A 72,089-nucleotide genomic window follows, 5' to 3' on the forward strand; every position below is an offset into this window, starting at 1 on the left:
TGTGTATGTATGTATCAATGTATATATGAATGCATGCATAGTTTTATTTATCAAGGTTGCTTTTATTCTGGACAGTTTTAAATTGCCTGTATATTTTCATAGGCATAGTGAAAGAAAGTGAACAAAAACCTGTACATAAGTGTAGTTTTTTTGTTTCACACCAAACCTACATAAAGGCTATTCTAAAATGAAAGGTTGATTTGAAATCTCCCTTGGAACTAATAGGACAGTTACACTATGAGTACATGGATCAATACAGGCTGTGTCTGAGCCTTCAGTCTCAGAAAATATACAGTCTTATAAATATATCTGCTAGAGGTAAGAAGCATAATAAATTGAAACAGAAAATGTGTGAAAGAAAGGGAAAGGAGATCAAAGAATAGGAGAGCAGGTCAATGTACACCTAGTGATTTGTTTTAATCTGCTCAGATGAGCAAATCTGTTTTACTTGGATCAGCAATTGTATTCATAGGCAATCTAGGAGAGATTCCTCATTTGGAATAAACTGGCAGAAGTGTCCTTGAGATTATACCTGTATATACAAACTGAGAAGTGGCCCTAATGCCTCTAGCATTTCTTCACTGGGTTTTAAGAAAATAGAGGCAGATGTCCCAGAGGCAGATGACAATGCAGCCAGAAAAAAAGTGAGAGTGAAGTAAAACTTGAATACATACTAATTTGGATGTTTTTATAAAGTCTTGCAGACTTCTCTCCACAAACCATTAAGTTCTAATTGCCACGCTAATGTTATCTTATAATGTAAGTGCAGCTCCCAGCTCCTGATATTATGGCACCCAGTGGAATTAAATCTGGCACTTAGCTTTACCAAGTTCTCTGCTGTAACCTTTGCAATCCATGATTATTATTCTGTCAATGCAGGCTTGTGCATTATTACTTAAAGGTGTCTTTCCTTCCTCCTGGAAGCCGTGCTGCTCTGTAAATTAGGGCCATAACTTACCTGCTTCAGTGCTGAACCAAGCACCTTCCCTCTGACAAGCCATGAATTAAGGGCTTCTTTCCTCCCAGTGGAAGGAGCCTCTCTCCTTCTCTCGTAATAAGGGCAATGCTGAGGTGGATTTAAAAGGTTCTTTTCTGTTAAAGGGGTTTGAGCCGTGATAATCTCCTATAATCTGGAGACTAGAAACAAACTGAGCATTAGGCCTGGATTGCAAATCCACTCGCAGCTTTTAAAAAAATTATTTATTTATTTCAAAACCCATTTAAATCCTATACCTTCTTTACCCCTTCCAGAATGGACGTTAAGGAAATACCTTCCCAATTAGGGTTCAAATTTGATTAACTATTGCTAAGTAATCCTAGCTCTGGTAATTGCATTCCTCTTTCAGGAAGTTCACAACCCTTTTAGAAATCACAGAGCGTTGGACTGCAAAGTGCACACTATAACTCTGTTAGCCTCACATCTGAGTTTCTTGTTTTGAATATATACAGAGTAGATGGTGTGCAGTTCAGGAAACATCCTCATTTCCATTTTAACTCTCTATTAAAGCTCTTAGAGTTACATTTTCCAAATTAATTATCCAATGAATTTGATTTGTTTTGTTCTTGTTATGTTTTCATTCATGAATTGCTTCTGACTTGCCATAATGTTAGCAAATCTTAGTCTCATTTGCACATAATTTTAGAGAAAGACATTTTATTCTAGGATTTGTGATTATATTGCTAACTTCAGCTCTTACATTCCCTATATAGCTATTTGTGGTAGATCAAATGTTATTACTTCTACTCTCTTGCTGGACTAGAATAACTTTTTCTATGGCCAAGTTAAGAACTAGAAATAATGAATGCAGCATTCTTGTACTCATGCAGGAGTACTGAATGCTAATACAGGCAGTGATAGAGGGATCATTCCCCATGTAGTCATATATATGAAAAATAACTGCCATAAATGTTTATGAGTTGAAGATAACATGGGACAGACAAACCACACTGAAAGAAAATGTATTTTGAGTCTGGCTGGGTTTTCACCAACACAGGTGGTAAAGAAAGCCTCTTTCCCTCATCAGATGCTTTGTACCAGTTCAGGAAAAGACTATTTCCCAGCTGTTTTGGGAAGGGGGCTAAAGAAATCCTGTGGGTGTGCCCAGGATGAGAGAAAATGAGACAAAAAGTTAGTCTGGGGGTAATGAGGTTTGCTAAAATCAGAAGAATAGATTCACCTCTGTGCAGCACATTTGGGGCTGCAGTTTTATGCAGAAAGCACATGTGAACATTTTTACCAAGGGTTTTTCATATTTAGCCTAATTGTCCCACTACAGCTTGTGTTTGGGGTATAAATCCTAAATACATAAACCCAAAATTCTCGAAAGACTGAAGAATTACCCTGGTGGATTTTGTAGCATATTTAGAATGGTTCACAGGATTTCACTCAGAACAGCAGCACGGCCCATCTGTTCTCACTGCAAGGAAACGGAAAATGGGAACATGCCACACTGCACTCTTCATATTTTTAGGGATGAAGTTATGTATGTATATAAAATAAATATATCCAGCAACTAAGTCATTAAACTAGTAAAGCATACTCTCAAAAATATCCAGAAGAGGGCAAGGCCTCTGAAGGATACGAGATTCTCTCTTCACTAAAATGGGATCCAGGTCACCTGTCCTAGAGATTAGTCCTGAAGCTCTTCACCAGGTGTAATCCATATTAATGCCAGATACAATTTAAACATGGTGGCATTAACAGTAAATCTAACATATCTAACATAGTAATACCTTTTAGCTTTTTGAAAACTGGGTCACCAATCTGATATTCCTAAAAGCTATAGTCTGTGTCCTGCTAGAATAATGATAGACCAACAGGCCTGTTTAATCAGTGTATTTATTGTCAACCTGTTTGTTTTATGTTTTTTCTAAGGAAATAATCATTAAACGGCCATTCTTAAGCTACTAACCAGGAGTGAGAAGGTAGCACAGCTTCCAATGAACTGTATTCATGCCATCTCTGGGGAAAAAACTGAAGGATGAGAGATACTTCTCAGGAAATGCCTCAGTTGGTGAGTGATGACAGAGCTCAGTTTATCTGATTATCTTGTTACACTGAATAATTCAAGCAATCGTAATTGTAACCATCAGTCAGTGCAGTCACCAGCAAAGTTGCAGTGGGGTAGCTGAAAAGTGCATCAGCCATATTCAGCCTGCCCATTCTCCTGTTGTGTGTGGGTACTACAGAGCAGCAGCTGGGCTGAGATAGATGGCATTAAAAACAGCCTTGTGCTTGAAGTTAAATGATAAATTGGTGAATAAAAACATGGAGGAAGTCTGAAGCTTGGCAGGGGGGAAGAAGAGTTAGGTCCTGAAAGGCCAGGCTACATGATGCTTTCCAGTCAAAAAAACTCAAGCTGTCACAGGCTGGCCTAGATGGAAGAAGCTGGGGTTCTCCTTCTGGACTAGAGGTCCTGGAGAGATTCTGCAACCCATGTTCCCCAAGGAGAGACAAGGTCCTCAGCCTCATTAATGATTATGCTTGGATGTCTTTGTAGGGGAAATCCCCCTTGGTGGCCAAAGCCAGCAGCAGCGTAGTGGTTTTGAACCCCAGCCACATGCAGAAAACTGTAGCCAAGAAGCTGCAGCCAAAACTGTATTGCTGTCATCTGTATTCATGACTTCTAACCAATGCTAACCATTAGCCAGTGCTCAGTGGGTTATTGGGAGTTGCAGTTCAATCATTTGAGGCTGTTTAGTTAGTTTGAACATATTTGTGCAGCAGCCCAACTGCACAGCAAGCTGATGCTCTCTGGCAGCTGTTAAAAGTATTTGTACTGATGGCTCCAGGACTCTTTCCATTTTCCTGCAACCTGACTTTGAAGGCCCACAATCACACTGGGGTTTCTTCAGTAGAAAGACATCATGTTATGACTTGTATATAAACAGGAGGCCAGATAAGATAACATCTTCTACTGACCTTAAATCTAAGGACACAAATTTTTTTGGATCAAAGTTGTGCTATGCCAAATGTTTCCTATCTCATCACCAAATATTACTACACAACCTGTATACATACTATATAATGGCATCTTAGAAGACAGGATCTTTTCCTACACAAATTTTGTATTATATTCATATCCAGAGATATACTTGAATGGAAGAGGCATTATCTGGTCTTTAGATTCTCAAAGTCATTTGTGACAGGCACTTTTTTGAGTGATGGTGTTTTTTTAAAAATTAATATTATGGCAGAGAGATTCATATTTGGTAAAGTTTTTACTGGCTTTAATGTCACTACTGTTGCTGTACATATTGCATTTAGTGACACTGAGACACACAGGAGGTGCACTCTGGCCTTCTTGAAAATCAGGAGTGTTCTCATCATCCCTGTAAATGAAAATTTGTCAAATTCCAACCTCCTCAGGCAGCCCAGTCCCAGATGACCAGGACTGTCTTTTTTTTGAAGTCAGGTTTGAAAGGCTCAGAGGTAGAAACTACACAACAGGAAGAGTCATTCAGATCTCTTTCTTCTTCCAGTTTGAGTTCAAATTGTGCTTTAATTTTGGGCTGTGAATTTTGGAAGAAATTCTTTACTTCCTTATGGAGAATAAGATAAGGATTCCTAACCCATCAGTCTTTGAGACAGAGCTCTCTGAAGTTTTCCTGAAGGTACTTTCTCTGAAGCAACTAGTGTTGAACACCACCACAGGATACTAGAATAGGATGATTTACTGGACTAGCCAGGTCTAACATGTTCCTACATCACCATCCCTCTTGTCTATGCTGTGACCTCTGCAGCAAACTCCTCCTGGAGATCCTGCTTCACCAGGCCCAGCCCTTGTGTGTGACACCAGCTCCATCAGTGATAAACATGCAGTTCTTTGCTGCAATAACACTTGGATCACATCATTCCAATGAGTGCCATTTTTCTATTTATGGTACATCAGATTTATGAGCCTAATTATTTGAAGTTTCACATCTGAGTCATGTTCAAAGGAAAGAGATTAACACATCCCCTCTCTGGATTTCTGTTTAAGCCTCATTACCACAGGATGAAAAGTAGATATTTCACTGCATGTAGCACTTCCTATGCCTTCCCAAATCCTACATTTCATACCAATGTACTGATACCACTAGCAAAGAGTACCAACTGCCCCAGAATAAAGTAGTGTCTTTCATCCCATCCAGACACCCATCTTGTGATTTGAGTCATAAATGGTGCAGGTGGTAATTAACTGCTCAGTAATAAAATATTCCTGCATTATTCATTACAGGAAAGGGTATAGGATTGTTAATACTTTTAAAATAAACTAGTCCCACAGAAGGAACTTGAAAAGGGTCACAAAAGACAATTCAATTTCTCATTGCATGAAAAACACGGGCAAACATGGCTTAACAACTTTAACAATAAGTTGATAGCCACCTCTGTAACTGCACAGGTTACTAATGAAAAGTCCTCCTCTCCTATTTTCAAACTAAGATATATGGAATTAAAGCCAGGATTTACTTGCTCACTGTACATGGCATCAATTTTCAATGTTTCTGTTTACCACCAATTGCTCTAGTCTCATGTTCAAGCTCCTCACATGACTGTAAACGTAATGCTGTCCTTGCCCCAAAAAAACAAAATAGCTGATAAAATAAAGCACAAAGTTATTAGCACATTTAAGGGTGCAAACTTGGGCAGTGAATCATAGAATCATAGAATCATAGAATTGGCTGGGTTGGAAGGGACCTCAGAGATCATCGAGTCCAACCCTTGAACCACCGTTGCGGTTGCTAGACCATGGCACTGAGTGCCACATCCAGTCTCTTTTAAGTATCTCCAGGGACGGAGAATCCACCACCTCCCTGGGCAGCCCATTCCAATGACGGATCACTCTTTCCGTAAAGAAATTCTTTCCAATATCCAACCTAAACTTCCCCTGGCACAACTTAAGTCCATGCCCTCTTGTCTTGTTGAAAGTTGTTTGGTAAAAGAGCCCAACCCCCACCTGGCTACACCCTCCTTTCAGGTAGTTGTAGAGAGCGATAAGGTCTCCCCTGAGCCGCCTCTTCTTTAGGCTGAACAACCCCAGTTCTCTCAGCCTCTCCTCGTAGGGTCTATGCTCGAGTCCCTTCACCAGCCTGGTTGCCCTTCTTTGGACCTGCTCCAGAACCTCGATATCCTTCCTGAACTGGGGGGCCCAGAACTGGACACAGTACTCAAGGTGTGGCCTCACGAGGGCTGAGTACAGGGGCAGAATCACTTCCTTGGACCTGCTGGCAATGCTGTTCCGGATACAGGCCAGGATGCCATTGGCTTTCTTAGCCACCTGGGCACACTGCTGGCTCATGTTCAGCTTCTTGTCGATCCAGACTCCCAGGTCCTTTTCTGCCTGGCTGCTCTCCAGCCACTCTGTCCCCAGCCTGTAGCGCTGCATGGGGTTGTTGTGGCCAAAGTGCAGGACCCGGCACTTGGCCGTGTTAAACCTCATCCCATTGGAATCAGCCCAACTCTCTAGTCTGTCCAGGTCCCTCTGCAGAGCCCTCCTGCCTTCTAGTTGATCAACACTCCCCCCCAGCTTAGTGTCGTCTGCGAATTTGCTGATGATGGACTCAATCCCCTCATCTAAATCATCAATGAAGATGTTGAACAGAACTGGGCCCAACACTGATCCCTGGGGGACACCACTAGTGACCGGCCGCCAACTGGATGCAGCCCCGTTCAGCACCACTCTCTGGGCCCGGCCCTCCAGCCAGTTCCTAACCCAGCACAGGGATGCAGAACAGTAACTCCCTATGGTTGTTTGCCTCCCTGAAAAATGTGAGTCCTCATGACAGGAGAGTTATCTGCAACATGTGATGGGAGAATCAGGTGAATAAATCCCCTAGAGTTGAGCCTTGGCTGTGGTCATGAAATGAGTGAATCCTTTCAGCCCTGATTAAGTTCATTTGAAGCACAGAACTCTGCAGCTGGGATGAGATGCAGATTATCAACTAATCTGCTTCCTAGGAAGAGGAGGGTTTGTCTGTCTCCTGCTTTTGTCTCTCCCACTTTCTCCCATTAGTATTTCATAAAATATGTAAATGGTTCTTTATTACTGAATTAGGAAATCCGACCATCTCAAACCATAGAGTTAAACAGCACAGTGTGTGCATGTGTGCATGTGTTCACAGGAATGAGAATTCAGGCATATAAATGCACAGACTTGATAATTCATCTATATCTGGATATATATTTTTATCTTTGGCATTTGCCATCTGTTGGGAGTGTAATACCAGGAATAAGCATCTGGCACTATTTCATATAGTAGTGCCTTTTGACAGCTGATGCTAGGGAATGCTGTACCTTTGTGGATTAAGGAATAATTAATTAGGACAAGGAAAATGTATTGCAGAACATAAAATTCCTTACTGAAGGTAGGAGTTCAAAAGAGGTCTTTAGCTTAATTTTCATCTCAAAACTAAAGCTTAAAGCCAGATCTATTTGAATATTTTTAGAAGGATCCTCTCATCGTGTCTGGGGGAACTAAAAGGTGAAACATAGAAGATGTTACTAATAACATTTGTTAATTCTGCAGCCAGAATGCTATTACACATCCACCATTGTCCAAGTATTCAATGACAAACACTGAGCACAGAGGGGAGAGTCACTGAGAAAAGGTTTCAGAGAAATGTGGTGCATGGAGGTAGATCCAGCTGGCAGCCAGTCACCCCAGGGCTCAGTGTTGGGGCCAGTTGCCTTTGATATCTTTATCAATGGCCCGGAGGAGGGGATTTAGTGTATCCTCAGTGAGTCTGCAGGTGACACCATATTGGGCAGGAGTGTTGATCTGCCTGAGGATAGCAAGTATCCCCAGATGGACCTGGACAGGCTGGATCTATGGGCTGAGGTCAATTTTATGAGATTCAACAAGGCCAAACGTCCTACACTTGGTTCACAACAATCCTATGCAATGCTACAGCCCTGGAGATTGCCTGGCAGAAAATGATCTGGGAGCACTAGTTGATTACCAGCTGAACATGAGCCAGAAGCATGCCCAGGTTGCCAGAAGGCCAACAGCATCATGGCCTGTACCAGAAGCAGTGTGGCCAGCAGGCACAGGGAAGTGACTGTTCCTCTGTACTCTGCACTGGTGAGACGCCACTTTGAATACTGGATTCAGTTCTGGGGCACCTCACTACAAGTAAGGCATTGAGATGCTGAAGCAGGTCCAAAGGAGGACAACAAAGTTGTTGAAGGACGTAGAGCACAAGTTTTATGAGGAACATCTGAGGGAATTACAGTTGTTTACTCTGGAGAAGAGGAGGCTGAGAGGAGACCTTATCGTGCTCTACAGGTACCTGAAAGGAGGTTGTAGTGAAGCAGGTGCTGGGCTCTTCTCCCAAGGAAATAATGATAGGACAAGAGGAAGTGGCCTCAAGTTGTTTGAGGGGGGTTTTATACTGGATATTAGGAAAAGTTTCTCTACTGAAAGGTTTGTTGGGCACTGGAACAGGCTGCCCAGGAGAGCATCAGTCATCACACGTGATGGTATTTAAAAGACTTCTAGATGTGGACAGAATTTAGTGATGGACTTGGCAGGTCTAGGTTAATGGTTGAACTTGATCTTGAAGGTCTTCTCGAACCTAAATGATTCTAAGATTCTATGATTCTATAGACTCTATGATTCTATAGATATGCTGCAAGGGGTAAAAGGGCATAAAATGTACCATATGGTGTGCTCCGAGTGTTACCCACAGGTTAACGGGTACAAAGCATTGCAAACAGATGTGACATTCAAGCTATTCAAATACTAAAAATGTTTTCTTGGTTATCAGGTAGAATTATTCATGGGCCCCCAGCTTAGAAAGCACTTTAATCATTCCTGCATTTACTGGACTTGCTCAGACACCTCCAAGGGCTCTTTTTGGTCATCTGTCTTTACAAGAAGTTGCTGGGTGAAGCATGAGAAGTAGTCTTTTGAAACATTATTTTCTTCTGCTTCCAGAGTGAGGCAATGCCATGGTGTGGGATATAAACAGGTTTATCAAAGGAAAAGCTTTTCAGTCTTGCATCATGCAGAGCAGAGGTACCTTTCATGGCTTTGTTGTTATGCATTGCTTTACAACTGATTTTGCCCAATTTGTACCCAAGTGGCTATGGTTTGTAGACATATAAAAAGTTATCTTCCTCTAAGGGTGAGAGAAAAGAAAAATTATTGCTCTTTTCTAGAATTGGCAAACTCAGAAAAGACATTTGAAACCAGAAATATATTCCAATTAAAGAAATCTGTAAGAAGGATATAAATTGTAAGCAAATAGTATGGACTATTTTGCTAAGCATATGTATATACATGAATGTGTACACACACAGACACTCATTTTCATTTCATACAACCATTTGGTTTCTAGCAGACAACAAATGAAATCCTCATTATGAATAATTTCTGAAACTTCTATTTCTTAATCTTGTTTAATAGTCAAGAGGATGATATTTTGGGGGGTTGAGTTGGATTTTTTAAAAAACAGAATTTAGTGTGTGAATAATTTCATATCCTGCTCATTCAAGTAAATGGCATGTCATGTTTTTAGGAAAAAAGCTTATTCTACTATGATAAAAGATGCCAAAAAATTAATTTACAGGGATTAGTCATATACAGTTGCTTTAGTTATTCCCACAGGCTTCACTCTAAATGCTGTAGCACCTTTGATTTCACAGACTCCTTTTTCAAAAGGCTCTTGTTGAGCTCTGTTGTCTTCATCTCTATCTGCTCTACCTGACAGTTGCATCTGAAGCATAGTTGGTGCAGCTGCATGTCCCACTAACACATGTTAATTTATGAGACAGAGCTGTTAATTGAGACCTGTGTAAATTTTTCATTGTAGGGTTGTGAGACCAGGGGACTAAGCCATTGGAGCTCCTCAGTGATGTGTGAAAACATTTATTACACACAAGTAAGTGTCCACCAGTCACCATGTCACCAGCCACTGACAACAGCTCTCACAAGTGGAGCAAGGATGAGTCCCTGCCATGCAGCAGTACTACAGAAAAACAATTGATTTCAGAGATGCTGAGTGAGGTTCACACATGAAAATGGAGGCAAGATAAAGGCAAGGTAGAGACCAGGCAGGTGGTGTGGAGGGCCCTCAGGTCACACTTATGAATTAGCAATTAGAGCATGGATTAAGGATATAACCCAAAAGATGGAAAGACCCAAAAGAGTTGCCTTCAGCAGACCTCAGAGTGGTAAAGGGAAAGCCACAGGATAGTTTCAGAGGACTGCTTGGCCAGCAGGGCAGTGGTTGGTGGCACCTAAAAGATGATCACAGCCCAGAAGGTGCCCAGGCACTGGCACCACCACATTGGGGTGGCTCCATCCCTCTCTTAGGGCTGCCCACCCACTCACCCTGCCTCATCTCTAACTCTCTTGGCCTCCTATATGCCATGGGTACCAAAGGTAATTGTTGGGCACATATTTAATTTTGCTCAGTATTTGCAAACTTGATGATGTGGATTGAGCAAGCCCCATTCATTAGAGCTAAATGAATTAAGATTAACAGTGATAAATGCAGATGTTAGATTATGGATTTATTACTTGGGTTCTTTGGCAGCTATCCATTATTTTAAAACAGCATCTGTCGACTTACTTCCTCTAGAAATGTAGGAGAAAGTGAAAAAGAAGTTTTCCTTTTTAATAAAGAAAAAGCATAGTATAGGATATTGCTGTTGAAAATTCACAGCTGCATGTGCTACTAATTTTGATAAACAGCTAAATTAAAAATAATCCAGATGTCATGTTCAAAGTGAAGCAGCAACATAATAAGAGACCAACCACACTACAGCATAACAAGGAAAAGAAAATAATTACATAAAAAGTTTTCAGTACAACATAAATGTAAATGCCACTAATAGTTAATAGGAAGATGCCATCTGGATGGTTGAATGATGTAGATTCTGGCACAGGAGGTGTTGTTTCTCTTGAAGCCCATGAGGGAGCCAGCAAAGATGCTGCAAACAAAGTTTGACTGGTTCTCTTTTTAATATATTGGTGTTGGCTGGGAGTAATAACCTAACTAAAAACCTACAGTCAGGTCCTAAGCCTAAAGAGTCTTCCTCTTATTTCGTAGAGTTTTGGATTGATACATCTGTATAAATGTAAGCACTGAAAAAAAGAGGTGAAATGCCTTTTTACAAGGTCTTTTTTCACACATTCCAAGAAGGCCTGTATTTTTTGATTTACTTCAGGTAAAAGATAGTTTGAGGGAAAGAGAAATAAAACATCTAAATTTTCAAGATAATTAAAAAAAAAATTATTACTGCTGCTAACATATGTTTCAAAGCAGACCACAAAACAACAAATAAATGAAAAGCAGGTACTTTCCCCGAAGAATGTTTTTTACTGTACAATTTGTAGCAAAAAAAAGAAAATAAAGAAAAAATATTCTGATTACAAGGATGTCATTTTCTAAAACTCCAAGTAGGAAACATGACAAATACAAGATCAAATACACAGCCATGTCACAATATATCTCTGCACCTTTCAAAAAAAAAAACAAACATACATTGAGTTTTTTTCACACGTTGTCTTCTCTGTGCCTTGCATCCTTTCTCCACATATCTTTTACAAAATCATAGAAACAATGTGTAATTTCAGAATGGTTCCCAGCAGCTGAGAACCACCAAATAAATAAATGAATAAAAGGACAGTTGCAGTAGCCACGAGAATGCTGGAAATCACAATAAAGTTGTCAAGAACAATGAATTCAGCTAATTGGGCCATGTGAATTGCCACAACCATGTCAATGCTCCCCCCAGACTAATCTGAGGATCAGTTTACAAGCCCAAAATCACTCTTGTTCTTAGTTAACAAGTACCAAATAGGGGGTACTGGGGACACATGGGAGTCCCCCTGCTCACATCCAAATTGAACTCAGTTTCCAAGACTAACTGGGAATAAACCCAGTCCCCTGAAATACATAAACCACTAAATTTCTTGTGATGCTACTGATACAGTTAAGCCCTGGCATGGTGACAGTACGGACAAAAAGCTTTTCTCACAGTAGGGTGAAAGTCTGTATTTCCTTTGTCTGTTGAAAGGAGGGACAGTGTGACCTTTGCCAGAAGTAAGTGGCATTCACAATATGGACAGTTCATGGGAGTCATTTTTGTTTTCACTTTTTTGTTCTTTAATAGGAAAACTGGATTGGTATTTTTTCCATCTTTGGTAGCAACACCCTTACAGATATCCATAGCTGCTGCAATCTGCCTTAAGCACTGAGAAGCAGACTATGAAGAAGATGGAAGAAAGAGGATATATATTTTTAAAATTTAATAGTCCCTAAATTTAATTTTTCCCAGGACATGAAAGGGTGGTATTGGTAGTGGGTTATACAGTGCATCAGAAATTAGACCTTTGTACATATCCTCCTTTCATCTGGGGGATTTGATGAGACTGAAAATGAAAAAAAAAAACAAAAAAATACTTTCTGGTGTGGGTAAAAACCAATTCAAAAGCAGTAACAAGGCAAAACAGAACAGAAATCATTAAATCCCAACCAAAAGCCCACTCATAAGTATTGTTTTCCCAGATGTCACAGTTAACACCATGACATTGCACTGAATAATTTGCTCTGATCTGTCCCTGTGGATGCCCTGCCTGCAGTTCTGAGAAAGTCACTTGCAATGACAACCAGATATTTACTAGCACCAGTCTTGTATCCACAGAAGTGTATTTCTGTGGTTGAAAGAAAAGAGGTGGTCTTTAAAAAAAATAATAATAAAATAAAACCTGTAAAATTGAATTTGTGCTATGCAATCTCTTTCCATCATCCTTGTTTAGTCTTGTGTGATGGTTCACCAAGTGTCTGAGTACCTTTTGGAAAGCAATGGTAAATACAACTAGTAAATTCCTTGAAACATTCACACATGGTTTAGTTGGGGCCAGGCAAGAATGGTGCCATATGTGCCTATTCACATTTCATGACCTTCTTTCTCTTTTAGTATCCCTGTTTTTTCTTTTTTTACCTGCCCTTTTTGGCCATTACAACTGAAAACATTTCTTCCCCTCTCTTTCCAGATGCATGGCCCTGCAGCAAACCATGCTTTATAACACACGAGGGGAGAAGAGGAGGGGGAGGGAGGATAGACACTGATATTTACACCGTGCTTTCCATTACCCACTCTGAGCTCCCAAAAGTCCCTTTTGCCCCTGTTAGGTCATTGTCATCATACTGCAAAAGCATGCCATTCACCGAGAGGCTCCTCTTTGTCCAAATGTTTGTTATCTTTTTTGGGTAGGTGCAACACTGAGCGGTGGTGAAGTCCCCCATGTCAAAAGAATGGCTACGTTTAGTTTTGCCCTCCAGAGGCAACATGAGGAGGCTGCGAAATTTGGACTCCGTCTGGCCCAGCAGTGGCTCCTTGTCCGAGTGACGGGCCACTGTGGAAGTTCTGGAGTCTGTCGTCTCCTCCTTTTTCTGACATTTCAGTTCCAAGGATGCAAAAGCCCCCATTAGCCGGTCAATATTGTGTTTTGACCTAGAAGGAGGCCTCCACTTACTGGACAATGTGCCCTGTTCACTCTGGAGGCTGCAGTCATCACAGTCACGGCTGTTTGCAGAGCTGGAGGAAGAGGAGATGCTGCTGCGGGCCGACTGGCAGCTGAAGTCCCGGAGTTCATTCCTCACCACCACTTTGGGGTTGACCTGGGGCAAGACTCCGTTCTGAACTGGTTGTGCTCCATTTGTCTGTGAGTAGACGTTACTGACGTTAGACATCTTCCCCTGGGAATTGTTGCAGACCTTGTAGCGGACCATGAGTATTACAATGAACACCAACAGAGTTGCCACAATGATGCCTCCGATGATGAGAATCATGGTCCCACCCAGGAACTGGCTGTGCATGGACTGGCACTGAGGGTAGTCCTCTTTGGTGAAGAACTGGGCACATCCCACAATATTGGTGGCAGTAAGGGTTGTGGCCGTGTCATCCCACATTGCCAGGACACAGAGGTCATAGCCTGTTCCAGAAACAAGGTTGGTTACAACAAAGGCTTTGTTGGTAGCTGGAATCATCCTTTAAAGAAGAAAAAAAAAAAAAGATAATTAAAAAAAAAAAATAAATTGGTTACTTTAGACACTAAGGAAAAAGAGAGCAGAACAGACATAAGAACAGTGTAGTCTTTACTGTGCTGGGTACTGGCAGAGAGGAGTCAGAGCCACAAAATTCAAGCAAGCATTCAAGCTTCCCAACCCTTGGAGGTCCAACATCCCAGCATTCAGTCACACACAAGTTTTGAGGGCCATCTCTGAATTAAGCAATGGAATAAGAAAAAGCAGACCAAACTAGTCTACATTTTACCTCCTCACTTGTGTCTGTCTTGATCTTAAATATATTAAAATCTGAATAACTCAGAATGAAAATGTGTTTAGGAAGAGTTGTTCTTTCTGACTGTGCAAATGACTCTTGCACGTGCTGAGTCTGAACTTAGAAATTGTCACATGATTTTCCAGGTGCCTGAACATTTAATTTCTAACAGCAGCAGGTTGTTTGCCTTGTTAAGAGAAGGGACTACATTTAGTTTTCTCGTTCCCTGAGGAAGCAAGGCAGGCATCCATTTCTCCCTCTTTTTCCACTCCCCCACCTACTTTCCCCATCCTCCTACTCCTCACTGTGGAAAATATCTTCCAGAAATGCAGCTCCCAGAAATTTTCTTCACCAGAAATGTTTCCCTGCAACCACCTTCCTCTCTGTGAGTGAAAAAGAAATACTGACATTGGCAGTATGAACTGTGGAAGTGTGAGAAGAGCTAGGAAGATGCAGGGATGGAAATAAGGTTTCTTTAAAATAAAAAATTGTACTCAAATAGAAATCCATTTTCAAAAACAACTGGCTAGGCCCAAGCTGTGCTCCAAGTTTGGTCATTTATGGATATTATTCTTTGCAGTCAGAGAACTTAAGCAGCCATTGGAACTCATACAATATAGAACATCACTAGTATTCAAAGTTAGCTGATGGGAATGAACATGGTCAACCAGTTCAGCCTGGTTAAAATTGCAGCCCATTAGTGGAATACAGTGGAGAATCTCAGATTTGGTGTCTGGTGGGTAGCCAAGAATAAAGCCAATGAGATACCCCATGCATGTTTCTCTTTACTTCTACATAACAGGCTTAAGTGAGAAAATAAAGCTGAAATTAAACGAAGCCCATTCTGATTTAGAGCTGCAGATCTTTAGCAAGGGAGCCCTACGGGCACTTACAGCACGTAGCAAGCTGCTGTGACTGCAGTTGGGATAGTAGGACCTGGCCAGAGGAAAAAGGCAGTGTTCCTGTGGGCATTGACAGGCTTGCTTAGCCTCAAATCATCATCACAGCTGGCAAAAATTGCAGCTTTGCAGAGCCCCTTCTGTTCAGTGGGAGGTACCAGGCCTGCACAGAGAAGCAGTAATGTCAAGGCACTGCAAAGATGAGCTTCTGATTTCTGATCATCTTTGCATCTGTGTATTCACGCCACTTATACAACCCTCCAGCCTGGCCAGAGGTGAGGATGTGGCTCCTTTTTAAAAACCAAACACACAAATAAAATCTGTAAGGAAAAGAATTATTGGTGAGAGACACCTTAACTTAAACATCACCTGGCAGGTTTACGCAACGTAAATATTTGAGATTTTTGGCACATTTATCATCAGAATGGAGATATTCTGCACAGACATAGATGCTCTATTCACAATGAGCTGAGAGGCGGCAAGGTAGCCCTTCTCAAAACTCTAGATACAGTTGCTGAAATGGTTTCTTATATTCAAAATGGTAGCTCTCAATTTATTTCTAATTGTTCTCTTCTCCCTGTGGCTCTGAGAACACCACAACATTTGTCACAGCAGCTGGGGCACTGCCTGCACTCTGTGGAATTGTTCAAGGAGTTTCATATGCACACATCAAGGAGGATATATGGAATATCAGAATACTATTGATCTTTAAATTTATGATCTTCAAACTCTTGAACAGTTTCAGCAACTGCTTCATACTTTTTTCTGTAACACCTAGTACTTGCTCCCCTTTCCACCAGCACTCCCAGACATGCTTAAAAATTCTGCAGTGCATAAGAGCTTCAGAAATTATTTAACTATGAAACCTCATTACAAATAAGCAACACTGTTGGAAAAAAAAAACCAGTCAGCTCCATAAACTGGCCTTGGATCATAACTTTCAAAAAACAGCTATAGCACCACTTGTTAGAGTGGTTCCTTTTGTTTTGCACTGATGAAAGACCTCTATATTCTCTCCAAGTGAACAACAACCAAACGAGTTAACATAATATATAGCTCTGTATGTATTTTACTTATACAGAAATACAGTTAACACACTATGCCAATTTATATAGAGTGAACACTGGTACCTTCAATCATTTGCAACTTATTTTCTTCAAATACAATTGCATACAAGCTTCCAAGTAAATCTAACTGCCTGGAATATTTCAAGGACTGGCAGGTAGTGGTAGTGGCATGAAATGTAAAGCCAGTCCATTTTAAATGTATAGAAACAAGAGCACATCCAGTCCTAAAGACAAGCGAGGCTGACTGTATAGGAACATGCCAAAAAAGCTCATCTGAGCCTTTAAAAATACCTGAGTCTTTTTTAAACTCAATCAGTCCTGGAATCTACATATGTGATAATACTAGGACAAATAATAGCTTTATCAAAGTCCATAGTAGCAGTCCCAATTATGGAAAAAGCACTCACCTCTCCATATACATCTGAGAAATTTTAGATGTTTTCATAAATAAAAATCAAATGTTCTTCTAAAATATTCAAATTAATGTTATTTTATAAGAACATCTGAGTATAGGAATAAGCACCAAGTTACAGAGTACCAGGAGCTAAGTAATTAATCTTCCTGCAGAGAAGACAATCTTGTATTCATGAACTTGCCAAATTTTAAGAGTATTTTGGCATTTCTCCATGTTTCAGCACACCCTCCCCAAACATCCCGCCAGTCAGCTATGATGAACGGCACCTCTTAACATTCCCACCCCTAAAATCCATGCAGACACGTTTTCAATTTGGGATATTGATGACTTTTTGATTGTCCCCAGCACGAGCAGCTGCAAGATGCCACTTTGCTGCCTAACACAGGGAGTCTGTTCATGGCTGCTCTGTACATCTGATCCATTAATCATGGACCACTGTGTCTTGCCATTGGCACTCAGTAACCAGGAGCTGCCACAAAACTAAAAGGGATAATCAAAACTGTACAGGCAGAGATCTTGCAAGTCTTTGTACAGCCAGCTCATCAGCTAAGTGTAGAAAGTTGGTTCCAGGTAGCAAGAATATATAATCTGGTTCATTGCAGACCAAAACCAGCTTCTGAAAGTTGTTAGTTTTTGAAATTTGAAAGTTCTCACTTGTTAGCCCTCAAATAGCAAACATGCTTAACTGTAGCAGTATCTTGAGGCAAGAAGCCTGATACTATTCACCTGCTCTTTCAGGGTAGTGTGATCTTGCAGATGTAATTCTTGTCACTGAGGAGCTATAGCGATCTAAATTTGATACTAGACTTTCTATAGGAAAAATAAAGAAAAAGAAGTAACAGCTGACTAACTGCAAGAGGAGATTAACAAGCAGAAAACTTGATTCTAATGGCAGTTTATGATAGGTTTAAAAGCGTGCAGTTTAATTAGCCCAAGAACAGTGAGGACCACGAAAGCAAATGAATGCTCAAATATGTTAATATTGTAAGTAAGTGTAAGCATAGTCCCAGCCAGGAAAACAAGAAATGTGAAAACTTATTCATGAGAATTTCACTGTCAAGACACATAAGACACAGTAATCTCCATCTTCCTGCTCTGGTTTATTTTCCCTGGAGTAGGAGAGCAAGCAAATCTCCTTCACATTGGTGCCAGGATTTTGTTACCTGATTCTTAAGATAGTTACTGAATCTTGTCTGAAGATCAAAATACCCTAAGGAAAAGTATTCATATAAGAACATGGTTCTGACCTTCCTGAAAATCTTGCCTCTAAGGGATGAAATATGCATTGGGGTCTTACAAATGATATTCCTACTTTACAAAAAAGTCCTCTTCTCCACCCTTTGGTACAATAGCAACACTCATGGGAAGAGAAGGAGATATATGGCCAGGATTTGGGCATAATATAAGCATCTGAAATAGAAGAGCAATAAATAGATGTTCCTGTGAGAGTTTATGCATGACGAAGAGCTACAAAGCTGAGATGAAAGTTTGCAGGGCTTTTGCAAACAATACATTCCTTTCAATCCATACTGATTTACTTCTCATTTTGTGAAAGCAACAAAATGAGACCAAGAGACCCTTTAAAAAAAAAAACCCAAAAAAAGAGGATACAGTGATAGCACCCGTCAAACTTGTCCTCTACCACCACCACTAAAATGTCCTTGTTATGTCCTTGTAGACACAGCATAGAGAAAGCAAGCAGTTTTGTAATTACTCAATTCAGTGTGCAGTGATATTAAGAAAATTAGAAAATAAATTACTTAGAAATGCAGGAGAAAAGGGATTCCTGCAGACTTCACTTGTAATCCCAGATTCAAGTGAGCACTGAAGCCTCAGAGAGTGAAATGTGCTGGGAATTAAGGAGACCAGAGTTTTATTCTCTACTTTATCAGTTACACTGATATCAGGCTCTACTTTATCAGTAACTCTCAGTTCCTGAGAAATCATTTTGCCATACTTTAAGTCTCCTCATTTATAAAATGGGGATAATGCCAGCAATCTCCTTTCAAAACAGCCCTGTAGTCTACGGCAGGAAATTAGTAGGTATTATGATTACATTGCAATATACAAATGGATTCTTTTCTTCTTTGTAGCTCTGGAGATTAGCAGGAGTGAACTGCTGGTTAATACTGTGGTTATGCAAAACAGACAAATTATAGAAAAGGCAGATTAGGCTAATTGGCTAGGCAATTCTCTTCATTTTCTCTATCGCAAGAGAGGTTTGATACCATCGAGTTCTAGCCTGAAACTGCTTTAATCACAGAACTTGCAGGAACCGTCAAAGCAAGAGAGATTCTTTTGGGAAGGCACTTGCAACTCCCAAGACTCAGTATTATACTGCCCTGCTAGGTTATGTTGCTTGTCTCATAGTCCTTTTCTTCTTCTTTTTATTTATTTATTTATTTATTTTTTAATTTTTATTTTTATTTTCCAGGCCTTAATTGCAATATAATTTCTCTTTTGGAAGAGAATGCTAGGAGTTAAAAATGGAAAGTCAGACTAATTTATTAACTGCATCTGCATGATAGGAAAAAAAAAAAATCTAATTGCTTGGATGTGAATTTTCTGTTCCTCAGCTGCTCCACACAAGCTCTTCCTGTAAGACTCTTTGTCTAAATGCCATTCGCCAAGGCAGAAACATGACAAGAAATGGTCCATGTCTCTGCTGTTCAATTCTCTCATCTTCCAGAGTGATTTCAGATAACTGCAGATAAAAACCATCCTTTGGAATATCAATTCCTGAGCCATGCAATGCTCAGAAAAAAGGAAAAGCATGCAGGGAATCTACCAAGACATTAGCAATATAGAAGATGGAGGTCTGGTGCATAGGAATGTTTCTGTGCCCTCATTAATTTAGCAGTGCAGTTGTAACCTGAGCACTATGAAACAACTAGCAGGAATGCTACACACTGTCACCACAAACCATAGTTCGCAATGCAGAAGAGAAAAGGAAGAGGAATAGTGGTACTTGGGTGAAATAACAGTTTTCTGTAAAATTCTGGCTAGCTAGCACACTCACTTTCCTGTATAGCTATGCCTTAGTATGAAAATATCAATTTCACTGTACAAACCAGTTCTTAAACTTCCTCATATAAAACTGAATTCATATAGGTGCAAAATATTACCCTGATTGCTCTCAGAATTAGAAATTGATAAAAAAAAAGTTAACATTGGAATCTTAACAATTTTATTTCTTCAGTGACAGTCTCCAGCCAAAATATTAATTTATTTCTCTTTTAAACTTTTTTTCCTTCATTGCAGTTTCACAGGTAGTTCTGAAAAACATGTTCATTGCAGATAATCTCCATTTAAAGTATTGTAGAAGAGCCTGATAGAGGCCTACTTTTCCACAGAGGTGGAAAATTGAGTGGGACAAACTAGGAAGAAACAGGAGGAGGAAGGTATCAGTGGTGACACACTGGAGAAATACTGGCTAAACAGCATGTAAAAAGAGTGGGTAATCAGAGGATGGAATTCACTGCCTGAAGAAAGACCACTGAGACACCATAAAGTATCCTTTGAAATGGAAATAGTAATGAAGTGTTATTCCATGGAGGACAGGTAAGGAAAGAAGAAGGAAGAGAAGGTTGAAGTGAGAGAGCATGCAAGAAAGAATATAATGATATAATGAACATTGGTGGCTCTGGCAGTATCAAAGCAGCAGAAAATGGTGGAAAGAGTAATGGCTTCAAAGTAGCCATTGGCAAGGCACTATCATATCAGGCATGTGAGTACCACCAAAATGATTGAAGAAGTCCAGGTGGCCTCTGAATGGGGACTAACATCACAGAAATTGTTCCATGTGTGGTTCAGGGCAATGTAATATAGGTGAAAATCTATCAGCAAAACTAAGACAATTAGAAAGATAGTTAAGTTAATCAAGGCAATGAAAAGAGATAGACAGAGATTAGGATGGCTGGAGAAAAGGGAAAAAAAGATCAAAGGAAAAACTAGAGGGATCTAAATTGCAATGAAAGTGTCACACGTGATATATTGCCTGAGAGCAAGAGCAAGTAATTGATAAATTTGGCCTGCACAGTTTATATTCTTCTCTGCTGCCAGCTTTTGTAATTTCCTTGGAAGTTTTATGATGTACTGCTGTCATTTACAGCTGTGTTTTTATCCTGGAAAGCCCCAGTTTCTAGTCTTATGGAATGAAAGTAGAATAAGTAGAATTTTATAATTCTAAAAAATATTGAAAGTTATTAAAAATTAAGTGAGCTAACAATGGAGAATAATTTCTGACCCTTCGGATTTCCAAAGCCCTTAGGCTTATATGTTCACAGATCATCCTAAAACATTAGGAATTAAAAAACAAATATGAAGTACCAAGTATATTACTGTGTGAGGTCTTTTGGCACCCAGTTCAAGATCTTTTAATCTAAGAATCAGAGAAAGAAGGAGACCTACTCTGACCTGCAGGTCCAAAAAAAAAAAAAGACAGCTGAATTTCTAGTGCCCAAGGAAAAAAGATAGTTGTTAGTATTAGCAACAGAGTGTAATTCCTCTGTCAGTCATGTCAACATCAGGAAATGTCAGATAATACCAGGAGGTTGCCAGACTTGTTCAGTAAACACTAACTCAACTCAGCATGAATAATTTCCTTCGTTTTTTATTTTATTAGTTTTGGGGAGTTTTATGACATACAATCATAATTTTGCCTTCAGATGGAACATTTATTATTAAACACAAATCCCTTCCTGCTTTTCTGAATCTCTTCTCCTCATCACTCATGCATCCAGCTGCCCTTCAGAGAATCTGTCTTGTCAAATGAAACACAGAGTACATATAATTTCATTATTTCCTAATTTGCTTATGCTCTTTTCTGCTCCTTTGAAAAAGTGGGGTGGGAGGTGGGGAAGAGAAGACAGAGCCAAAAGCAATTGATATGTCTGTCACAAGATGATGAGCCAGGGAAATACTGATAATGAACGTACCCCTTGTGCTAGAGGGGAAAAGAAAAAAAACAATAACAAAAATTAAGCTACTAGCTCAGAGAATAAATTTCCGGTTATATCTGATAGCAGGTGACAGAACCAAGCATTCTGGGGACCTTACTGCATGAGGCTGAGAAAGGGGAACCGTGGTACGAGGTATTATTCTGCTCCCCTCCATTAGACATTGCTCTAAGAGGAAATTCTCTGTCTACTCATCCCAACCAGATTCTTGCAAAAAAAATAGAGACTCACAGGTAGATTTGATGAAGCACTTATGGATGAATGGCCAATAGGACTGTCCCATCATGTGCTGAAGAAACGAAGGGGCTTGGTTCCACTGTTTGGGTGCAAGCTGCTCCACTGGAACAACCTCATTCTGGTTAATGTTGCAAAAATTACAGGCAATTAGAAGCTCAAGCTCCCTGATTTATACTATCATTTCTTTCACATGAACATGACTGCAGCAGGGATTTAGTGCCCTAATCATTACATTTTACCTTTAAAGGGAATGCAGACATACCCTAGGAACATATGACAGCACAAAAGATAAATCCAGTCACACCCGAGCTATTCAGCTACACACAGAGCACCTTTCACCTTAATTTTTCTGAGGCACCAAATACCTCAGAAAAAATCCTCACACTAACTCAAACCCAACTAAACCATATTTAAGCTCATTAGCACACTAAATGAAAGCCCACACAGTATTTCTGTTAGTAAATGTGACTGAAGTATTTATGGAAACAATGCATAACCATACTAACAAATTCACTCTGTATCCTGTTAATCCAGAGTTAGAAATCTATTATAATTCACAGCAATGTTTCAAAAAGCCATCAAATCTGAGATTAATCAAAGAAAAATCTAAAAGCAATGAGTTATTCTACTGATAGTCACAACATGTTACAACAGCCCCATTTCTAAAGATGGGTAGACAAAAATTATTAGTGAAAGGTGTGTTTAAGTCATCAAGCACACTGAGGCACCTGGGACATTCTTTTGCTAGGTTTTTATAGAAAAATGGGACATCAATTTGGCTGAAGTGTCATGCTTATTCTCTCTGAAACAAGTAATTTTGAACCCTTTTATGCAGAATTGGACAGTTACACCAGAAAAGTCATCCTACCATGTCAACAGAGCTTCCCAGAAGAGAAGCAACATGAGAAGTAACGAGCGCATGTGGGAGCTCTGAGGAAAGGAATTTGCAAAGGGGACTCTGTTATTTTCCTGGCAGAACACAGCTGTGAGATTCAGCTATGTGCTGTTTGTTCTTGAGAGTTATAAGTGGGGCTTTCCACTAATTTCTAGGCAGTGAAATCTCTGCTCAGTATAATGACAGGATCAAAGGCAGATGACTGGGATCCTTTACTGGTTGACAGCTGCCCATCTTCTTTTTCTTTAAGAGCTCATGTGAACTGGGGTGAAGAGGAGGATCTCCAGTGATTTACTAGCAATTTTTGTTCATGCTTACTATGCAGAGCACTTATGCTAGGTTGCAACTTATGTGTCCTGCAGAAACTCTGTCCTATCACACAGGCTAATTTTATCTCTGAAAAGTTGTGCTGGAATTGCAAAAACTCCAGGCACTGCTTGCAGTTATTTTTGCCTGCCTTTTGTAACTGACTGGTCAAAGCAAACTCCAGGATGCTGTTTCAGGCTCTTCTGTCACAAAATCTTTGTGTGCTGGTAGGAGAAGTGTGGTGCCAGCTACCAGCTGACAGGACTATTCTATTTCAACAAAAAGAGTCTTATCAAATGAATCAGATATCTCACTACCCACAGAAACTATGTATATACTGATATATGTGTGCATAAAAAAGTGTTTCAACATCTTTTTAAAACCGAATTTATGTGCTATTAAAAAGTTTAATCACGTGTTGTGTAAGTGTTCCTCCACCTAAGTGATTGAACCTATTGTGGATAGTCTCAAGAGATCAGGAATGGTTATCTACCAGAATCTTGAACATAAATCTCATTTTCAAGTTGAAAAAAATAGCCTAATTCCCAGTTGAGAGGAAGGGAGAACAGCATTTGCCAGTTCTTCAAAAATGAGCTAAAGAAATATCATCTCACCATAGATACAGTTACCATATACCAATATTCAAAGAAATACATAGCCATGATTTAGAAACATGAAAAAGTGTGTATTTGGAGAGAATTTCTGCTATTATTGTCAGCTTGAAAATTAAGCAGAAGGAGGTTGTAGCCAGGTGGGGGTTGGTCTCTTTTCCCAGACGACTTTCAACCAGACAAGAGGGCATGATCAGGGGAAGTTTAGGTTAGATATTAGAAAAAATTTCTTTACAAAGAGGGTGATCAGGCATTGGAATGGGCTGCCCAGTGAAGTAGTGGATTCTCCGTCCCTGGAGATATTTAAAAAGAGACTGGATATGGGACTCAGTGCTGTGGTCTAGCAACTGCAACAGTGGTTCAAGAGTTGGACTCGATGATCTCTGAGGTCCCTTCCAACCCAGCTAATTCTGTGATTCTGTGATTCTGTGATTGAGGATCCAACCCTCTAGGTTCTCAGCAAACATCGGAAATACCATTTACAGTTACAGTAGATTTGCTTGCTCCTTGTAAATTAAGAAAACATTGAAAAACAATAAGGGAGAGTCTGAATAAAAAAAAATTTTGTTATCAACTATTAAGCTTTCAGTTTCTGAGTTAAAAGAGACAGAAAATCTTTTGCACCAAAATCTCAGTGAAACATGCATAACAATGCATGAGGTAAAGAGAACCAAGATGATTCAGAGTGAATTTTGCAATAACACTAGGGGAAAAGAAGTCGTTTTTTTCAGTTGCAGAATGAGAACACAGGGTGCAAAAATCACTAATGATGAAAAGCATTATTTCACAAAGGAAAAAAAAAAAATCAATCTAGATATGTAGCAAAGGCATTTTCTATGGCAGAGATTTGATATTTTGCCACATTCTGGTTATTGCATGTGAGGCAAAGGAAAGGAAGGCTGGAAAGACTAGATAGTCTTGAAAGACACCAAGATACTGAAGTTCAGAATGCTCTACATAAGGCCATAATACAGAAACATCTTTCCAGTGAGTGATACCAAAATTAGATAGAAGTATTCCTCAGCAAGCAGAGATGCCCTGCTTCTTTCAAAGCCTGGACTAAAACCACACTAGGCAAAGAGTGACAAATACATTACTGAAAAGGAAAGTAAAATTAATCTGGTGATAAATTTATAATGCCATTATAATGCTCACAGAAGGAAGAAAATGAGAAGTAAAGGATAGGTTCCAATAGTAGCATGGTATTATCACATAGAAGTACGTGTCTCTGCTAAAGGATCTTGGGCATGTGTCACAGATTTCCAGGACATCAAAGAAGTGTACTAAAATATAGTCTGTTAGTCTCTTACATGCTACAAATGAGACCCAGAAAACTGAAAGAAGCTGACATAAATCATCTGATAGCCTAATGGCATGACCCAAAAACTGGATGTCAATAGTCCAGAATCTCAGGCTGGAAATACTTATAGTGAGCTCATTGGAAAGAGGAAATAACGAATAGTGTTTATTGGGTTTTCTTCTTCCAGGTACTAGCCACTTACTCTGTAAATACACATTTGCCCCTCATCATGTTATTTCTCACTAACGGAAAGAACACAGAAGGTTTGGAGGTACTTGGAAAGGAATTAAATCCTACTTTTAAGCAAGGTTATTAAAAGGGTTTGCAAATAAAAGACATCTGACATTTGATGTGTCTCTTTTATTTCAGAGAACCATAGCTGATCAGGTTAGGTTTGATGGTGTAGCATTAAGAAGAGATAAGAATTTCTCATGTTTCAACTTCTCCAGTTGATGAAAGTTTTGCCACGTTCCTGAGATTTATCCACTTATGGCTTCAATTATGTAGTTTTGCTGAATGTGGTTTTAGGTTCAAATAGACTAAAACTATGAGCAGCTGATCAGGAATTTAATAAGCTTTCACATGAAAACCATATAAATAGAATAAATGTTGGGTATGTCATCTGTCTGTTGATAGAGCTATGTCCAAATCTGCTAGATTTACTACTTCTTTAACATGATTAATTATTACTTATAGGACTTGAAGGTTTTTTCAGTCAAGGATATTTCATTGCTCACCAGTAGAACAAAAAATTCTACTTATTATAAGCATTCATATGAAGTAATTTCAGATAACAGAAAATAGCGTGTGAAGAATTTAATTGAAAAATTCTACAAATACTGTGGAATCATATGTGTAAGAGCACCCTGTACTGTTGAAAGAGAAATGAAAGAATGGATTTTTCTTTATCTTTGCTTAAAAAACTTTCAAAGCAGTGAGTAATGAAAAGAATGGCAGATTGCTCTCCTCTGCAGAGTTTCAAGTGTAAAGTCTGCAAACCTCTCTCTTCTTCATGCCATAAAAGCTTCTCTGAGCTTTCCTTCTGCACCTCCAGATAGAAAGAATAAGTAAGTAGGGCATGCAAAAACGACCCCAAGACATAAAAAAGGATATAATGGAAGAAAATGCAAATGAAATACACGATGATACTAAATCCACAATTTTTATCCACTTGGAGAATACAGAATCAATTGTCACCTTTACTACCAGCTAAGGGAGCGCTGTCCTCATCTTGTCAAAATGAGCAGTAGCAGAAATTTACCAAACGCTCATTGATATTTAGGAGTCAAAAAAGACTGATTCATAAAAGCAAGAAACATTAAAATCTAAATGTGAGCTCTCTGAAAAAATGCAGGATTTAAAAGCCCGACTCTTGTCATTCCTAGCAAGGAGTGTGGGGAAAAAAAAAAAAAAAAAAAAAAAAAAGAAAAAAAAAAAAAAAAAAAAGGTGGTATGTTAATTCTATGACTTTTTTTTTTTTTGCATACATGTATTTATGGCAGAGAGGTTGGAACTAGATAATCTTTATGGTCCCTTCCAAGCCAAACTGTTCTATGATTCTATGATTATGAATATTAGCAATGAGGGCATTCAACTCAACATTTCTGATAGCCAAGGCAAAGCTTCAGAAAAAACTTAAATATATCCCTCCTTAGCCACTCTATGGGCTGGGAGAGATCCTTAAATCTGTACTCAAGAAAGAACAAACTTTGTAGCCCTCAGTAAAGCATTTTCCTTTCTTTTCCCAACAAATTATCACTTCAGAAGCATTGGAGTATAGCTCAGAGCAAGTGAATAAAATAGGCAAGAACTTTATGAAGAACCTTATGAAGTCCTGTGAAGTTGTGCTCCAGAATGGCTGATTTTGGCTTCTCTACAGTGGGCTGGGTTAGGAGTCTTAAGCTTGCCTCTGCTCCACTTGATACACAGCTGCTGGGCCCCAAGTTCCCTTCCCTAAATAATGACTGAGTCACCTTCCTAGGTCACACCAAGACAGTGCTGTCCATATGACATGGAACTTGGGTAGGTGCTACCATCAAACTGTGGCAGAACTTCAGCAAGGCTCAATGTCTCTCCTCTTTTTGCTTGAGGAGACAATGAGAGCCAGACTTGAGCATCTTGACTGATGAGATGACCTTTTCTTCTGTCTTGCTGGGGAAGTTTGATTTCCTTCCTTATTTCTCTGCCTCACCAAAACCACAGAAGGAAAGAGAGTCACCAGCAGAAGAAATGAAGCTGCAAACCTGCTGAACAACAACTCTGACTAAACTGAAGGGGAGATGTGACCTGTATCCAAGGTGTCTGTAAGAGGAATGCCCACATTTTCTCCTGAAGATGTTGCAAAAGAAGCAAAATGGGAATGGTCCAACAAGAGCTGTCTTTTGTCAAAGTCTGCTTTGGAGCTGTCTTTGTTTCCCCAGACGCTGGAGACATCTCAAGCAAAATGCATCCCTGTCATTGTGCCTTTCCCAACAGATGGTGAAGGTATTAAAAACCCCATATCCAAGAACCTCAAGGGGGTTTAAACCACTTTAAAGTTTAGGATTGTTTTCAGAAGAAATATTTAGGGTATAATCCTTTCCTGGCCACGTGCACACTGGCTTTGCAGGTTTGTATTCATACTGTCCTCCCATGTTCAGTGCAAATCCTTTTGCTAGGCTTGATCTGGGAAATATCAACCCCACTGTGATTATGCCAGGAATCATTATTTGGTAATTGAAAAGTGCTGCATTCAGGGACAAAGTGGAGATACTGTGGCACTGCAAAAAATGTCTACAAGCTGCTGCCTTTTACATAACTTGGAGAAGTTGCTATCTAATGTGCCTTGTGGGCAGATTAAAATTAACTTATTCCAGCCAACAGAAACTACAGACAGAGCCAAATGATTCCCCACAATATGTGTTGCTCTGCTCCTTATTAGCCTAACTTTAAGACACATGTCAAAGATACTCTTGCTCTAAGGCCATGTGGCCATGCACCTAATGAAGGTGTACCTCTGACTCACAGTGATTAAATTTTAATGAAGTATTGAAGGATGCTTAATTGGTTTTAAAACCTCAGAGGAAGAGAAGAATTTATTCTGTCATGACTAAAGTTCAGAACTATGTTTCAGAAAATTAGTTGCTTTTTAATGACCATGATGGCAACTTTTTGCAGTTCCACAGAAAAGGTGGATAGACAGAAATCATCAGTGCAGCTCCTCACCACACAGTGTAAATGCAGAGTAGCTTGCTACAGGTTTTCCTTACGTCTTGCTTTCTCATGTGCACTCTGGATTTGCCTGCAGATATTGGCCTCTTTATTCTCTTAGTGTCCCACATAAATATATTTCTGAATCCACTCATCTGTGGATTTTAATTTTTTTTTTTACTTTGTCCTGGAATGAATCACTCCACCCTCCCTCCAGCACGAAGACAAATGTGATAGCTGTTCCTGAACATATGGCACATCCTAAAAAAAGGGTTATCCTGTAGGAGTGTATCTGTATGGATTACTTATCACACATCCCCCAGTGGAGGATATAGAAGATAGCATCTCTTTTTCTTTCTCAAACTGCTCATGTTCAGTATTTTCTTGTCTACTGCTTTCCAACATTCTCATGATTCCTCGAGAGAGAAAGGCTTTCTCATTACGACTGGCCTTTTACATATTTTTGCTCAGCAAATTGGGATCCACTCTACTGCCAGAGACTAGTTGCACAGGATACAAAAACAAATATACAAAAGTTATCCTTCTTTCTGTGTTCATCATCCTAGATCTGTCTAGATTCCTTCCTCATAAGAATGAAATTCAACTTCTGAAGTATTTTGTGACAATATACCCATATGATGAAAGCAAAATGTCATTGTTTCATGGGAATTCACTAAATTTTTAGGCAAAGACTTTGAGGGCTTCAGCATGCTTTAACCAATTTCCAAAAGTATCTAACTAGAACAGTCTCTGTAGGAAACCTTTTATAAAATCCAAGAGACAGCTGCTCTGGGTCGAGGGGACACCTGGCTCTATTCTTGGCTATAACACAATCTTATACAAGGGAAGTTGGTTCCCCCACTGTTTCTGTGCATTGGCTAAAATGGATTTAAAGCTTGATAGAGCAATGGCTACTGCATTTGCCCATACAAAATTTAGTAAGGCATGAAAAAAGTGGACCTAGCTAGGAAATCTGGCTGAAACACAAGCCCCCTACCTAAGCAGAAACTGCAAATTTGATGATGGCTGCTGTCAGGAGTGCACACTTTTAAGGATGGGGGGAAGAACATTTTAACATGGATGTAGGATGGCTCCTACAGGATAAAGGTAGATGTAGAAGTATGTGGGGACAGTCTGGATATAAAAAAATTGGTAGGAGGAAAATGCAAATGCAATGCATGCTGATTTGACCGTGGTTTAAATAGAGTCATGAGGATGAGTCCAGTGGTCCTAGGGAGCTTTTTGGTACTGAGAATATTCACCCAGCCACCAGCACACTATGCCTTAAGTCTTTCTTCAGCGAGTACCAGAAGAGTTTTAAGGTTATGCTTCTGACTAAACCTGGCCAAACTGTACAGAGTCTGTAATTATTTCTTAAGAAAAACCTGATACTGCAGTCTCTCAGCTGTGGCTCTGCTGGCATTGAGGTGATTGAGAACTCGACACAGGCATTTCAATAACACCAGCAGAAGCAGCAAACATGAAGACATTGATGGATGACTCTGGTGACCACTAACCATCTTAGACAACAATAGACTCAAAAAACCCAGATCTAGAGAAAACATCTTCCACAATAACCAACTCAGAACATAGGATGAAAGGCAGAGACAGTGTCCACAGTGCTCAAAATATACTTGGACGCGACTGTCCAAGGGACTGGCTAGCAAAGAGCATCCCTGCAGTCAAGTAAGGAAAAAGTATGCATTTTCATTTTTTTCTCTCTCAGATGCCTCCCAGTATCATAATACATTCTTTTCACCTTACTCACAAATTACAAATGCTTCTTGCACGGCTTTTATCTTGCTGAGATAAAATCCACTGAAAAGATTCCAGAGGAACAGGATAGGAGAGGACTGTATCTTAATAGCTTACCCAGGGAATAAAAACTGATAGAGAGATTTTGATCCTTTGGACATTGCTTAAGGTTTGGTAGGATTTTTTTCCACCAGAGTTCTAAAGCAAGATTCCCCAAAATTATCAGTATCTGTTGTTTCTAACAGCTTAACTTTAAGAACAGTGAGGAGGCTGGTACTTGAGGACAATCCCTGAATGAAATCAAGCTTGAAAACATTCTACCCTGCCAGGTAAAAAGATTCCTAGTTCTCAAGGAAGATGAAGTCATGTAATATGTATTTCTGATACAGCCTAAGAAGATCTATTCAGCATACAACTGCTGTGACATGACTGCCAGTGTGTTCACACTCACAAAAGTTAATGCAACTGAAATCTTAATGAATACAATTGCAGCATTAATGTATTCAGAGATATCCAATTTTATTGAACCTGCTAACTTTACCAGGAGATCTTTGAATGACAATTTGGCTGCTTTTGTATACTTGCCTTTCTAGGGACCTGTCTCCCAAATAGTAAGAGCAGTGCAGTTAGTCATGACCATCTAGTCTGAGCTTCTGGGCCCAGAATAGGCTGAGGAGTTTATGCAGGGATTGTTCCACTGAGGCCCAGCACGCAGTTTACTGGACATAGAGTCTGAAGGATTTCCCAGGGGTTGAGGAGTTGGTGACTCCACCTCCTCCTACTGGTTCATATCACGAGGTTAAAATGTCACAGCTTGTTTCCAATTTGATTGAATAGGTCTTCACTTAAACCTGAGAAATGTAGAGATTTGTTTACACATCTGCATATAAAGACAAGCAAACAACAGATTTTGAGGCAGGATGGAGACAAATTCAGCCTATTTAAGGCCGTTGTAAAGTATTAAAGTTGTGATTTTGTTTTTGGAAGAGTCAGAAGGTGTTATGAGCTTCTATACTCGGGTGAGGACAGGAATTGTGGAGATTTGGAATATAAAGAATAATATCATGGGTGACATCTGTTATTGACCAAGATGAATGGTTAATAGTCAATGGCTTCTCATGAAATGGCTGAAGGATAGGACTGAGAAAGTTCCAATGGCCACAGGCAATTTGACTATGGCCATGATAAACATGAAGACAAATATCTGGAGTTTTCTCATGGGAAAAGGTCCAGGACAACTGGTTAAAATTGAAGGAAATGCAAGGACCACCATGGAAAAAAGGAATACCATGACAATTCATTTGTAAAAAGAGGAAAAAAAGTAGTCCCAGGTATTTGAAGCCAGTTATGGAATGTCCAGAGATAGATCATTTGTTTTGGATCCAGCTACTTCCACTTGAAACATGCCTGTGACTGTAAGGTGATTCTGTGTGTTATTATCGCTATTAAAAGAGACATAGGAAAAAAACCCCAAACATTAGAATCTTTTTTTGAAGGTCACAGGACCACAGGAACACAAAAGGATGAAAAGCCAGTCTTTTCAGCTTCGCATGTCAAAGTTTCTACAGCACTACTCAGTTCTAAGGTTCTTCTACTACCACTTTTATCAACAGAAAGTCTGTGGGGGAAGATGGTAGCATTCAGCCCAAGGGTTTCATGCAGCAGATCTTTAATGCTTTCATGACAAGGCACTTTCAAAGCTTTTATAGTGTAGATGAAATAAAGATGACCTGTATCCTTTGCTTTTTTCCATTCAAGGTCAACAGCAGTTCTCTGATCTACTGACAATGGCACGTGATGCCCATGGAGGATATCCCATTGCTGCCAATGATTAATAGTTGCATTTCACTCTCCTCAGGGCCATAACTCAGTCAAGGTTTCAGCATTTGAGAATGATGGAACATCCCTGGAACAGATAAATCCATAAATCCTCCCAAACCAACACAAGAATTGCCATCCCTCTAGGAGTTTCTTCACAAGTCGGGCAATAGTTTTCAGATTAATATGTGCATGCAACACAGAGGGGAAAAAACAGATCACTGGTAGGAGAAATCAGAGAAGTAATTTAAGGGTGGTTATTTTCACTTTCTATACTCTGATCACTTTTCAGGAAGAAAATGTCAGACAGGCAGACATCACTTACTGTCCACAGTATCTGCATCTGTGGTAGTCACTTCATCTGCAAGTCATGCTGGGGAGATGCATTCTGAAGCACAAGACTTCTCCCCCAAGCAGCTGTATAATAACATCACGAACCAGCCTTCAAAAGGACTGCCTGTGGGAGTAGTGCAGCAGCCACGTCATCTGGAGATATATCTGACAATTTTAGCCACTGAAAGTTCTTATTTCTGGGCAAATTCATGTGTCAGAGAGAGATGGACTATGTTTAGACTAATGTATCATCTGCACATGGCTAGGCCACAAAAAGCTCCACCTTCCTGGCCAAAGCTCATCAACCACCACTACAGAGTGACAATCTGGCTTCCATCCTGGCAACACAGAGGCCAGCTCAGCTGTAGTGAGCCCAGCTCCTGAGTCCATCTGGGACGTGATCCCCCTAGGAAAAGGGAGAGCAATAGCTGCCTCAAGTAGATGCTGGAGCTCAGTGGTACCAAAGTCTCCTCTGAGGAGCCAGCAAGTCTGTGTAGTCTGTCAGCTACACCCACCTTCTGTATAAACAAAACAAAAAGCATCTGAGATTGGCAAAATGTAGGAATTCCTAGTTACACACCCTAAAATTCTTTGAAGTTTAAGAGTTTTTCTGGACTTAGGTCTTCCATAGTTCTCAGAAGCTCTGGTATAAAAGAATTAAAATTAAGTACTTTTAGTTGCATCTCTTATTTTTAACAAGAGCATTCATAGGTTCAGGAAAAGCAATTCATCATTTTCAGCTATTTCAAATTACCAAAAAACAGAACTTTGGAAAATCTTTCTTACTGTTTGCTTTCCAGTGAAAACCTTTAAAACTTTAATGGAATAGAATATTATTTCCTGTGTGTTTTTCTTACATGTTGTATAATTTCAATTTTTGTTTCTGAGGAAAAATATCTACAGTTTTATGAGTTGTTCTGCCTATAAATATATAGAATTAGCAATGACCTAATTAAGAAAAGTCTGAATATTTCTTTGAATAGTCAGTCTCTGCAAAGTTTTGGTGCTTATCCAAATCTAACTGAACAGCAATGAAATTTCCATAGCCTATGAGGATGCAAAATAGGACTGGAACCTCCAAAAAAGGCTGTTCTGCTTCCATTCTTGGACAGCTCTACAGCAAAAGAAAGCACCTCATATTATCCCTGTGCTGGATCAGAGAAAATACTGAATTTTTAGAGAACTATGTGTTCAAATCATCCTCGGAAACACTATTACATTTCTTATCTCTGAGTCCTGATGGCAGGTTGCTTCCACCTGTGATCATCTCAAGTGTAGTTGCCATTATGTCTATAGATCCACGTATCAGGAACATCCTATGCTGACTGATGAAACTAAGTCCTAAGAATGTATTCATCTACCTGTGTTCAGTGCAATAATGGTTAGCATAAAAAGTATCTTAAAATAGTAGAGTGAGAAGAGAGGGCATAAGGACAAACAACCAGTTAAATTATAAAATAGTCCTAAATAATTTATCTAGAAATACTTAAAGAACCATCTATACAGGAAAGTCAGAAGTCATAGCACTCATAATTACACTAATTAGCAAAAAATCTCACAAAACTTCCATCTTGATAATTCTGAATAGAAAATAAAGATGAAGAAATCTCAGTCCTGTCATTTGTTAAATCACAAGTGGAAAAAGAAGATCCAGTCCTGAGAGTGGGCTGTTGTGATTTGTATCTGCGCAGCTCTTGATTTGTAAAAAAATCCATAGCAGAAGAAAATGAAAAGAAATAAGGATTGCATTAAGAATTACATGGAATTCATAGTTGAGAATGAAAAGGGAGAGGAAAGAAAAAGATTTTATTTTCTCCCAAATTGATCTTCCTGCCTTCATGTACCTTTTTATATATTCACATGTCAGCTTTTTCATATTGTACTTCCATCTCCATTCCTCTGCCTTTAACTGAATATTGTGCAGCTCTCTGCCTCTTTGATCTGTCATTAAAATGTGTAAGAGGCAGCTCTGCAGATAAACAGCAACGAGTGTCACCTGAGAGGTTGTGCTGTCACTGCAATGGAAAAGACAAGACATCATGCACTCAAAACTGAGCAAAACACCTGAAAATGTAAGTGGGGCTTATTGTTTCACCTAAGTGCAAACCTTAGTGGGTGGGGTGTAGCTGGGATGGAACAAGTGTGGGATCTGTGGCTTGTGTTGGAGGATTACTGAAAATGTGATGGCTCCCAGGACACAAACTTCAGCTGGAGGTTTTTTGGCTCCTGCAGCTGTGACTGCATAAGGCAGAGCCCTTCCTTTCCAGCCTGGCAGAGGGATTTGTTACTCAAGCTAAATCACTCCCTCCCCGGGGGACATTGTGTAAAGAGCATGAGTACCTTGCATTAGTTGGATGTCTCTCAGATCACATGTTCAAAGCTCTTACAGGCACTAACACTGGCTGCATCTAGCAAAACCTTGATAGTATGGCAGAAAAGCTCATCACGTACTTTAAATAAAATCCATTTTTAGTGTTAAAATAGAGGTTTCTGCTAGATCCATTTTTATTCCTTGTTTATTGACAGGAAAAACAAAGCAAAGCTGTGGGGAGGCAGTGTGTTCTTCCTCCCCCTGGCACCTGTGAGGGATGTTCTGCTTCCAGCCCTTGCTATGACCCTTCACCACATCCTCTGCTCATTTACAACCCCCCAGAGCTGCCCTTTCTCCTTGTACACTCTGACCACCCCTTCACCACTGCAGGGGCTGAGACCAGGGAGAGGTAGTGGGGAAAGAAGATCTCTGTGGTGAGGGGAGAGGGAGCTGAGTGAATGTGATTAATTTAGGGAGCTCTGCTTCCAAGGGAATACTGCCAGGGGTTATAATATATAGTGGAGATGTCACTAACAAAGCTGCAACATCCACCGAGAGATTTACTGCAACAATTCCACGTTTTCAGATGAAATACTTACAAAGTTTTCTTTCCATAAGCAGCCAAAGCAACTGTTGTGGAGAATTTTCAGCCTGATTCTTGACAGAAACAGATGTTACAATATTGGAGTTTCCCATGGGACAGATATTGCAGGGTTTGTTCCATTTTAAACAGGGATAGAAAAAAACCTGAGTTGATATATGGTTTGCTTTTTCATAGCCATTGCAGAGGCAGGTGGTTGGTTGGAAGGTGTGCTAGACAGATGTTGCACTCTGCTGCAATGACTGTGAGATAGTGTCAAACCATGACTACTGTGGAACTATTTTATTTATTAGTTTTCAATTTACTTCTTATTCAACGTAAGGGAAAATTACTTAGCATTCCATATCCCATTATATAGCATATTAAGGTTTGCTTTGGGTAAACTGCGGCACTAGCTTCAGAATTTCCCCCACATAACACCTCTTGTTTGGGTTCTAGTAAATATGACCTGATTCTAAAAAAGTAGCCTGCAGCTTTTTTGAGTAGATACCTTCCTATCATCACCTAGCTTAACGAGGGTTAAGCAGAAGCCAAGAAAAAAATGCAGATTATGTCCTCAGGGACTTCATCTAAGTAGGAAGGACTATGCTTTCATGGCTTTTCTTGGACTCCCTCAGCTACCATAAAACCAGAGAATTATAGCCTGAAATCACATTCAGAGGGGTAGAAAAAGGGGTTTTACCAAGTGCAGACATAAACAGCCTCACTAACTGATGAACATGAACCTTGGAGAACATCTTAATCAAATCTTAATTGGGGATGTATGGAGACCAGCAAACTGTCAGGAGATGGGTTCCTCTGACTGGTAAAGCTGGAAACTTCTTAGCTCCATGCAGCAGCAAAGTCACTGATGGGCCACCTGCGGCTAGAGAGCCATCCTGACTTAGTGGGGAGTAAATACAGGTTTCTACATGTTTTGTCAAAACCATGGCATTGTTACTATGACTTGTGACATGCAAGGGGGGACAAGAAAGAAGAAAACTGCCTGCAGCACAATCCCACATATGCACAGTGGAAGGAGGGAGACAGCAAAAAGTCTTACTAAGACTTTGCTCAATATTGCTTTTGAAAGTTGAACAATGTCTGGTGACTCTAAATGGACAGCCATGAAACAGCAGGGAATGGAGAAGCCTGATCAACCAGCCATCACCACTGTAAAGTTGTATGGATTTGTAGAGGAAGGGGTAGGGCTCTGCTGGATTTAGGAACCAGTGGGAAAAAACACTTTAAATTTCATGTTGCAGAAAAAAACACCTTACCACTAATTAGTATTCATCAGGCCAAAGCAGCAGCTCTCCTCATCTGTTTCTCTGTGCTACTCCTTGTCTTCTGTGGGTTTTTCAAGAAAGACCAGATAGCTTTGATTCCATTGACCTGTAACCTCTAGTTCAATACCTTAATGAGCACCTAAATTTTTGGCTACAGTACAACTAGCACAAGGAGCAAGATTTATACACTCAAAAACTAAGCCTGCTAAGCAAAAGGGGATTATTTTTTGTTTACAAATGTAAAGGCCAAATTCAAAATGCCTTATACTTATACTAGGTAAAATGTGTCCTTTAAAGGTGCTAATATGAAAGTTAAAATCACTTTTTCTGGAGTAAAGCTACATCATCATTATTGTTTTGTACTCTACAGACAAAATATCAGCTACATTTTCCAGGATGTTTTGTGTCAGTGTGCTACTCCCAAAAGTATGGCACCTCTTCCCTCCTGAGTGCTATTCCACTCACTCCACTTGGATAACCAGCATCTTCATAAATGCCAATGAAACCAGTTATAAACACCTGTCCTACCATGCAATGAAGAAGAAAGAAAATTCTAGGAGAAAACCAAAATGGAAGCTGCTTATGACAGACTAAATAAAAGGATTTATTCTGAAAAACACTCCAGCTCTGGCATAATTAGCTAATTAAACCACAGCCAATATTAATATGAACCATGAAAGAGCCTGGGTAGAAAAAAACACAAAGAGAAAAGGTGAAACAAACAATATTAAGTCATAGCGAGGGGGAGAAAAACCAAACAGCTAAAATCTTTTATACTTTCAATAGGCAGAATTTGTACAGCACAAGGTCTCACCACCTCTTCATCCCACTTGATCCTGGTGTTGTACAAAGGTGAAGCACTGAGCCCTGAAGCGGGGTTGTTGCAATCCCTCAGGCTTTTGTCAACACTCTTCACTGGCACGAATCCTGCTCACAGTGTTTATTTCATCCTCCCCTTTGCAAACAGTCCTTCACCTCATAAATGGCATTAATGTCCCCAGACAAAGAAAACAGAATTTAAACTAGTAGCCATACATACAGCCTTGTGTCCTCGATGTGGCTCATCTCCCTGAGCAAATCTTACAAGTGCCAAGCATCCATCAGAGGTACCTCTGCACTGCTTTCCCAGCAGAGAGATTGAGGCTTCTCTGGTGCCACTGGGAGTGCAGGAGGTTTGCCTGACACTACCCAGAGAGGATGGGGCTGTCACCACCCTCCGCTCAGCCCCTCTGCCTGTGACAACAGCCACCCAGGACACTAGGAGGCCCTGACTAGAAGAAAACAGGATTTGAAGGTGATTCCTTCCATGGTGACCATTCTTCCTTACGCCTGCTTAAAGAGTCAGGCGCTGTCACACCATAGACTGAAGCAATAACCAGCGATGTCTTCAAGGATCAGAGTAAATCAGGTTCCCTTGGCTTCCTTCCCTACTCAAATTACATGAACAGCTGGCCCCTCTATAGGGATGAAAGGGGACAGGAACATAAAGATGGGCCAGTTTCAAGCCAATTACCTTCATTCTTCCTCCCCTTTCCCACTGCCAAACTTTGGCAGATCTGCCAAATTCCTCCCCAAGGCACTCCTAGGCTGTGAACATCTGCATGCAATGGAGAGAAGAGCAGGCACCAGGCTAACTGACCCAGAGTAACCAAGCTGAAATTCTGCCTTTACATACTCAAATTAGCAAAATTCAAGTTCATTTGGATGTTGTCATCCCAACTCTGCAGCACAACGTGTGAGGAGGCTCAGTGATCACTGCTGTGTATCTTTCTCATCCTGAGAAGAGGCACAGACATCCCCCACCCTCCCAGCACTGGCAGAAGGACTGATTCATCAAGCCTGACTCTGAGGCAATCTGCCAGACGACAGAGCTGCTGGTGGGGTTCCTTGATGCTGTCAGCTGCCCATATGTCTATCAGGCAGCTACTGCTTGTGCAATCCCTACTCTGAGAAAAATTCAGAGCACAGTTTGGGATAACTGCCTGAGAACCAATTCCACAATTCAAGCCAATTAAATAAACAATTAGGTAATTAAAAAAAAAATATATATATATATATATTTTTTTTATATTGCGCAAACCGCTCTTTTATTTGTTTTCTTGTCAAAATGAGGTAAAATATAAGGTAATAAATATACTATACATCTTAAATCTAGTCAATTCTAAGTGATGCAAAAGAAAGGAGAGGGAGGACAGATGGGCAAATTCAGCACAAATTCACACCTAGTGCTGACTGTCTGAAACTGTTCATCTCTGCAAATAAACTAATATGTAAAACAGGAGTAGATGAACAGAAGTGCATTACATTGTAGCCTTACTTTGCTTGTCTACAGGGACATCCTAAAGCAGGGTTGCAGTCTCTACTGAACCAGCTCTTTGCCATCCAAGGGTGACAGCCTAGGTACCTCTTTCTTGCCAAGCAACCAGTGCATCCACTCTCCTGCTGTGGCACAGATGTTTTAGATGTCACCCTACAGTGCCCTCCACCAAAGGCTGAAGCCAGTTCCCATTTCTTTTCTGGGCAATGCCACTTTGTGGGATTGTCAAACGCTCTGGGACCTAATAGGATCACACTGTGATTCTGAGACATCAGCAGGGCTGTGGAAACAGGACAGACCAACCTGATGGCTGGACTGCTTTTTCTCTGCTATGGGAATCAGAATATTTCATCTTAAACATAAAAATTGCCCAATGGCATTATAGTTTCAAGATTTCTTTGGACTCCTCAGCTAGGACTGAATTACTTTTGTGCTTGGCCTTGTTACAGATTATCATGGATTGCAGGGTACATATACCACCCTCACTTTAAAACAATACAAGTTTGAGGGAAAAGGTTAATATGACAATGAAATAAGCCCTATCATGTTTCCAAAGACATCCATTGCATCACATTTTCTTTCTTTATCATGGAAAATTTGAGCTACATTTCTCCTGTGACCTCTTAAGAGCAAAGAAAGGAGAAATTACTTCTTTGTAGTAAAAATCTTAAACCTACAAGAACAATACTGAAGAATTTATATGTACTATGTGTCTGATTTTTCCCTCAAGTTTTAACACTGAGTTACTCTTCTCTTGCAATCCTCCTTGTGTTGTATCATGCATTTGAAAGATAAAATAGTCCTACATAAAAAAATTAAACATAATTTCTTGCATGAACTCCAAAACAATGCCCACAGTCAGAACTCAACTAGTCAGTGCTGGAGAGACAAGATTAAGGAACCTGCTGCAAGAGGAGCACATGCTCTTCTCCAAGTACCTCCTACCAAAAATCTGAACCAAAGACACTATGAAATGGGTAAGAAGCCTTTTCCTGTGCCCTCAGGGGGAGCTGTACTGGGGGGTGTCAGTTGGCTAGGGAGATGCAGGAGCTGTCAAGGCACCCACAGCCTGGATCTTGCAAGTGAGCAAGTGGGAGCTAAATTAAGCAGAATGGTTTCAAACTGGGATTCCAGGCAGATTCTATTAATTCATTATGTTTTAGGAATGCAATATGCTTTTAAGCTTTTATCGTTTCTTTATAACTCTTTTCAGAATCACAGCATGTTAGAGGTTGGAAGGGACCTCTGGAGATCACCTAGTCCAATCCCTCTGCCAGAACATGTTCACCTGAAGTAGGTTGCACAGGAAGGCACCCAGGAATGTTTTTAATGTGTCCAGAAATAGAGACTCCACCACCTCTCTGGGCAGCCTGTTTCAGTGTTCTGTTACCCCTATAGTAAAGAATTTTTTTCTTCTGTTTAGGTTGAACCTCCTGTGCTCCAGTTTGCATGACAGGGTGCCCCCTGTCGTGTCACTGGACACCACTGAAAAGAGTCTGGTCCCATCCTCCTGACACCTGCTCTTTAGACATTCATAAGCATTGATGAGATCCCCCCTCAGCCTTCTCTTCTCCAGGCTGAACACACCCACCTCTCTTAGCCTTTTCTAGTACGGTAGATGTTCCAGCCCCTTATCATCCTAGTGGCTCTGAGTTGGACTCTCTCCAATAGTTCATTGTACTTCATGAACTGGGGAGCCCCAAACTGGACAGAGTATTCCAGGTGGGGCCTCACCACGGCAGAGTAGAAGGGAAGGATAACCTCCCTCAAACTGCTTGCCACAATTTTCTTGAAAGACCCCAGGATGCCCTTGGCCTTATTGGTCACAAGGCCACACTGCTGGCTCAGGGTCATCATGTTGCCCACCAGGAGTCCCAGGTCTTTTTCCACAGAGCTGCTTTCTAGCAGGTCAGCCCCTAACCTGTACTGGTGCATGTGGTTAATTCCTCCACAGGTGCAGGGTCTTACATTGCCCTTGTTGAAACTCATTAGTTTCCTCTTTGCCCAACCCTCCAGCTTGTCTAGGTCCCACTGGATGGCAGCAACACCCTCTGATGTATCAGCCATTCCTTCCAGTTTTGCATCAGAGGCAAACTTGCTGAGGGTACACACTGTCCCCTCATCTTGGTCTTTGATGAATATCTTGGACAAGACTGGACCTAGGACTGACCACCACAGGCTACATGCCTCCAACTCAACCCTGCACCATTGATCACAACCCTGTTGTGCAGAACACCTGTGGATAAAAGTAAATCACCTTCTTTCTTATGCAGATAGTTGTGAGCCACTGCTTTTACTTAGGGGGTCACCTCTCTTAAAGGAAGTTTTCTCAGTAATCCAGAGATTACCTGGATTGCTGGTGTCCCAGTTAAAATGAAGAGTGAAGTGAGGAGTGGAAGGAAATCCACAGACACATATTTAGAAAAGCTAGAAGTAGTCATTTTCTGTGGCCACTGATACCTTTTCCATATCTTGTTAGCAGACCCAGGTGTCAGTAGCTGTGACTCAAAATGAGGAGGGAATTAGGAGTGGATCTCTGATGTGACATGGAACTCAATGGATCAACACTGGAGAGAAAAGGAGTGTTGGGAACCTTCTGCAGACACTACCTGAAGAAGTGAAAACTCAGAGATCAAGGGGAGCTCCTTGGGTGCTTAAATATGAATAGAATCATAGAATCATAAAAACATAGAATGTCAGGTTGGAAGGGACATCAAGGATCATCTAGTCCAACCTTTTTAGATAAAAATAAAGTTTAAATGAGGTGGCCCTGCACCCTGTCAAGATGATTTTTTAAACTGTCCAATGTAGGAGTATCCACCACTTCCCTTGGGAGATTATTCTACTGCAAACACACACATATATGCAAACATATATACAAACTATGGTGGAAATCAAGCCTCATTATTTTCCCTATTCCTTACAGGAAACCACACTGCTCTGTTGAATAGGTGAATGTTTACAGTGAAGCCTGATCTGATTTTGATACTATTGCAGGTACCTTAACAATAGTAACAGCACCAAGAATGTTACATTTTTTTTTTCCTAAATCATGAGGGGAAATTACATTACACTATGAGGGGAAATTAGCAGATCTGAAATCTGAGCAAGGACTTTCTTAGGAAAACACTGACAGGTAAATCAGGACTACTCCCAGCTGTGATTCTGTAGGCATCTTCATTCTTCCATTAGCTTACCACATTACCTGAGAAAGCTATTAAACCTCCTACTCCCTCTAATTGCCTCTCTAGTAAATAATGGTAATCCCGAAAATGCAAGATTTTCAGGCTGATCCAAAGGCCATCAGAGAAATGATGGCTACTCGTTTCTGAGGGCTTTGAGTGAAGCTTCCAGTCTGGCATTTGATCAGTTAACATTTTGAACTATCAGTACTGTTATTACCTTGCATGACTGTGAATGGCATGGGGGGTTGTTATTGTCAAGCAATCAGCAAATGGCAAGAGTTTTTCTGCACAGAGCAGTAAGTGAACTGCTGCAAGCTTGCCCTAGATTAAAAATAGGAGTGATAGTGATAACTGTACAGCTGTGTGCTGGCTTCTTACTATTCAGGAATGGTATGAATCTGAATATGCTAAAATTTTTCATTCAGCCATCAAACTGTTGACTCACCTGAAGCTTAATCAAAATCTTATTTCAATAGTTCATTTTGTCATCAGATGTGTAGCTTATTAGTGCCATGATAGGTGGGGACATATCCTGGTATTTGTGTTAGGAGTATCTGAGAAAGGGGATGTGGCAGATATTATGCATAAGCATTAGCTCATTCCAAATTGCCCTCAAGTAAAAATGCCGAGCCTTTGATGAGCTAAATAAATAATTAGGAGCAGAGACAAAATGGGTGTACTTATGTCTTATGATGAAAACTGATTCTGATTTCCTTTCCACAATGTGCAACATCCTTGGCTGTGGTGGGGTTACTTCCCAGGGGATAGAGATGAGAATCAGGCTCTTTGCTTTTGTATTCAGCTCCTGAGGCAGAGCTCCAGGGCAGAGCTATAGCATCCAGCTTCTCCACAAACCTCTCTAACTGTTATGTGACAGTTGTCAAACTTTGAAGGAAAAGGGAATGCCTCCAAGCCATCAGAAAGTCCTGTCCTGCCCTTCTCTGTTCTGCTGGGTCACTGCTGGGTGGGCAGCAGCAACAGGAGTGCCACTCACATGCTCTCCCATACTTCTCACATGCTCACACAGGGGGACATCTTTCCTGTAGGGATAAGTGGCCATGTAGCATTTTGTCATCCTGGGGTGGTTACCAAGCAAGAAAACATAGGTCTGGGTGGTGTTTTCATGGTCTACCTCTGCTCATGATGAACCAGATTATCTTATCAGTTTTGGTACAAGGATCAGGTGGATAACACTTTGTCACAACAATCTAGGACATCTACATCTAAATCATCTACTTTTCTTTAAATCCTGCTAGCTTTATTTATTTATTTAATTTATTTTTATTTCAGAATTTCTACTTATATTTTCCACTTCATTATCTGGCAATACATGAATTTTTTTTCATTTTCACCATATTTTCTTCCCTATTTTTCAAGGAATTTTCATATTCTACAGGGAAAGAAAAAAAAAAAAGAAGAAAAAAACAAACACAAGCAAACAGACAACCACCCTAAAATACCCTTTGTCCCTATACTTCTCCCATTATGGGGAAAAAAAGTGAAAAGAAAGGCTAGATAAAAGTTTTTTCAGCAGAAGCAGATAAAACCCCACAGTCCCAGAATACATGCTTCTCTGAAGCATCTTCATTATTATGTGTGATGCCTTCCAGCAAGCCTGCACTTGCTGAAGGCCCTCTAAAAGTCAGTGCACACTACTGCTGCAAACTGCTCTCATATGACCTGAAGTACCAAATATTTATGTCAAACTTTCCCCTGCACTGCTTATATAAATTTTGCTCCTCTTTGGGACTGTGACTTCACGTTTTTATTTTTATACAGTTGCTGTCTCAGCCTGTCAAATAGAAATGATTAATACAGGATGATTAATAGCTTCATGTGATGTCCTTCCTCCCAATGGTTGCTTTATTCAGTGTTTAAATATATGAAAGCTTTGACCAAATCAAGGTTTGTCTCCTGGATACAGTGCAAGCATAATGTCTCAGATCACGTATTGAGAGTGAGGAGGGGTTTTTGCTCCAGCCATGAGCCTTGGAGGAAGGTCATTGCCTTGCCAGGCCAGACACAAGGGTGGAATTGAAAAAGGGCTGGAAGACAAGACAAGAGGGCATGGTCCCAAGTTGTGCCGGGGGAGGTTTAGGTTGGACATTAGAAAGAATTTCTTTACCGAGAGGGTGATCAGACATTGGAATGAGCTGCCCAGGGAAGTAGTGGATTCTCCATCCCTGGAGATATTTAAAAAGAGACTGGATGTGGCACTCAGTGCCATGGTCTAGTAACTGCAGCGGTAGTGGATCAAGGGTTGGACTTGATGATCTCTGAGGTCCCTTCCAACCCAGCCAATTCTATGATGATGATTCTATGATGACTGGCAAGCATTTTTATCTGTACTAACCCGCTGTCCAAGTCACAGGTAAGGATAGATGTTCAGCCTTTCAGAATAAATTAAACTTCCACCTTTTCTAAAATTACCAGAACTATGTATTTCTGACTTTCTTCAGAGAGAAAATAATGCAATTACTTGATATAATCAACATCAGGATGCTGAGATTATTTGCAAGAAGCATTTGCAATCTAGACAGTGGCATCCCCTCTGATGCCTCACCTGATGACGTTCAGTGTGACACTGCAGTCTGAGAGGACATCTTTAGGTAAGAGCACAGCTTAGGTATTTCTGAAGTTTGTAACATTTCAGTCAGATTGCATTTTCTAATAGAAAAGCAATTGACTGGAAGAGTGCATGGGGATATTTATCCCACGATACCGTGGGAAAATCAAACTTAGCTTATTACTTCCTACCTAGGTTGAAGTATCCATAAGTGCAAATGCTAAAGGGGGTTTTTGCTCATAAAATGGAGTTGCACTATTGCCTGACTGCCAGACTGTGGCTAATATTTAACTTGTAGGTGACAGGATAGTAGTGGTTGGTGGCGTGATCCCTGTTCAGCCAGTCTGTAAAACACTTGCAGTAAAGGGAGCTGTGCAAATGTAAATCATTATTATATTGTTTAAGTAATGAAATCCATGGCACCATTGTTTAAATAGACTGGAGATGTGGAGCCATTTATTCATATTTTAATGCTTAGACTGCCTGCTACATAAAAAATATATGGAAAAAATAAGCTTTCAGAGATATATAAAATACTTTTTTTTCCCAGTGCTGAATTTATAAGCTCATGAGACTATAGTGCTACAGTAATTCTTAATTTGTATAGTCATTTTTATAACTCTTAGTACAAAATACCACAAAACAAAGCAGGCCTAAATCTCTCATAAATCTAAAGACAGTGTCACACTTCAGATGCACATTTTTAAGTGGTTGCATCCTTGTTTGAATTCAAAATGCAGCTAGCAGGCTCAGTATGACCTGAAAAGTTCTACGAAGTAATTGCAGAATTATTCAACTGTTGTAATAGGGCTGAATATATATATTGCATCAATACCTGATGATCAAAACTGAGATTTGATCCCACATCATGTAGGGTACTCTAGACAAAAAAAGCAAAATATTTGTCTCCTGATGCCTTACTCAAATTCAGGTGTTGCAGTTATGTAATGTTCCATCTTAATCATTCATGACTAACCCTGTTGCTGCATACCACACAATGAATGCAAAGGTTGCCCTATTCATTTATGTGGGCTCCTGGTTCCACGATACCTTCTAATGGGTTTATCCCTATGAGGTAAAGCTGTGCTGTCTCCCCAGGTTACAAGTGTTCAACTGAGACCCAGAGGTAACTGTTTCCCAGATTTTTATATTTCATTTTAATCCCTTATTCAAAATTACTCGAAGTTGCTTTCTATTCAGGTAACCCCATCATATCTGATGTATAAGGTTATTCCTTCTCAGGGGCAGGTCTTGGGCTTTCCTTCCACTGAATATCATGGTGTTTCAGTCCATTTCTCCAGCTTACTGATGTCCCTCTGGATGACAAGCATGACACTGGTTTATCAGCCACTCCTCGTAGTTTTGTGTTTTGCTGAGAGTACACTTTGAGCTGTTATGGAGTCCATTAACAAAGATATTAAATATGATCAGATCTAAAGAGATTATGGACCATTACTGAATCTTGGAGTCAATAGCTCCAGCTACTGCTAGCTCAGTGGTCTGCAACTATACTTCATGCCACTAATCACAACCTTCCTGGCTCAGCCATTTGACTCGTTTTGAATCCATCTCACTGGTCACCCAGCTTACAAAGACCTTACGAGACAGTGCCAGAAGTCTTAGTAAAGTCAAGGTAGACATCTACTGGTCTTGGATTGAGTACCAACATAGTTATTTCATTGTAAAAGTTTGTCAGATTTCCCAAGCATAAATTTTGTGAATCCATACTGATTATACTGATGACTCCCAATCACCCCTTGTCCATCACATTCTTGGAAATGCTTCCCAAGTTAAGTTGCTCCACCACCTTCCCAGGGACCAAGGTGAGGATGACTAGCTTGTAGCTCTCTGGGTCATCCTTCTTGCCTGTTTTTAAAATAAGAATGATATTTCTTTCCCCCAGTCCTTATTTACCTTTCTCAAGTGCCATGATTGTTCAAAGTTAGGGACCTCGCGCTAATGTCAAGCCACCACTGATGTCCCTCAGCACTAGTGGGTGCATCCAATCAGTGCCCAGTTATATCCAGTTTGTTGGGTTGGAGCAACATAAATCATGGCTACAGGTGCCAGTAAAGGGACCTTATTATGTGATATCAGCATAAAAATTTCTTGCAGTTATCAGAGAAAATTTTTATTTCCACTTAAACAGTGTCTGCTGTCATAACCTGTCTATATGAACAGAAGACATAAACAGCAATCTATTATCTTATCTCTGTGACACTTTATGGCCATGATGTGGCTTCATAATATTATCACCATTTCCATTTTTTCTCCATCCAGAGTAACATGGGTTTGACACAAAGCTGAACAGGACAGTTAAGGAGAGTGGAGAGGAAAGGAAAGTTAGAATTAAAAAGCAATATAAATCAAAAAAAGAAAAAATACAAAGCAAGAAAGAATGTAAGAAAATCAAGTAATAAAACCCACCACACACCATAAACAAACAAAAAATAAACAACAACTAACAAAAAACAACCAACCAACAATCAAAAAAGAAAACAAGGTTCCCTCTCAGAGAGGAATCCTGGTTCTATTCCAGGTGAAACAATATGATTATCTTGACAGCAGGATTACTAAGAGCAGTGCAAGGACAAGTCAGAGAGAGAGAAAAAGCTCACTGGGAGCACACATAGATCAGTAAAGCAATCATGTTCCCCTTTGTGTGACACACAGCTCCAGCTCAGATCCTGTTACAGGATTTTTTCAACATGAGCACAGATGAAGACACAAAAAGGAAGCTCTGAGATACCACTAAGAGTGAGTGTTTGCTCCATTAAGGATGGAATGCTCCCTCTTGCCAGTGATGTGAAAAAGATAACAGCATGTCACCTCTGAGCATCTTCAGGTTATTGATTTGGTGCCAATGTTAGTGGCAGTCATTGCCTTTGCAAGTTGATATTTGAGACATTTGCACAAATTATCACTCCCTTCAGCTCTGCTTCTCACTTTGGTAAGCTGTGTAGAGCAGAGAGCTGATCCAGGAGTGTGCTCCTTTGATCAATATCAGAAACATGCATCCTGAATGCACTGAAGGAGATAAAAATCTGTGGCCATCTTCAGCAAAGGCCCTGAAGCAGCAAATACAAGGGAAGGTCAGATGGGGGAAGAAGGCAAAGAGTGATCTTCCTGCTAGTCCTCATTGTGATGGCACTGGTGAATCCAGAGCCAAGCTTCAGATTCTGATAGTATTTCAGCTCACAGAAATCAGGAGGCCTAACATGCAACAATCACCTCTCTGTCCCACACCTTTGAGTTTTCATTGCACCCCAAGGTAGTCTCCTTTCTATCACCTCCAGCCCCCAAAAGTCAGAGATCTCAGCTGGGATGGGAACAGGAATGGGACTGGTATGATCAGGAGAGAGTTTAATATCAATGGAGAGGGGACAATCTGTGCTTTCACTCCTTCATTGCGATTACAATGTTAATGAAAAATCCTTAGCAGAGAAGGCAGCAAATTATGTGGGTTTTGCATGTATTTCTTACTAGTGAGGTAAGTTTCCTTCAAGCTGAGTACAGTCAGTGTGCATCACTCTTGGCATACTGATGTAGTGCCCATCATTTTAGCAGCTAGGCACCATCACATCCCATTTAGCACACACACAGCATTTTATAGAGCAGAGCTCTATAGAAAACCCTTTCCCTTAGGTTTTTCTACACACTCATTGCAGTGTCGTGCATCTGACCAATTAAAGCACAACAGCTTTAGTTAATTAACTCTGAGGGACTGAGTGGTTCCCTGGCTGAAAGGCATAAGAGCTGGTTTTGTTATCATGAGTGCCACTGATTAACTCCCAGATAGTGGACCATTCACTTCATCTCTCTCTATATGTAATATAGAGATGCAGAGAAATAAAATGCAGAGAAATAAAATTTGTTTTCTTTGGTGAAGTGCTTTTGAGAGCTGTGCATGAAAAGAGCTATGCATCATCAGTGAATACCCAAAATGGCCTGACGGATGATTTATGGAAATAGCACTGTCCTCACTGTGCTTTAGGAAAGCTGAGCCACAACCAAGTAAATTAAAAAAAAAAAAAAATAAAAAAAAAAGGCCAAAATCTCAGAGACACTGCAGTGGAGACAGGATACGTTAAGGTTGCCTGATGCCTTGACCACCACATTTTTCCTTCAGGCAGGCAAGATGGGATCTACCTCTCATTTCTGCCCACAGTACTCAAATCTCACCCCTCCACCTTCATTACTTGTTTTATTTACACTGGTCATCCTCCTCAGCAAATCAACTCATCCAATCAATTCCAACACCTGACAACCTCCACTGACATCTCTTTCTGCTTGCAGGGATATCCCTGTTCACTGAGCCAAATTCACTGTACAGTTTCATATAATTGTTATACAGTTTCATATAACCATATACAACTTCAGAGTCATTTTCAGATTTCTACTGATCTTAACTACAGATGAGATATTGACAAAAGCTTTGTCTCAAGAAAAAAATAAGGCTAGCATATTTTCTTTCATTGTATTCTTATTATATCATTCTTTTTAACTCTACATAGTTGCAAGTCCAAAGCTAACACAGAATTGCTATAGTACATTAACAAGAGCAAGGCAAATAGTTTGCACCAGCTAACTGATTTGAATGTTTCAGCATATTTTTATAATTGCAGAATTGAATTGAACAGAATTGAATTTCCAAATAATTTTTTACAGAATTTCAATAAAAATCCTTTAAAAAATGTTCTTTGGACTGCTGGTGAATAGTCTTATTTTTGGCAAAAAGTGACCAAGTTTATAGTAGCTAAATAAATTACTTTATTATTTCAGTTCTGCAGCTGATTGAGATAAAAGTATTTCTGTAACAAAATTTTATCCACGTTAACTAAACTTTCAGTTCTGAAAAGAACTTTAAAATAGATTTCATTGTTAAAGGGTGAGTGAAAAGTGTCAAATTAGGATTTATGACCTCTTGTTTTGATTTTCTCAAGTTAAAGAGAAATCTGGATCTGGAGGCTGTGTAATATGTCATGTCTGGTGCCTCAGCTGTCACTGCAGGCCAGCAGATAATAACCCCAAGCCTACCAAGGAAATCAATGGTGTTGACTATGTTTTGGTCAGAGTTTGTTCTCAAATTAGAGTCAAAACCTAAATCCCATTATTCCTCCACTAGACCAAATTATTCTCCACTGACTTCAGGGTGCTTTTAAATCCCTAAGAGTTTATAGATTAGGTTCTACTTTGCCCTGAGATTCTGACTGCTTCTGGTTGCTGACATATATCCAAAGAAAGGTTTCAGCTCAATGCATCTGATACTGCTGCCTCTGCAATAAAGAGGTATGGTTTCTAGGGATTCATCATTAGCATAAACATAAGAAGTCAATCATTCTTCCAAGACAGAAGCAAAAAGTGATAACTGTTTTCCTTTACTACTAAGCAGTTTCCTACCTATTTTTAATCCCTAACATTTATTGCCTCCTTTTTTCATGGTTAGGTCTGCTGCAAAAGCTACTGTTGCTTTACATACTTAAAAGTCAGAGGAGTTTTAGAACTGGAGGAGCATAATGAACATTCAGGGCTTGTTTTTTAAATTATCTATCTCTTCTATTTAATATAAAACATTAAATACTCCAGAGGTGTCAGGAATTACAGTTGTCTAAAACAGATGTTAGCATCATAAGAAATGAGCTTTTCCATACAGGTGAAAAGTCTCTTTCTAACAACCCTGAATCTTGAATCTCAGAATAATTAGAGGCTGTGTTATGGGTAGACAGCACAAACTTACTCCCACGATGCTTTCTCTCTCAGTAGTATGTTTCAGTCCCACCTACAGGAGGTGGAAAGGGAAACTTCTAACTTCTAGGATGTCAAGTTTTTCTTTCTTTGCTTAGCCTAGTAAGGAGATTACCAGCTGCATTACTCATTTTTCCTAAACTGGAATTTTTACTGAAGACAGCTGTTGTTACGGAATTAATACTACTAGGAGTTGTAATGTATGACTTAGAAAAGTGATGAACAGACCAACAGATAAACTGCCAAATACAATGACACTTTACCAGACACCGCAGACACCACCAATGCTACCAATGGCAGTGGCAGTGCTTCCACAGTTCAAAGTTCAATTAGTGACCTAAAAGCAAAAGACTTCATATCCTGCTTCTCCCTCCCCAAATCATCAGAGGAAAACCAGCAATTGCATTTACCTGTAGATCAGGACTTCATCATCGGAGCAGTTATACTGCAGCTGATACATTTTCACCCGAGGAGCTGACTTGCTCACTGTCCACTTAACCAAAGCTGAGGTAGTGGTCACATCTGACACCAGGACAGCCCTTTCTGGAGGGCCTTTTGTTTCTCCACGATTAGACTTGCTGGAGCTGGTGATGTCTGAGAGCCTGGATTTTGGTGGGGCTGCTCGGCCTGTGCCGTTGCTGAGATGGGGGAGCTGAACAATTGAGAGCTCGATGGTTGCAGTGGACTCTCCAGCAGCATTGGCTGCTATGCATGTGAAAGTCCCATAATCCTTAGAGGTGGTGATGAGGATATCCAAGGTGCCATTGTCATACACGGCTGTCCTCGAAGAGTTCCCGATGAGGCGGTCATCGGGGGCCACCCAGTGAATGATGGGGGTGGGATCCCCGATGGCTTTGCATTTCAGTGTGGCAGTTTGCCCTTCTAAAACCAGCAGCTTGTGAGTATGTTGTGTAATGAGAGGAGGCTCACAAACAAATTCTTCCTCCCGTACATACCAAAAGTACCTTCCCTTTAGGCCTGGAGGAGAAGCACAGGTTTCCATATCATCATCTCTGTCAAGCCTCCTTAACCACAGTAGCTCGCAGTTGCAATGCAATGGGTTACCCCCAAAGCTGAGAGACAAAGGTGGAGAAAATGGGGTAACATCTAATGAAATTACTTGAGATCTGGCAAATATAGGGTCAGGGGGGAGCTTCTGAAGTCTGTTGGATGTTAGATCCAATCTGGCCAATTTCTGAAGATCTGCAAATGTCCCCTCTGTAATATAATCTATCAGGTTATGATCCAAACTGAGCTGGTGCAAGTTTATCATGTTCCTTATAGATTCCCAGGGAATGCTTCGGAGGTTATTGTAGGAAAGGTCTAAGTCTTCCAATGTCAGCAAAAAATCCTCAAAGGCTTCATCAGAGATGCTGCTTAGCTGGTTGTTGTTTAAAATCAAATGCTGAAGGTTAATTAAGCCTCTTAAAATATCCTCTCCGATGTCAGGCAGCCTGTTGCTGTCCAGATGTAGAGATCGAAGGCTCTCCAAGTCTGTGAAAGAGTAGGGCTGTATGTAACTGATGGTGTTTCTGGACAAAGTGAGGTCAACGAGTCCAGACATGTTGGCAAAATCCTGTCTGCTGATATTGATAATAAAGTTGCCTCCAAGTCGGAGTTCAACAGTCCTTCGATCTATGTCTAGAGGTACAAATAGGAGACCCTTGGAGGGACACAGGGTCCCCAGAGACTCAGACAGGTTCTGACAGACACAATATTTGGGACAAGCGTTGACCGTGACAGCCATTCCAAACAACAGGATGCTGCAGAGCAATTTTTCCATGGTAAATCACACAGAAGTACCTGCAAGAAGTGAAAAGAGTTACAAGGAACATCAGTACTTATGATATAGCCACCTTCTTATGGCTATCAGCCTCCAGAGAGGCTTTGCAGTGCCTCCTCTTAGGAGTCATTCATAAAGCAGCCAGAACTTTCTGACAAGAAGATTAAGTGTTACAGAAACATATTTCTCAACATAATGAAATTCTTTCTAAAAAATAAAAAGTAAAAATGGTTTGGTTCCAAATTTGAATGGGATAGTAATTATTAGTGCTTATGCCTGGCAGTAGGTTCTTTCTGACTACCTGTTTTCTAGTTACAGTTTTACAGGTTTTTTTGGGTAGCTGGCAGAGGACAAATCTTGCTGTCAGATTGCATGGCTTACTTAAAACCCTGAAAGATTTCATTTGGAATATTGCCTGCTTCTTTGAGGGTAGAAGCTGTCTTATAGTAATTACACACTGCTGCATAATAATGTGGAATTAGTCTTAGGGTTGAAAGAGCTGATTTTATGGATAAAAATAACTGCATATTTACCTTTCAGTAAAGTGGTTAGTAATGACCATGTAATTATCTGGCCAGTCCTATTCATGATAGGCAGCACAGGGAGCAGAAATCACTTGCATAATCACCTGGATTGACCCTGGGTTCAGCCAGCCCAGGGGCAGGATGATACCACCCAGCTCCAAAGAGATCCAGAGGTAACCTGTGCTACCCTGGGCTCCTCACAAGCTTTCTGATGCACTCGTGCTCCCATGCTGCAACCCTCTGTTGTGGCCACAGTGGGGTTCTTGCCTGTGTACATGACTCTCTTGCTCCCTTCCCATTGGTCTTTCCACCATTATCTCCCCTTTTTTTTTCATCTCTTAGATGTTTTTCCAGCTTGAGCTGTAAGGTATGTGCCCTCGAAGAATAAACAAAATGTATTTACAGGCTGACTCAAAGGGTAAATTGTGGCTGGGAGAATTTCAACCCTGATTCAGGTTTGGGAATATCTTCTTACATGGGTTCACTGACCTTCTTCCCAAGGTGCAGGACATAGGAACATTCGTTTTCTTTCTGTCTCTCTCCCTTGCCCAGCGCCTGCTGTCAAGAAGGGCTGAGGACAAACTAGCTATTTTTTCTCAACTTAACCTACACTACCACATCAGATAACTTTACATCACTGTCCTCAAGTACTAGGCACACACTGTATCCCCTCAGTCATGCAGGTGATCATACACTTTTTTTTTTTTGCACTCATGTTTCAAGAACAATCATGGCATTAGAAGAGATGAGACACCCTCATGCTACATCAGTTTCCCCTCCAGAACCTAAGCACTGGATGACAGTCAGCTATTCCTAAGCTGGTTCTCTTTCTGCTGTACACATGATGGGATGAGCCACAGATTTATTGATGACTTCAATAAATCATTAGTACTATGAGGCTACTCAGAATTTAGCAAACGTGACACAAGAAACTCATTTCACAAAGAAAAAAATACGTCACAATTATTTACACTTCATAAGTCACACAGATGTCTTATAACAATTAAAAGAAATTATAAAGGTTACTTATTAATCTTCTAGTAGCACACGCCAAACACAAAACAAAACCTATCACTTCAGTGATTGTTATTTTACCTCTTAATTTATGTCTTTTACCTCTTAAATAGGTCTTGCTTCAGCTCACTGAGAAGGAAATGAAAACCATTGCCCTATTTTTGTGATTTTACACAAAAGTGGCCAATTCTTTTATTGGGTAAGGTGGTTTGCATTCCTCTCTGTAGAATATGTGATATGACTCAGAAAGAAGAAGCTGTAGAAATGTGAGATATTATAAACGCTGAACTATGTATAGTATGTTCTTTAAGGTGAAGTTTGCTGCATGGTGTGATGTTAGTAATTATGTAGCACTATTACTTCATAGGAGAGGAAGACTGAAGCATCTGTGTTTGCTGAACTCTGCAAACAAGATGAAAGCGAGATGCTTTTAAAAAGGATGGCTTGAGAAGAGTAATCTTACCTTCAATAGTAAATAAAAGGCTATTGAATAAAATGTTTGGAGATTAGCAAGTATATGATTGATGCAAATCTGCAGCATACTTAGCAAGGAGCTATAAATATTCCTTACATTATTATCAATTGGTAGTTTACTAACAGGCAATTGGCTTTTTAAATCTTAATTATAATTGTGTTCTGCAGCTTTAATTTAAAGTATTACCCTACCAGCTGAAATGATAAACAAAAAGCAGTTTAAAAGGGGGAGAAATAGATACAGTTAATTAGTAATAAGCCCTTTCATAGCTTCTCCCTCATCTACATTCCCACCCTCTGAATATCTATTCAAAAATGTGAATGCACAGTTACGACAGCAGTGTCTCCTTTAAGTGTCCCAATTCTCTAACCACATTTTTTCCGGATGCTGTTAAATATCACAGTGCTTTGGGGAGACAGTTGACTCGAAGCATCAGAGTGAAAAGCGTTTGTAAAAAATAAATAAATAAATAAATAAATAAATAAAATTAGGGGAGGAACAGAAGTTAATTACGGAAAATAGGGACTGCAACACCGAGAGGAGGCTGTGAAGCAGGAGGTCTAAATGGCAATGTAAACCCTGATGGGGAAACCATCTGTGGATGGCTTGAAAGCTCATCAGCTGCCTGTGTGCGCTTACATGTGTGCAGGAAAAGACAGGGAGAGCGCAATATGTGCTTCTACCAGCAGGAGGACAAATCGGTGACAGCCGTACCGGGATGGAAATACATCACGGCTGCTGTCATTCCAGCTATTGAATGCATTTGAAAATATTAATGTAAATATTGTATGCCTGTAGAGGAAATTTTTAGCCTTTGTGAGCTTTTTTCAGCATCAGTGTTTCAAGCTTCCGAGCCTTGCGTTTCTCTATGATACAATCCTGAAGCAACCAGTCCATAACACAGCAAATAGGATACAAACCCTGGGCTACATAAGGGCAACCTATACAGCACTGGAGAGAACAAAGGCAGGCAGAGCTCCTTAAGGAGAATGTCTGGGGTTTCCTGGTTTTCCTTTTTCTCTCCAGACATGCAAAGCACCTGGGCTGTAGATGAGTTAAGAATTCGTGAGTTTGTACAGTTTTAATAGTACCTTCTCAAATCTAGACTCTCCCAGAGAGTGATGGTAAATGCTAGTTGCCAAGGGGATTAATGTATAATAAAATTTGCTTTGATTTAAGCACTGGTGTCTTTTGTATAAAATATAAAAGAAAGTGTCAAGTTTAGGATCTGTTTTTGCTGACCAGTTTATTCATCTTATTCCCAAAATCTCTTGTGACCTACAACAGCATTTTAAAGGCTACTAGTGGTAGCCTTGGTAGCCTTGTGATAAGCTCTCCATTGTGATTTAAAATTTAAAGGTATCTATCATCCAGACGAACTAGATTTCTCACAGCAAGTCAGTAAATCTGGCAGAGTTCCTGTCTCAGCCCAAAATGAAAAATAGCCCCTTTTGTCCTCTTATAACATGGATTGGTATGAATTAATATGTGCAAGAGTCATAAACCTTGGTGTTCTGTATTCAAATTTACCTCATAAAGATACAACTTGTGAGATTTGGCATCCCGTTTCAGGAATGTCTCTGAGGCATTTTTTAATTCTATATTCATTGAGCTTTGCATATAAATTCCAATAAACTTTGCATACCACAGCACCAAGTACAAGGTAACTGTCATACCAATAAGCTATGGCTGCAGCACACAGGCTGGGAAAAATAAAAGGAAAAAAAAAAGAGAGGTGGGTGGATAGTAGCTCTGATTTTACTGTCTCCAAGTGCCCTGGGACCCAGCTTGCAGGGCAAATTCATGTACTTCACCTTTATAAAGGAATATATAGGAATAAAGGAATTGGGCTTTCTTTTCTGGGAGCTGTCCTTCTCCTTTTTCTTAACCTCCTCATACCTCTGTTTCCAGTGAACACTGTGTCTAGGAAATCTACCTTGAAGGACTGCCCTGACTGGTGAAATTTCATGCATAGTCTCTGAAGTAGTTTAATTTACAATATGCAAAAGAGGATGGGACTCTGTCAGGAATAAAATTCCTCCTTAATGCCTTGCATTGCCAAAAACCATGTGAGAAAGGTAGGTCTCATACTCCCTGATTTGTGGAAGTAGTTTATCCTAACTCACCAAGGGATCATGATGGCAGTAAGGAATGTAAATGTCTCTGCAATATGTTCTCAGTACTACGTGCATGGAAACGTGGGCTGAGTATTACTCTACCACCAGCTCTCTGAGCATCTGTAAGGATGTTCAGGTGTTTCAAGTCAGATATGTACCCATGTGCTTACAGGTTCAAGTTCAGCATAACTAATACTGCTTTTGTTTAGCTTTTATCTTTTGTGTTGGCCTCGGTTGCTGCACTCCTTGGAGGTAAAGTGGCTTAGCATCAGATGTGTGTATGTACTTAGATTCTGGCCAAGGCTTTTTAGCAGCTAGCTTCATGGAAAAGAAATTATAGCTATAACTTGAGAAGCACTTGCTTTCTCCAGCCACCTTTCATATATTATAAATCACCGATGGCGAATAAATTTTAAAAATTTCTTTTTTTTTTTTACAGTGGTTTTGATCCAGGAGGAATATAATACATTTGTAGCTTCTCTGGCAAATATACAGACCCCCTGGCTGCTGCACAATACGTGTGTCTAATAGCCTCAGTCACCTTAGAGCATTCACATCCTAGGAAATGCAGCAAGGGATCTTAAATCAAGAGGAAACCAGGTGTAAGCCTGTTAGATCTCACTTCACTTTTACAAGCACTCTGCTGAAATGAAGATACCATATAAGCCATTCAGTTTTAAGAAATGTGCAAAATTAGTCAAGCTTTTGAGATTCATCTTGTGAGAAAACAGAGCTTAGTGAACACATTCTGTGTATTTCTAAGCATCTGCTGGTCTGGCACTTTACCACAATACATTTGGGACATTTTCATCACTTCAGATAAAAACTGAAGTGCAGAAGCCTCAGAAACATTTACTATTCACCCATTCCAAGAAGATAGAGTAAGCTTCATGAAAGCAGATTAGTGAGGCTTCATTAGCTTCATTAGACTTCTGCAAACAATAGTCACTCAGTCCACTTCTTGCTGGGCTTGAGAGTATTCACATGGAAGTGAGACATTATTAATACCGTGGTTACCTAAAAGGCTTTAATTCAAGTTCAGCCTTTTTAGACAAGAGGCAGCCCACTCTGATGTTAAGGTGGCCTGAGCTGTACAGGTTCTCTGGTCTCTACTAAACATTAAGCTCACTCTTTAGTCCTTCAGGACTACATCAGTCAGGGACACACATTCTTTGGAAGACAGGCTTTCTGCTGTTTTTCACATAAAAAGTGCAATCCAGGGATGTAAAGGCTGATGAGGATCCAGACCTGGAAAACTATTCAGAGAATCGAGATGCCTTCGCTTTAATGGGCCTTGAAGGGCCATGTGGCTATGATGGTTTTTTTTTAAAGAACTGGCACTAGATAGTAGCATCATCCTGTGAAATAGCTACACTGCTGTTATAGTAGAGGATTCTTTTCTGCAGACACTTATGCAAATCTGAGCATTATTTAGTGATCTAACAAATAAGAGGGTTTCCACCCAAAGGGCATAGATGCTATTACTTCATTGTAACTAATCTCTAGACCTTGTCTGATCTGGCATCATGCCACTCGAAGCTTGGATTGAAAAGCCTTTGTACACACAAAGAGAATAGAGGAAAAGAAACAGGCTTAAAATTCCACTTATCAAATAGCTTAAGTCTGTTGTGCTGCAGAAGATGGAAATTTTTAGTCTAGAGTGAAGTTTACTTTCAATGACAAGGTCAGTTACATTTATATTTATCCTGAAGCTTATGGTTCAATTTTAAATTCCCAAATACTGATTGTAGTGACTAAATAAATTCAGCCCTGTCACGTGAATGCAATAGGCACATTTGATTTACTCAGACATTAAAAATCATGCTACTTCAGGCAAACACCTAGACAAAACACATCCTTTCAAAATGAAAACATTACATCTCAGAAATGCGAGAAACAAATACTTTGAATGCTTCATTTAATATCTTTCCTAAAGTGGTCCCATGAAACCTGAACAATCTCACAAAGAGGTTTTGTCAACATAGACTGATACAAACCAGTGGGTAAAACGTCTGGCCAAACAATAATAAAAAAAACCTAGCTCTAGATATTTTTTAATATAATAGGCCATTTGTGGTTGTCACATTATAACCTTAATCACCATAACCACATTTTGATCAGTAGTGTGATTTTACCTAGATATGAAATATATATATATATATGTATATTAGCTGCACTTGCATTATCCTACCCTCACTGACTGAAGAGCACAGGCTTCAACTTGCTGATTCACTGGGGAAAAAATCTGCTTAGCTACCTTCATGGTCTTCGAACATGCACAAAATTTAAACATGCTGTTACTTTTGAGCATACAAAAGACCCCAAACAAACAAAAGAGAAAGAAGACTTTTAGAAAATCCAAGGGTGAACAGACTTAAGTAACTCCACTTGCTATGTGCATGTTTACTTCAGCTACATGTAATATCACTTTTCTTCGGGGGCAAGACACCGTCCCTGAAGTGCCTGAGCCAGCTGATGAGAACATAGAGGTGGTGAGTAAGAGAAGCACCAAAGCAGCTCAGCAGTTACCTGGCAGCTCCTAGTCAGGGGTAAAAATAATACTTCTCCAGGCATGGGGATGTGTTGCGTCCACAACAGATCTAGTTGACCTATTTCCTACAGCTTTCCACTGCAACTACACCTATGGAGGGTGGTGATTTGCCAGTGAGGGAGATGGAGGAAAAGCAGAACAACATTTTCAACAGCACTAATTAGAAATGGCTTGGGCTGGTTTGCTTTTTTCCCCCAGATTTTTTGTAGATCCATTCAGTTTTGTTTGTTCATTTTATGTCCCCAACATTTATCCTTGCCTTTAATGCTGTGTGCAAGTCGTGGTCAGATTTTGTCTACAAACTCATGAGTCAGCTAAGCTGAGTCCATTTGCTATATTTAGCTACCCAGTTCATTTATTTATCCTGTTCTTTACAGCCATTCCACATTTTGCTTTATCAGCACAATAGAGAAGTTACCAGATATTCCAACTCTTACACATTTTGAACACACAGGGCAATAGTAAAGGTACTAAGGAGCAGCTCTCTCAGAGATACTGCCAATGGTGTGAAACAAACATCCACCACCAGACCCTATTGCTTTCTGAAAATACAACTGGAGTTCTATTCTCATAATTTGAATCCTAATTCCCCTCAGCTCTCAGACGTAACAGCAACTCCTCAGGTAGCTCCTTATCTCTAGCTTACTTTAATTCTTATGAAAGCCTTTCTTTATTCTTATTCCCTACATCAAAGGAAAAGGAGGATAATTAAAATTAGGATTCTTTTCTTTATCTGGACTGGTTACCCTTTTATTTATTTATCCTTCATTTAGCCCTAGAGGCAAACTCTGTCCAGGATTCCTTAGGAAGTATTCTTTATTTGCAATACCAACTGCAGTTTTCCCTTTACACACAACCTACATTCAGAGAAGCACTGGCAGAAAAAAGATTTATGTACAAAAAGATCTTTTCCTGTGCTTTTCCTGTGTTTTTCATAAATTTAATGGGGCACAGAAAGTCGCATGCAAGGATTTGGAGAAGCTTTGCAACATGGGTAAGACAAATTAAAGTCCATAGCAAAAAAAAAAAACAAACAAAAAACTCAAACAAACAAACAAAAACAAACAAACAACCCCCCCCAAAAAAAAAGCAACAAAAAACCCAACAAAAAAATCACTTTTGCTGAATGTGCAAGATCAGGATTCCTCAGCATGTTAGCATGGACATTTGGTAGCAGAGGTTCTTTGATACAGGGAATACAATCCCAGATCCCAGTGACTTGGCATGGTTGTTGGCTTACAGTTTGCCAAGAAATCAGCAACGATCTGAGAAGTAAACCTGGGACCCCTGTTATGCCATTGCCTGACAAAACACATGGACTCCAAAGCCTCTGGACTCTGTCATCAGCCTGGTAAAATGTTTACTGTATATTCTTGCTTTTGATTTAGTTTGGATAGAACTAGATTTGTCATTTATATCTGACTTACTACTCACTCTCACTTTCCAGTTCCTATGCAGGAGAATAATTCTGTTTTTTCAGAGGACTTCATTCTCCCATTATTTCTATGGTGTAAACAGTGGTTGCTCAGAGTTGTAGACTATGTCATATCTGGTTTTATGGTTATGTATTTCCAAACTTTTGTGTCACAAGACAGGAAACAGAAAGGAGGCATGGACTTTTGGTAGTAATACCTGTTTTTCCACATCAGGCTCTTAATAAACTTTGCAGAAAAGACTACTACTATTACCTCTTTAACAGGTGAGTAAGGAGGGGCACAAACTGCCTCCAATATCTTGCCCAAGATTATTCACCAAGTTCCTCCTCTAAAACCCATCTCTCTCAGCTCACATACCTTATCTTTGTGCAGTGATGTTTCCACATGTAAGGCATGTCACTGAACAATTTTTTGACACAAATCTAGTGTCACGGATAGCCTTTGCATAATTACATCAAAAAGAGAGAGTGCCTTCATCTCTGGGGAAGAAACCTAACCTTAATGCTAACTCCTGGATGACTTAACCACAGTTTTTTTGATACATAGCCTTGGCTGAGTTAGTTTCACTTAACTTTTCTTTCTCTTCTGTAAGATAAAGATAAATACACCGCTGACTTCTACTAATCAATAGTTTGCAAGGTACCTGGAGACCATGTGTAAAGTCAGTTTAGGGGGAAGTCTGTTGACATAGCACAGGAAGGGAGACTGTAGATAAGAGACAGCTTTTACAGCCTTTTCTCTAGCTCAGTAACATTCATTATCATCCCAAGGCTGGCAGTAAGAGGTGGTGGATGTCAGTGCAAGGCTGAAGTGATTCTAGTTCCTGGTGCCTCGTTTGCTGCCCTCAGTACCTGCAGTGCAGAAGCCAGTGAAGAAGTTTGTCTGCTTTCCTGACATCTCACATTCTTCTACTTCAAGGACTTAACCCTAGCACAGAGTAAGTTCATATATCAGGAGGTACATTTCTAACTCTCCTGGCTATGGGGAAAACTTGACCAATGCAAATGAGTACACAGGGAAACACCACTGTGAAGGCAAAGAAAGGTAAAGGAAAAGCACCTCTAGCTTATTACTTTAGCCATTACAATAGTACAAATATATCACAGCATTCCAGTCATGCTGATGAAGCTGAAGTTTTTTAAGTGTGAAAGCATACAAGGAACTGGTATTTTCCTGTCAAACTCTGACTGGTCGTCAGAGACCTCATCCTGGGAAAGATGGAAAGTCTTCTAGGTGAGCTAGAGGAAGCTGAGTGGAAGGCAAGATGAGGATAGCTGCTTTCCTGATATATTTACTATGCTTATTTATGAGTAAACAAAAGCCTTCGATCCCCAGGGCTCTCCATATAGCACCCTTCATTGTCACTAGGTCAGCAAAAAAGAGCAAGTCTCTTAAAATTAAAATGAAGGGAAAACATGCGATAAAGTAAAATATATAAGCTCCAAATATTTCAAATATATATTCTGCTTCAATTCACAGCTTCTGCTCACCAGCTACTCACAGAATGACAGTCTTATCAGATAAGAGCAGCCAGCTGCTATACGCTGCATTTAAATTTATATTGCAAACAACAGGCTCCATTAGCCAAGGATTTTCTCGTTGCATTCTTAATATTGTCTTTCTGCATGCTTTATTGCTCCTCATTTCCTTACTTGCATTTTGCTTCCTAGTATGTGCCAACACATCCTGGTATTTGTTTCAAGAATTTCAGGTTTTTTACTTAATCTGCCTTTTATTAAATTTCCTTTTTTATGCCTCTGAACACTCTGCTTCTCAAACACCACCTCTAAAGCTGCTGTCTCATAAACTCTTTGCTGTTCCTTTCTCCCTTTTTTCCTCCCCCTCGCTTCCTTCATCCCCTAATCATTTGATCACTGCAGTTTAATGTCCGAGTCTTCTAGTTCAGGCCAAATTTAATTATGTTTTTCAGAATGCTGACCTTAGTGGTCCCAATTTGTTCAAGACATTTCCTTCATTGATCCAGGGCCAGATCCCTGTACTGCCTGTTAGATTTCTGATATTAGAAGCAGCCATGTATTAGCTCTCAAGGTCAGTTTGCATGCATCAGGAGTTAATTGCACAGATTTATTGGCAGTGGATACAGAACACTCTTCCTGGCCCTTAGGTCTAGATGCATTAACACAAAATCAAGGGGAGACAATTAGAGGTATTCTCATACTACAACAAACACATTTGCTTCACTATTCATAAACATCCTCAAAGAAAAGATTGAATTTTTTCAGTAAATTGCAACACATCCCAAAGGTCTGTAGATTTCATTTCTGTTGGGCTATTATGTAAAAAAAAAAAAGAAAAAAAAAAAGAAAACCCAATGAACACTATTAGACTTACTCTTACTTAAATTCTCCTCCTGCCATCCAACAGGAAGTAACCAGAAAGATGTTTCAAGTTTGAGGTGGAAAGGCAAATGGGTAGTTTCAAGAAAGAACAAGAGTGCTGCAGAACAGTTGCAACAGAAAACATTGTCTTGATGGCACCCAGAGTGCGTAGAAGGTAGTGCTGTTTACGAAAAAACCAATCTGATATACACAAAAAGCAAACAAATAGCTACACTCTTCAGTAGAGCTGAACAAGCTTCCCCTCTGGAGCAGAAATTGATGGAAAACACAAATGCAATTTTTTTATACCAGGAAGGAAAAACTAGAATATTCCAGTCAAGAAGAGGGTAAAAAAATGTCTGTGGTGATTGCTGCTATCCATTGCTTCCACAGGATCTGCAGGTAGTGGAAATCCAGAAGAACACACAGCTCAGTGACAACTGCACAGTATCAGCACTGCGTCACTGAGCTGTGAGTGAGCAACAGGCATGGCAAAAGTATCCCTGACTGAGTTAATTAAATACAGTTCTCTGCTTGACATGATCTACAGATACCTCAATCCACTTTGTTCAGTTCAACCCAAGGATGATGTCAAATCCAAGCAGACCAGCACACACAAACACGTTATCTTTGCCTGCTGCCAAAAGCTTACAGCCTGAATAAGATCAGCACAACCATTACACTTGACCCTGACTGAAAAATGTCAAGGAAACTGAGCCTCTGGATAAAAACAGCTCTGCTTCAGGACCACAGCATCTATTCCCCAAAGCAGAAGGCTAAAATTGGGATGGTTTATAGGCTACCAGGAGAGAAGAGGTGCTGGCATCCTGGATTTCAATGCAAAAGCTGCTGAAATCCAGAGAGATCTTGACAGTCTCTCTTTCATCACCATGACCAATGCAAGATGTTGCCTTACATGTTGATGGAAGACTTTCTTAGAGGACTGAGTTTTTCATTTTAAATGGAGGAGAAAAGTACTCTCACCTCCCTTATGCTATCTGTATACTTACGACCATATGGCATGAGAAATTAGATTTTTTTTCCAAGGAGATCATAGAATCATAGAATCATCTGGGTTGGAAGGGACCTCAGAGATCATCAAGTCCAACCCTTGATCCACTACCACCACGGTTACCAGACCATGGCACTGAGTGCCACATCCACTTTCTTTTTAAATATCTCAGGGGAGACCTCATCGCTGTCTACAGCTACCTGAAAGGAGGTTGTAACCGGGTGGACGTTGGTCTCTTTTGCCAGACGACTTTCAACAAGACAAGAGGGCATGGTCTTAAGTTGTGCCAGAGGAAATTTAGGTTAGATATTAGAAAGAATTTCTTTACGGAGAGAGTGATTTGGCATTGGAATGGGCTGCCCAGGGAAGTAGTGGATTCTCCGTGTCTGGAGATATTTCAAAAGAGACTGGATGTGGCACTCAGTGCCATAGTCTAGCAACCGCAACGGTGGGTCAAGGGTTGGACTCGATGATCTCTGAGGTCCCTTCCAACCCAGCCAATTCTATGATTCTATGATTCTATGATCTTCAGGGACAGAGAATCCACTACTTCCCTGGGCAGCCCATTCCAATGCCTGATCACCCTCTCCGTAAAGAAATTCTTTCTAATATCCAACCTAAACCTCCCCTGGCACAACTTGGGACCATGCCCTGAGATGAGAGTTTACATAAAAGAAGAGATTAAAACAATCAGATAATCATAATTGAGAAATATATTTTAAAAAACTTTTGGATTCTCTACCCTTCTGCATCACAGTTCCCATAGATTTCCCTACATATGTTGAAATGACCCAAAGAAGCAACTCATAACACATTTCAGTCTCAGAAAATTTTTTAACACCCCAGCCCAAACTGACTTCCTGACAAAACTGATCTGCCTAACACACACCCAACTCATTCTCTGACTCCTGAATTCACGCACAGCAGGGCCTGCAAGCACATACACATCCCTGTAACAACTCTTGCAAAAGGGAAGGGGGAGAGAAGCGTCCATCCTGCAGAGATCAGTTCTCGCTTGGAATTTTGCCACTCCTGTTGACTCAAAGCTGTTAGCTCATGAGGGATGTTCTGCCTGTCTGAATTCTGGAGACTGATCTGTCCCTCCATTTCTGGACTAAGTTCTGGAGTCTCCATTATCAAAATCCATGGAAACTTTGTCCAAATAGAATGTAATATTTTAAAACATGTACCTCTGAGTCACATATTCTTTGAAAAAGATACTCAGAGATAAAAAGCAATACTGTCCAATATACACCATCATGTTGATTAGAATGTGTGCCAGAAGGACATCTCAGTTGTCCCAGTACAGCAGGACTCAGCAGTGCCTTCTGGCTATACCAACAAGGATGGTGAACACAGCATCTATGGAAGATGCTCTTCAGGGTGTCATTGCCAGGAGACCAGTGAGTATTTGACACTTATTTGCCCCAAGAATCATCATAAATCTCTGAGCCGGATGGAGAGCCCTAAATGTTCAGAATGGTGAAACCTCCTCCAAAAGTTTTTTGGTTTTTTTTTATTATTTCATTCAGATATGCTTGTTTATTTTGTCTCTTTTTAATAGCTTGTTTTTTCTTGTATCTCTGACACGCACTGGAGTATACCCATGCTCCTTTTCCTATTCATCAATAGTAAGGATGCACTGTGGGTGTGCTAGATTCCAAGGAGTCACTCATTTCCTTAGCAACAGCAGACAGTAACTAAACTGGAGCAAATAAAAGGGAAACATAATACAGACCCTGAGCTTGATCCCTTTGCTGATAATTTAGTTTGTAACTTCTGTTTGGCTGCTTTCCTCCTCTACGCTTTATTTTCCCCCAAAACTGAAATGGCAATCTATGTTGCCCAGTGAACAGTACTGAGACTCAAAAAATAATTTTTAATATAAGGGGTTAATAACACTTTGATTATGAGCTATTGGGGACCAGAACAAAGACAGCATAATAGGAAGTGTTAAAGACATGTCAGAATTCATGTTTGTCTTTGGTTGGTGTAGCGGTGTTTTGGAAGCAGTGGGGCCACAGGGGTGGCTCCTCTGAGAAGCTGCTGGGAACTCCCCCAGCTCCAGTCCTGGCCCCACCTCTGCCCAAGGCTGAGCACGTATGGGAAGCTGGATGTGCCTCTGGGAGTAACATATCCAAGAACAAGACTGCAAATATATATAGAGAGAGAAGGAGGAAAGGTGCTCAAAGGTGCCCGAGCAGAGACTTCCCCACAGCCTGTGGTGAGATGGCAGTTGTCCCCCTGCAGCACATGGAGGAGTGCAGTGGAGTGGTCCTCGAAGAAATATAGTGGAGCAGTCCCTGAGGGACCACTGTGGGGTAACTGTGGATTTGTAGCCTCTCAAGTGTCACAGGTGGGCAGACGTGAAGTGGCAGCCTGTGTGGGATCACAGGGAGGGGCAGATGTGGATCTGCAGTCATGAAGGACCCTGTGCCAAGGGATGTGACTGCTTCCGCAGCAGCCGTGACTCTGTGGGCAGCCCGGGCTGGAGCAGTTCCTGAGGGACTGCACCTCCTGGGAGGGATTCACGTCGGAGGATTCATGAAAGGCTCTCACCTGAGAGGGACCTCACATTGGAGTGGAGTAAGAATGTGAGCAGAAAAGAGAAGCAGAAACACTGTGTGGGGAACTTACCCTAAACCCCACTGCCATCCCCTGTGCCCTGAGGGGAGGCAGCAGAGAAGTGATTTGGGACCAGGAAGAAAGAAGGTGTAGGGGGGAAGGTACTGTGATCTGGCCATGTTTCCTCTTTCTCCATGTAGATAAAATTAGATTTTTTTTTCTTCCCAAAAAAAAGCCTTCGAGTAGATTTTCTTCTTGTCCCACAGTGGAGTTGAATGAGCAGAGGCCTGGCAGATACCAGCTGGGCCTAAACTGTGGCAATGTGGTTAACTCAATTTAAGCCACATTTTGCTGGTGTGCACCACAAGCTTGGTGAACAGAAGGCGGCAGCAGACACATCAGTAGTGCACAGAGCAAGACCAGAAACTCCACTAATGGCCCTGCAATGGTGAGGACACATGGCAGGGCACAGTCTCCAGAAACCACTGAAGAAACTATCCCTAGTACATCAGAGACCTCGCCTCAGGCCAGGCTCCCAAGGGAGGATGCAGCTCTGCAGATCTGGGATTGCAGAGGGATATGGGACCTCATGATGGAGCTGGGGCAGAATGGGCTTTTTGGCGACAGGTGTATGGACATAAAGAGTCTGCATCACCAAGTACTGGAGCTCCAAGAGAAGATCAGAAGACTGCACAGCATGAGAAATAATGAGAAAGAGATCAGCTGAATCTTCTCTCAAAGGTTCAACAGTATGAATGCCCAGCTGTGCTGATGGAGAGTCAACCATCTGAAAAGCATCCCGGGAAGAAAAGGACCTGGGAGTCCTGGTGGAAACTAAGCTGAACAAAACTCTGAAATGTGCATGTGTAGCAAAGAAGAACCAACAGCCTCCTGGGCTGCACTAGGCAGTTTTTCCAGCAGGTTGAGGGAGGTGTTCCCTTCTCTCTGCTCAAAACTGGTGAGGCTTTTACGGAGTGCTGAGTCCAGTCCTGGCCTTCCCAGGGCAAAAGCTCCATGGACATTCTGGAGCAAGTTCAGAGAAGAGGTTTGAAGAGGCTTAAGTGACTGGAACATCTCTCTTATGGAGAAAGGGTGAAAGACGTGGGACTGTTAAGCCTGGAGAAAAGAAAGCTCAAGGGGGATTTTATCAATGTGTACAAATACTTCATGAGGGGGCATAAAAAAGAGGGAGGCGTAGTATTCTCAGCAGTATCCAGTGACAGGGAAAAAAAAAGTATATGTGCACATTGTATGCTAGTAAACTTCACTTAACTTGAGAAAAGTGTTTTATCATGGGGGCATTTGAGCACTAGAATGGGTCTTCCAGAGAAGCTGGAGTATCCATCCTATGACATGTTCAAAACCTGACTGAACACAATCCTGGTCAACCTGTAGTATTTGACCTGCTTTGAGCAGGCAGATGGACTACATGATCTCTAAAGATGCCTTCCAAACTCAGCTGTTCTGTGGTGTAAACTTCTTGCATAGTTTTATGCTACTTATCTAAAGGGCATTCAAAATTCCAGTGCAGAGCCAGAACAGCTTCCTGACCTTGTGCTGTCTGCAACATTACCTGTCTCTCACATAACTCTGAACATAATGGATATGAGTAACTAGAACAATGAATTCTACAATAATGAACTCTATTCATAAGGAAATTAATTTCTAGTGAAGATGATTCTGTCATACTGGCTCTTATTATAGCAAATACCTCTCCACAGAACACAAGCTAACAATTTTCCCCATCCATCACACTTTGTGGTCCTGGCTCAGGTACCATGAAAAACTGAGATGATTCAGCTTTCACAGATCAATATTCCAGACACAAAGGAGAGGTAGATTGCACTGGTTGATAAATTATGCTAAAACCATTTCTCAGAATCATTCTTTGTTAAAATGGCTGAGAATGATTGCAGCCTATTGATAATCAGGAAAGCAAGGGTCCTAGACTTCCTCATTTGATATTATTGTCCACTCTATATATCAACTTCAATCACAGAATTTAAACATTTTTTTTAATTTTTTTTTTTTTTTCAGTTTTGTGGAAGCGAAGTCATCATCTCACTTTTTCCTCAGTCTGTCATAGGTGTGGGAGTGGAATGAGTGCGTTGGGGAGAAGAAAGTAGATATGCTCATCACAGTAAGGAGGGAAAGTGACAACAGTGGTAAAATCGTCTTTGTTAAGGTATGGATAGGAATGAAAGGTAGGCAGTTCAGTCTCTCTGACCTGTCCCTACTTCCCATCTTGCATGGCTTGATGCACTGCTTCAGTGCATGTGGTTCATTGCAGCACCGTTTATTATCTGAACGTGCACATTTTCTCTGGCAGAAGGTAAAGAGTAAAGATGATCTGGAATAGTGAATATTAATGTCTTTCCAGAAAATTGCTGAATATAAAATGCTTGTGAACACAATCTAAGGAGTTCCAGAATTTAAAGGTTCACCTCCAGTGATACACAGATGTATGTCTGTCACAACTTAATGAGGCATAGACTACAGGGATGACACACACATGTTCAGAAGATGGACTGAACCTAACCAAATATGATACTTGAGGGAAATATTTCCATATATCTTCCATTTGACCACAGCTCATGCTGAAGAACACAGTCAGACATTGCAAAGAAAAATGGCAGAGGAAAGCCCCAGGGAAAGCCTGCAAACAGAAAAGCACACCCTAAATCAGCGGTGGAGCTTGCAGAAACACCTGCAAATTGCTTCACTGCTCTCCAGTGCAGGAGGTCCTGAGAACAAAACAAGTTTTGTTGCTACCTCTGGAACTGAGTACATCATCACTGCAGTGACACACAAGCTCTAAGTATTTACAGCATGTTTCATCTCATATACAGAAAGCTTACATCTCTGTGTCAAAGCTGTCTTACAGCCAAAATAATTCCTCTGTCAAAATGTTCATAATCTGACAACCACAGCAGTTTTATTGAAACATGACAAAAAACTAACTTCTCTTCTTAAAGGGTCTGTTGTTTAGGAGCCTTCAGTTTCCAGGAATTTAGTGCCCTTAAAATCCAGTAAGTCACTTTCCAGTGTGAGTTCTTTAACAATATGACTCAGGAAGCATCTGGAAACTCCCATGTGATACACTATACTGAAATAATACCAGCATCTCAAGGTTTGGATACCCTCACATAGCATTTTGCTTATCAAAAACAAAAATGCAAGCAAGCAATTAATAAAAGCACAAAGAACTGGAAGAAAATGTAAAAGGTCCCATCTCATTTCAAGTGCATATTTCATTGTTCTCTAGGATTTCCAGACCACTATATTTGTTGTATTGCTTCCTTGCAAGAACTTGTCATTTCTGCAAGAAATTGCTGGCATGGGAAGAATATTTGTTAATGCCAGGACAGATTTTACCAAGCTGCCCCCCACTCTCTTTGTGCAGAAATGAGCTGAATGGGAGGTTTGAGCAAGAAAACAGGGAAGAAACAAATACAAAGAACTAAGAAATCCTTGATTGTAGTTATACCTCAATTGCAGCTATGCAATGGGATCAGCTAAGGTCTTCAGAATCTAACTCTTTGTTTATCTGTATTTTAAATAACGAGTAAAAAAATAATGTGTACTGGTTCCACCAGTTTAACAAAGTTTAGTCATCAGAAATAAGGTCAGATGACGTTCTCCACGAGTCTACTAATAGTATACAAAATTTTGGACAGTTTTTCCTTCCTGTAATGCAAAAGGTAGGGGGAAGTTAACTATGGGTCTTTAAGAGGATGGTTTAGACTGGCCATAAATTAATGGAATATAAAAGAATTATGAAAGACTTCTTGTTTTTCCTGTGAGGTCTTTTTACCCTCTTGTAATAATAAATTTAAAAAAATGGTTCTACTTCAATAATTAATATATTTCAGGTTGATTCCTGATATCAGCTGACATTAGGAGTCCTGGAGTTATGAGGTACCTATTTGCTTTCATAGCCTTGCTTTTGTGAGGTTTGCATGGAAATTTCCATGGCTGGAAACGGAACAAAAGACAGGGGACTGGGAACTGCTGCCAGTGGCATGGCTGCATGCCTGGAGCTTCACCTTCCTATCATGTCCCATCTTGGCTGCTGAAAACTGTAGTCAGAACATATTTCACTAAGGAGACATCACATCCTTGGTAGATAGTCTTTAAATGTTTTACAAGGTATAATTGCACAGATGGATCCAGGGATGTTTTCAAAGAACATTTTATTTATTCTAAGACAGATTAAAATTAAAAAAAAAATAATGAGAGAAAAGAAATATGGATAACAATGAGTAAGAGTCTACAAATAGTTGAAACATCTGACTGTTAAATATAAAAAAGAATTGTTTAACACATTGCAGAGGTATATAAATAATGAGAATGTAATGTGTATAAATAACTGAAGATTAAAAGGAAGGATGATAGTCTCATGCACAGGGACTTAATTTCACTGTTTTGTCACAGACAACTGGTATTTGTCCTTTGGAAAGTCTCTTAATATTCTTCTATGTGAGCTCTGACCTTACAATGAAAGCAAAGACTTTTACCTTTCATTGTTTTTCTGTCTTGTCAACACATTTCAAAGCAGCTTGTGCTCTATGCATTCCCATAGTATGTGAAAATTATAATCCCAATTGCTTTGGGAACCTCTCAGCACTGCTCAAAATAAATAGCTGTACTAGTACAAAAAGTGGTTTATAAATGTTAAATTTCATATTCAGCCTATGTACCTAGTCCTATAATGGATAATAAATTACTGTTTTCAAAGAAAAATTTAATCTGAATATTGGCAACCTCATTAAAGTCAAAGGCCTTAATTTTAAATTATGTTTTAGGAACTGCTCACATATTTCCAAAAGCAACTCAGATACCTACATTCTTCTCAGTATCACTGAGAACCTTTGGGAATCTCACTTTTTGATTTAGGTATGAAAGATGATTAAGGACTTCCAAAACTTTAATCCAAGAAGTTGTGACTGTGAAACTGTCTCCCAGGAAAACAATGGCCATCAGTTAGCTAAAAAGCATATTTAAATGGTCTGGATAAAACACTCAAAATGGTTGCAAGGAAAATCCTAGAGTAATGAGCAGACACTTCATGCTGAAAGAAGGATAGACCACTATGGGCTAACAGGTCTCCTTTTTTATCTCTCTTCAAAAAGTCTTTTGTAGAGCATTACATTTTCCCTAATGGCAAAACTAATAAAAGAAGCCTTTCTTCACAACAGCCTTATTCTCACTCTGCTAATTCACTGCAGAATAAAGCTCCATTGTTAATATAATCTACATTCTCACACACATTTCAAATAATATGTCAAAAGATAAGAAAGGAGAGCATTCCGGTGACATTTGTTGACATTTCCCACACAGAGGAAACAAACAAGTTACACCATTGCTGAATGTTAAAAAGGCCGTGGAGAATGAGTTTCCCCTCATCAATATGGTCCTCGGGGCAATTTTAACACAATCTGTTGTGGTGTTCCCCAGCAGGAGGTATTCCTGCAACACTGGGAGACAGGGATGGCACCTCTCAGTTCTTGGGAGACCTCAGTAAAAAGGTTACCAGATCTTTTATTTTAATTTTTGTTTTTAAAAGATCATGGCTCCTTTTAAAAGAGACTAATCAAAATGCTCAGCCTGCATCACAGCAAAACACCAACTCCGAACAGAAATCAAAATGCCAGTGGTTTCATTCTTATATAAAATTTAAAAGAGATTTAGGGTTCTTTATTTTTCTTCTTTCTTTCTCTGAAATCCCTTTAGAGGCTGCAACTGAGAAACATCAAAAACCTTAATGTGGCCTAAGGGTGGCTCATTACAAAGCCATGTGCTAATACCTTACATTTATAGCTGTTTTCATCCAGAAGAACTGGATCCCCAGGCAGGGAAGATTCTGTGCATGCAGGAATAACAACTTTGAGCCCCCATACTGTCATGGGACTGTTCCTGTGAGTCCTCAACACCCAACCCCCCAAATGCTCCATATCTTTAGAGGTGGGGAGCGTTATGGAAACTGTGAGAATTTCAGTAGAGCGGGAAACAAATAAATAAGCTGTAATTTCCTAGAAAACAGAAGCTATGAACCCTTCTTTTGTAGGTGTTATAGGCTCACAAGCCAAGCTGATGCAGGAGGTGCCCTGGAGCCTTTGGGGGGCCCTGGCTCAGCCAGGGCATACGGGGGCTCCCATCTGCCATCCTGGCAGTGTCCCTCCTGTTGCAGCATCCCTCTCCCTGCAAGGCTTCCTGTATGAG

The 72,089-nt window shown here is 40.3% G+C and overlaps 1 protein-coding gene across 1 annotated transcript; it reads right to left on the reverse strand.

Annotated features, from left to right (window-relative positions):
• Window positions 1–13,065: 13,065 nt before the first annotated feature.
• LRFN2 (leucine rich repeat and fibronectin type III domain containing 2) lies at window positions 13,066–51,834 on the reverse strand. Its single transcript, XM_008496512.2, has 2 exons — window positions 50,462–51,834; window positions 13,066–13,984 (listed from the first exon to the last, which is right to left on the reverse strand). Exons 1-2 carry the CDS (start codon window positions 51,832–51,834, stop codon window positions 13,066–13,068), a joined length of 2,292 nt encoding a protein of 763 aa, XP_008494734.1.
• Window positions 51,835–72,089: the final 20,255 nt, after the last annotated feature.

This window comes from Calypte anna, chromosome 3, assembly GCF_003957555.1.
Source record: "Calypte anna isolate BGI_N300 chromosome 3, bCalAnn1_v1.p, whole genome shotgun sequence".
Lineage (NCBI taxonomy): Eukaryota > Metazoa > Chordata > Aves > Apodiformes > Trochilidae > Calypte > Calypte anna.

What these genes read in the sequence shown, in the direction of transcription:
- LRFN2 (XM_008496512.2), bottom strand. Translation starts at nt 51,834, where the DNA reads ATGGAAAAATTGCTCTGCAGCATCCTGTTGTTTGGAATGGCTGTCACG. An exon ending in GATGAAGTCCTGATCTACAG is followed by an intron (nt 13,985 to 50,461) that starts GTAAATGCAATT and finishes TCTTCTTTAAAG; the next exon opens with GATGATTCCAGCTACCAACA.